Source organism: Coregonus lavaretus, assembly GCF_964263955.1.
Source record: "Coregonus lavaretus genome assembly, chromosome: 19".
In the NCBI taxonomy this organism is placed as follows: Eukaryota; Metazoa; Chordata; class Actinopteri; order Salmoniformes; family Salmonidae; genus Coregonus; species Coregonus lavaretus.
The window spans coordinates 5,702,125-5,774,213 of record NC_140006.1 but is presented as its reverse complement, the minus strand read 5'-3'; the positions used below and the strand labels follow the sequence as shown (position 1 = coordinate 5,774,213).

The following is a 72,089-nucleotide window of genomic DNA, read 5'->3' as shown; positions in this document are numbered from 1 at the left end:
ATCACTGGGGGCACACTGCCTGCCCTCCAGGACATCTACAGCACCCAGTGTCACAGGAAGTCCAAGAAGTACAGGTGCATCTAAGCTGGGATTGAGAGACTGAGGTCATGTCTACACTTGACACTTACATGTGACTTCTGCTATCAGAATACAAAGATCATATTGAAAAGACAGGTCTAGACGCACAAAAGTGACTTTGTGGTCTGATTGTGTTCAGATCTGTCTGACTTCTTCAGGAGGTGGTCAGGGATGCTTTGTGTGCAGATATCTCCTCAGTTTGGATGCAATCAGGCTACCAAAGCGCATACAGTGGGCGCCGTCATTAGCACTCCTCCCACAAGTCTCCAGAAAACTTGTTTTGGGACCGATAGGCACCTTTTCGTTATAACGTTGGAAGAAATATGTTCCTAGAGTGTAAGGCAAGTTTTTGCTGGCCACATAAATGCCATCCAGCTAGCTAATATAAAATAAAATAAAAATTGTGTTTGGCTAGAGTTATGCTAACCCGTTTGCAAACCATTTAGCGTTGCTTGCTAGCTTGCTGGCTAGCTACAGAGGTTAGCTGGCTAGTTAGCCACAGTAGTTAGCTACTGCCATCAGTTGTTGTTGTGTTATCATATTTTGCCTATTCCACCGTTTGTGTAGAATGCATACTGGCATTTGAATATAGCGCGGGAAAAGGGAATCCGGACTAGGGCTGTTACGGTGACCGTATTACCACCCACCGGCAGTCACAAGTCATGACCGCAGTCAAATTCCACATGACCGTTTAGTCACGGTAACTAGGGGTTATGATGTCTTTTCATAGTGTTGTGGGAACAAGGTTAAATCTATTAGATAGGTGACTCTTGGTGCCACAGAGTCTGAATGCCAAGGATTCCACTATGTTGAGGGAGCTTACTGGGGTTTATCTTAGAATAATTGATAGATCGAATATACTGACTTGGGTACAAGCAGGTACCATCAGAGTGGGGGGTGCCCACTGATGGTTACCAGATGTTGTTGAAGAAACGTGTAACATGAAATATATGAACTGAGAGATTTCCTTTGTCCAGAGTTCGGATGACAAGAGGCAAAGCACGTGCCGTTTGTTAAACTAACCCGGTACCGTAATAAAATAAATACTTTGTATCAACTCTCCATCTGTGTCCCATATTCTCTTACATCCTGAAGTACTCGATACCAGAAACTCATCATAACAGATTGCCGTCTAAACGAACAGGATGCAGTTTACAGCCGAACTAACAGGTAAGCAGACTTTCTTTTTTATTATGTCAAAATTCTGCTTCTCTGTGGTAAAACTGAGTTGTAATGAACGTTTAAAATTCAATATTTTAAAAGGGGGACGATGAGGGGTGTTGAGTTGTGTAGAAAGGATGTAAGGAGAATGATCAAATTAGACAATAACATGGTGCTATGATTCTAAGAAGGGTTTGTTCAGAGTAATGACTAAAAACAAAAGAGGAGAAATAGAATGGGTTTAACAAGATTGGGCGTAGGGTCTTTTAATGGGTATGACATTATAAAATAGGTCAGAGGTTCGAGTCCTAAAATATGACGAGATTATAAAATAGGTTTGAGTCCTATTAAGTGAAAAAATAACATAAAATAGATAAAATAGGTTCAAGTCCTATGAAAGAATAAACCTTGTTCATAGGTTCAAGTCCTCAAGGAAACAGAATAAAGAGATAGATGTGAAGAGGTTCAAGGCCTCAACCGTGTTATAAAAGCCCTATGAGAAAATTTGTCCTTTGTGAAGTTACTCAAAACGATCAGGAAAGAAAGAGAGAACAATAACTCATACTGCATAAAAAGAATCAGAGCAACAAGTGAGCCTGTTGAATCATGGCACCAATGACTAAATAGGCTAACAAAATTGTAATAAAGATCAAGGTGGGGATTTGATTCAAGTATTTGATTACTAATATTGCATGAACTAATAGAAGTAATGAAAGGCCAGCTTAGTAGACCGGTATCTGGAAAAACAGTCACCATTAAGAGTAAATCAGAGCTTCATTTACCTCGAAGAGAGAGAAAGGAAATGACGAAATGATTACAGACAAATCCGCTTTTAAAAGTATTGAAAATCAGACAATGCGCGAATGGATGTTAAGTAAATTAGGATTTTTCTATGGGGAACCATTTCTCAGTAATGTATCAGCATGGACAGATAATGAGTATCCTCGAGAAGGTGTTTTTAAAAAGGGATAAGTTACAGATATATATAATATAATATATAATTGACAATATCGTCGTAAGCAACACGAAATGGGATTTAGATTATATGAAAGAGGCGTATAAAGCATGCGATTTAATGAGCGCACGATGGCAAGGAAATATAATTGATAAGGAGAAAAAGTCAGCTAATGAAGCTAAATAATTGAATGGAACAACATGGGCTATCTTATGAACAAAGAGCAGAAAGTAATTTGAATCTGAAGGGTGCATAATAAGTTATAGAAATGGATATGATAATTTGATATAGGTTTGGATAAGAAGTTTCAATATATAACAGAATTAGGTCATAAAATATCAAGGAGTGGTATGGAGATTGTGATGTATGTTTGTAGAAGTTGATTTGTGTCGAGTGAGAATCGTAAAAAAAAAAACACGAAGGGATTGTTTGATGTGAATACCAAGGAGTTCTAACGTTATATATGGATTATGTGAATATATGAAAATATGATGAATTGTATGTGTGTGTAGGCGATTACTAGAGATTTCATAAAGTAATAATTTGAATAATATTTATATATTAACTTGCTCACCCAAACGTAGACGTACGTTGGGTGTGAGAAACAGTAAATAAACATTTCGGAGTTGGTGCCGTTTATGGATCATGTGATGAAGATAAGTTTTAAGGAATAAACTGCCCATAAGGAGTGGAATTTATAGATGGAACTTATAACATAGTACAAAGCCAATTTAATTTAATTAAACTAATTCTGATTGCGGAGGTAAGGTGATGTAGTGCAGGAATTTCATTTTGTATCGGATGGTGAGAAGATAAGCCAGTATAATTGCGCTATTTGTGGGATTTCTGTGTGATTTCAATAGCATTGGGGCAATGGCATAGAGTAAACAAATCTGGGTTTCTGAGTGTCATTCTACTGTTGGTATGTGTTGCTTAGACAGATAATACAAAGTATTTGGTTTGGTGATGTAGAATGGAAGATTTATCAGCGTGCTTGGTTCAAATTGAGTGACCATTATTTAACAAGAATAGCGAGACGATTTCGAGGTAGTTTTTGCACTGCCTAAGGGTTTGCTAGATTAAACAATTATGTGTTTAGATTGGTGACGTAACTTGCTCTGCGACCTGGAAGTAGTTGTTTGCCTTGCTTTGCAAGGGCCGTGGCTTTTGTGGTGAGATGTGTAACGGTGCTTCGAGGGGGACAGTTGTTAATGTGGGCAGAGGGTCCCTGCTTCAAGCCCATGTAGGGAAGGAAGCAAAACTGTTACATTGATGCTGTTGACCTGAATCACTGGTTTAATTGATAAGATTATACGAAAGAGATTGTCTTACTAACCCATGGCGGATAGGATAACATAGTAATTAAAGTTGCATCCCTGTGAATAGATGTTTTGTTTGTTTTGACTATAACTTAAAAAATAATTTGTTATCTGCTAAAGTACCGTTAAATGGAAAGACAGCGGTAGAGGATAAAAGAGATTATAGAGGGTTTTCTGTGTTAAAAAGTAAGTAGGTTAATTGGGAGATGAGAAATGTTGCTTTGGGTTGTTTAAGTAGACTGGTATTAAAATAATTCTTTCTAGTATGGTCAATGAAAATATTATTATTATGCAGTGGTGGTTTGTGGATATAATTTACTAATGCCATGATTTAGTAAACGGGTGAAAGAGAGTCATGCTGGCTGTGCTATATAGGGATGTAAAGGATGCATAGGGTAAGGTGGAGCAGACATCTAGATAGTTGAATAGGGAACGTTCTTTGACAATTTGTAATTATTATTATTAAATTCTATAGTTTGTTTAAACACCAGGGAGTTATACAGACAGTTAATTAATTATAAAAACGATAATCTGTTTCTGGTACATTGAACAATTGTCACGCCCTGGCTCTGGGGACACTGTTATGTTGAGCCAGGGTGTGTAGATCTATGTGTTGTGTTTCTATGTCGGGATTCTATGTATTGTATTTCTGTGTTGGCCAGAGTGGTTCCCAATCAGAGGCAACGAGTGTCAGCTGTTGCTGGTTGTCTCTGATTGGGAGCCATACTTATAGAGGCTGTTTTCCCACATTAGTTGTGGGATCTTGTTCTAGTTGGTTTGTGTTAGAACGTTGACTGTCACGTTATCGGTTTTGTTGTTTTGTTCGTGTAAACATTTAAATACATATAAGTATGTTTGCATTCAACGCTGCGCATTGGTCCTCTGTTCCCGACGATCGTGACAGAAGATCCCACCAAAACTGGACCAAGCAGCGTGTCCAGGAGCCATCGCCAGGGGAATCGCTAGCAGATCTCCGTGGCAACCTCGACTGGGTCAAGCCTAGTGAAGAGCAGAGAGGGTGGACTTGGGAACAGTGGAGGAAGAGTCTCGACTGGGTCAAGCCAAATGAAGAGCAGAATGGCTGGAGTTGGAAGCAGAAGAGCGAGAGTTGGGCGAGAACTATAGAGGCCTGGCCCACGGGGAGGAGAGACCCCCAGAAATTTTTTAGGGGGGGGCTCACGCCGTGGACGACGGGGCAGCAGGAGGCCGCGATGGAGCGGTCCAGCGGGTGTGCAGAGGAGGCCGCCAGGTTAAGGGGGCCACTGGTCACAGAGGAGAGGGAAAGTGTGGAGGCACGGCGAGAGGTACTGGGGTGTGTTACCAGTCCGGTCCGGCCCGTTCCTGATCCCTGCATAGGGCCAGTGGTGTGTGTCCCCAGTACGGTCCGGCCTGTTCCTGTTCCTCGCATCGAGCCTGTGGTGCGTGTCGTCAGCCCGGCCCGGCCTGTTCCTGCTCCCCGCACCGAGCCTATGGTGCGCGTCGCCAGCCCGGCCCGGCCTGTTCCTGCTCCCCGCACCAAGCCTATGGTGCGCGTCGCCAGCCCGGCCCAGCCTGTTCCTGCTCCCCGCACCAGGCCAATGGTGCGCGTCGTCAGCCCGGCCCGTCCTGTTCCTGCTCCCCGCACCAGGCCAATGGTGCGTGTCGCCAGCCCGGCCCGTCCTGTTCCTGCTCCCCGCACCAGGTCAATGGTGCGCGTCGCCAGCCCGGTCCGGCCCTTTCCTGCTCCCCGCACCAAGCCAATGGTGCGCGTCGCCAGCCCGGTCCGGCACTTTCCTGCTCCCCGCACCAAGCCAATGGTGCGCGTCGCCAGCCCGGTCCGGCCCGCTATTGCTCCCCGCACCAAGCCAATGGTGCGCGTCGCCAGCCCGGTCCGGCCCGCTCCTGCTCCCCACACCAAGCCAGTGGTGTGCGTCGTCAGTCCGGCACGGCCCGTGCCTGTTCCCCACACCAAGCCAGTGGTGTGCATCGTCAGTCCGGCACGTCCCGTGCCTGTTCCACCGGTGCCTGGTCCGGCACCGGTCAGATGCTTCACGCCGGAGCTAGAGCAATCCGCTCCACCAGTGTGCAGTCCAGCTCCGGCCAGCGGGGTCAGACTGGACCAGGGGTACTTTGGGGGGTTGGAGAGGGAGCGGGGATCAGGCCCGGAGCCGGATCCGCCGCCTAGGCGGAGTGCCCACCCGGTCCCTCCCCTGGGGTATTTGGTTGACGCGGTCGGAGTCCGCGCCTTTAGGGGGGGGTACTGTCACGCCCTGGCTCTGGGGACACTGTTATGTTGAGCCAGGGTGTGTAGATCTATGTGTTGTGTTTCTATGTCGGGATTCTATGTATTGTATTTCTGTGTTGGCCAGAGTGGTTCCCAATCAGAGGCAACGAGTGTCAGCTGTTGCTGGTTGTCTCTGATTGGGAGCCATACTTATAGAGGCTGTTTTCCCACATTAGTTGTGGGATCTTGTTCTAGTTGGTTTGTGTTAGACCGTTGACTGTCACGTTATCGTTTTTGTTGTTTTGTTCTTGTGAAACATTTAAATAAATATAAGTATGTTTGCATTCAACGCTGCGCATTGGTCCTCTGTTCCCGACGATCGTGACAACAATGGGAGGAAGTTTTTACTATTAGGCTGATGGAGTAGTAAATATTTTTTGTAAGTTCTGAAGTTATTAAACAATAGGTTGTTATTTTAACACATCAATGCCATAAGTGGAGATGATTACATTACCAAAAATGGGTTATAGGTTTAGAGAGAAGGTGTAGTCAACTCAATGAAACGTGGTATGTTAAGGAAGGCGTAGGAGATCACGTCTCAAACAACTGTTTAATAGACGCTTGGAATATCATTGATTCTTTACGCGTAGTAAGTGATTATATTTGTGAATGTCTCAAATAGTACGTTTAGAGGGGTGACAGGAACAATTTAAGGGGGAGGTGACTTGGCCCATAGCTTTGCTGTGTATCAGTTTGACAGTGTCCTGGTGTCTTCTGAGGCTGCTAACTCTCCTCTGATGCATGAAGAAGAGACCTCTGCTCCCAGCTTCCCACTGATTCAATTGCCAGCCTAACACCAACAACCATAATATGTAGGGTAAATACAATGAAGTATTCCTTAAATACAATAGCAATTACAGAGTGCCAACATCAATTGTTCATATTCATGAAAGTTCCCCCACTTTGCCTGCTTAGGTCAAGTGCCACATGTAAAGCAAGGTCTTGCACATTCTCAGATTCCCTCTTTAGGATTTCCCAGGGCTGCTTGACTTCCTTTAGGACAATTAACTCTTCCTCCTTCAGCCGTCTCACGAGCATCACCTGGTCAAATACTATTTTCTTTGTGAGTAGGTCAGCTGTAAATTCATAAGAATGCAATGTGGATTTGTAACTTGAATGGTAGTGCTGTCTGTGTTTGCGCAACTGAACAAACACAGATAGCAAAACAGAAACTTAGTTATTGTGACACACGAACATACTACTTACTTTGTCCATGCAGCTCCCAAGGCCATGCATGAAGGTCTGCGGAAAGGATTTCATCTGCAGATGATATTGCTGAATCTGGTACAAGGGTGTTGTACTCCTCTATGGCAGCTGTCAATTTGGCCTTTTCTTCCAATATCTTTCTGCACAGAGGGTGTCGTCTCTTGCATCCATCTGTCATCAAAACAAAAAAGAGAATGGAACTATTTGTTAAATTGCATGGCTTTGAAATTAAAGAGAAATGAAGTGTGTGCAATTCAATATTCAGGAAATTTAACAAACCTGTCTGACGGTAGAGGTTCTGTTTCCTTTGTTTGATGCTAAGAAACAGGACTTCAATTGTTCTCTGTAGTACCTGGGGACCATCCAGGTTCTCAGCTGTTTCCTCAGAAATACAATAAATCTGTAATTAACAATATATCTCCAACAGTGAGTAGTGGCACTCACTTCCTGGAGGAACATAGGGCCTGTAATGGTTTCTGTAACAAATTATTTGTTATGTGGTGAGTGAGTAAGCCCCACGCATAACCCCCAACCTGGAGGGCCAGGGAATGTTTTGTCTGCCTCCTACCCTTCGACCTGTCCGGCTTGATTGCACCTGCCGGTGGAATACACCCTCTCCAGCTTAGCTCTCAGGGTCATTGGAGTACGCAAGCCTCTCCACTATGTCAAGGTGACAGTCCAGGAGAGTTACATTTAGGATTGTATTTATTTATTTGAAATAATTTACCTGTATTAGCCCATTGCTGAACTTCTGTTGCCCAAAGTCTCATCGCCTACACCCAGATCACTCTTCAACCTTTCGAGAGTCTGGGTCTCCTCCTGGATTTTTGCTGTTGTCTGAGAATTAAATAATTAATTGTTTAAAAATAAAAGAAATGCATAGATATAATACTTCTAAAAAGAAATGTATTGATCCACACAATATACCTTCAAGTATCTTCTGGACAATGCTTTGTCCAGGTTCTTCTTCTTCCTTCTGTTCCACCGCATGGCCTGGATGGTTAGCATGTCTGTTCTTGCTAGAAAAGCCAAATATAACTTATTCCAGATAAGCGCTAACATAGCTGAATAGAACAACCTTAAACAAATTGTTTATCTCCTTTGGATATTTGCCTGGAACAGATTGCAGCCCTCAAAAAGAAGCTGTTCCCTTGTTCCACTTCCTCCCCTAGAGTGCTCCCAGCTCCATCCTGAATCTGTCTTCCCCACTTAATCTTAATTTACATCAAAAATAATATTGACTTAATATTGTAATTATGTGAATAACAAACATCTAAATGCGAAGCCGTGTAAAGGGCTGACGCTGGAAATTCTCTTTCAACAGTTTAATAAAGAAAACAATGTGTCTTTGCATGCATGACGGAAAGAAGTGGCTTCATGTCTAGAAGAGTGGCGAGCTCTGGACAATGAAGGGCAACTTCATAAATTTACAGATCATATCCATACACATGAATTGTATGTTCCTGCTGCCAGACAATTCCTTCTGCAAGAACAGTGGGTACGCAAAGATCTCTCCATGCATCATGTTGAGGCTCCTCAGAAGTGTTCTGTGGCGGCAGACGGCAACTTCAAGTCCCTCTTCATCAAGTTTGTCGTTTGTTTTCCTTGACGACTCTTTAGCTGCTGTCCACTGGGATGCTCCACATACCCCTTTTCCATAACCCTAGACAAGGAAGTAGAAGAGTATAGGTTGAACAAATTCTTTTTTGGGGGGGGACGTTAACGGGACATTGGTAATTTTTTTCAAATGTAGCTGAGGGCGCTGAGCTACCCCCTGTGTTCGCTACAATTGAGATCAGAAGTGGGAGAATGACTGTCAAAAAGAAGCACTTGTAAAGTGTGTTGCATTTGGGACAGTGAAGCGTGGGGATACATTCTGAACGGAGGGAGTGACCCTGGACTTGAGTCAGCTGGCCAGAGGCCAGTCCTATTTAACAGATTAGAAGATACACAGGAAACGTGCATGTTTAGTCTTTGTATGGACATAGTTCACAAAGTCAGACATCCTCATCCTTGCAGATACAGTTCACAAAGTCAGACATCCTCATCCTTGCAGATATAGTTCACAAAGTCAGACATCCTCATCCTTGCAGATAAATATGCCATCAAATAATCCTTTGTCATCTGCCCTTGAAAGGATACATGAAATACATTATATATATATATATATATATATATATATATATATATATATATATATATATATATATATGACAAATCAAATATCAAATCAACCTCAGTAACTGATTGTGGGACACTTGACAATGTTGATCATTCATTTCATTACAAACTCAAAACATTTAAGCTAAAAAAGAGCTCAACTGCATTTGAAGACTTTCACACTGGACAGAGAAAAGGCAAACCTTGTTTGGATTGTTTAAACTATATAGAGTATGGTGTTATTTGATCAATTATGAATAGTTTACATACCCTTTTTTGAATCTATACAGTTTCTTGTTCCCGTCCACTGACACTGCAAGCATGCAGGGGGAACAGGCTGGGCAGTCAAAGTGCTGTATATCGCAGACCTGATCAATTTCAGAGCGGCAGTACATCCACTCAAATAAGCTTTTTTGAAAAGTGTCCCCACAGATCACTCCGTTCTGGTAAGGGAAATATACATATGGGAAAAATATGAAATAGCTTACAACAATACTATAAACAAAACGTACTATAATTCACTATGGCTGACTGGATTTGAGTTAAAGCAAGGCCAGTGCACAGTGTTGCCAGCAAAGCAGGTGAAAGACAACACAAAAGTAGGATGAGTACATATGTTGTAAAGAGCAGGAAATATTGGATGCAAGAGGGGCACAGATAACGGGCATGGCAGGACAGTGGTGCAGGAGGCTAACACATACTGTAGCAAGAGACCAGAAGTTTTAATGTAGTTGTAGAACTGGCAATACATTTTGTTACAACGCTTTGTGTAACATAACTAACATATTGTCAACCTGAAGTAATACATTGGTAAAGATGATTATAATTTATTCTTACCCTGCCAAAGAAGTCAGTTCGCTGCTTCAAAATCTGTATAAACGCCAGATGGGACATTCCTGGGGCTAACACTTTCAGCTCCTCAAAAGAGCTGAACAGATCTGCCTGGTATATGGTGTCACAGTTGACAGTGGCAGGCCAGTATCCCATTCTTTATCAGATGTGCCAAGTTTGCTGTCCAGGTGCTAAGACAGGTTGTGCAGGTCAGTAAAGGCACTGTGACATTGTAGCGACCTTGAGGGAAAAAAATGTACAGTCTGAATTAATGTTGTTTTACATTGCATTACTACATCACTGTTCGGTTCTTGTAGATATTGCACGTACCATTTATTCCTACGAGGACAGTATGTTTCCCAGGGCCAACATAGACGGTGCTTGTCAGGCAACCACATATCACCTCTGCTACGTACAATGGTAAGAAACAATCTAGGGACAATATGTTACACAACAATAAACAAGAATACATTTTAACTTTGATATGATACATTCAGCCGCAAAAAAACATAAAAACACACCATGTTCATGAAGTGCATATTTGCCATCACTGTGGAGAGATATGGCTGTGGTTGGAGGAAGGGGCGTGTAGAATTCCTCGATCGTGGACTCTCTGTTGTGCAAGGGGAACTTCGCATGTGTAGAGACATCGCAGTCTTCGCAGTAAAGCCGTTTCGGCAGATAGTCTCTACATCGCAGAATAGCCGTTTTCACATTGCATGACTGACAGATATTCTGAGAAGCATGCTCTGCAGCCAGCGCAAAGGAACCTGCTCAAATTTCTCTGTTGAGGAAGGGGGGGCTAAAGGGGGGTTTTGCCAAATAAGGAGAAAGTGGGAGGGGGTGACAACGATTAAGAACACACCCATCCAAATGTAAACAATGCATAAAATAGTAGCCATGTGCTATGTTGTCCTTACAGTCCTAGGAACTGTTAATCACAAAATAAATGTAGATTTAAGCTGTAAATCACAAAATGTAAATTAAGCTTGAACCCCGGGCATGGCTGCTTGCAGCTGTTGTTTAAATTTGCATTATGGTGTCCCACAGGTGACTAAATTGGTAAGTTGCCTTGTGATTGAAAACTGGATACAAATATAATTAATACAAAAAAATCATTCGTCTGTATACAGAGCCCTATCTTGAACCCCATCATGGTTGCTAGCAGCTTCATTGTTTAAATGGTTTTTCATGGTGTCCAATAGGTGACTAAACTAGCGACAGGTGCCTTGTGACCGAAAACTGAACACAAATGTAATTAATTAAAAAAACAATTGATTAAAGTCTGCAAAGATAAATCATACTGCACATTTTCACAGTAGGGAACATTGAACATCAGATCACACCAGCCACACCTGTACAAAATGTGGAAAACAACAAGGTGAAAGAAATGACAGGACAACGTGCCCCACAGCACAATTGCTCCACTGTCTATGTCCCCTGTATACCCAATGGGCAAGTTAAGGTGATATAAGGACTAAATTACAAGAGACAAACAAGTTCATGTGAAACTGTCCCTTTGTAGTAGACATATTTAACTGTATTCTACTCAAATCATTACTCCTTTTTATACAGTTCTTATTTCAAATTCATATATTGTCAATATATCCCTTTCAAACTCCCTTCCCACACACAAATTAGATGCATTTACTTTCATTTAGAGGGATCTTTTGTACTTCTATCTTTTGCACTTAACACAGTGAAGTTAATTTTAGTTCACCATTAACATTCAGAAGTTAGAGGGGGCCATGGAAATGATGGGAGTGTCTGTATAACTGTCCCTTTGTAGTAGACAATTGTAAGTATTGCTTATGTTCATGCCACACGAGTGAAATACAGATTAGTTAGAAATGTCAAACGTAACACATTTCAGCATTGTCCAAATATCTGTTCCTTTGGAGTAGACAATTGTTAGCATGGGTTACACAACCACATTGGAGAAAGGACCGACGTCAGTCTGGTGTCTCACCTCAGACCTGTTTGTCATGGGAGTGCCTGCCAGTAGTCATAGGCTACAGACAATATAGCTCTGAGGGTCCTCAACACACACAAGCCTCTACACCGCTTCAAGGTCTCGGTCTTGGGAGATGGGAACAAGGTGAACTATATACAAAAGGAACGTCCACGACCACCAAACGAGTGGCTCAGTTTCCTTCAGCACCTCGCCCCTTAGCGTCTCTCATCTCCGCCAGCCACTGTTCAACAGTCTTCCCCTCAGAAGCTGAGCAGAAAGATACGGACCCGAATTGCCTCTTTCCGCTTCAGCTGTGCGCACTTTCTGCATTTGTATTCCTTCCGCTTTCTCCTCTTAGGAGGGCACCCTTTCCCCTCGGCTGCGGCTTCTGCTTCCTTCCTCCACCGGAAAGCCGTTGACCTGGCCACTGTAAGTGATGGTAGGGGGCCTTGGGAGGGGCCTGGCGTAGTAGGGAGGTGCTGCTGGGGGCCCTGGGAGGAGCCTGAAAGAGAGCAGGGGGGTTGCTGCTGGGGGGCGGGAAGAACGTGGGCTGGCAGAGTGGGCACTGGGGCGGGCCGTCCTCACTGGGTGGCCTAGCGTGAAAGGTCCTTTGGCACTGAGAAGGTGAAGGGCTGCAGGTCTGGGGGTGGCTCGTAGTGGAGCGGCCTGGCAGCAGGGAGAGGCTGGGCGGCAACACTCGGGCACGGGAGAGCACCAAACCCTGTTCCAAGACGGTCCTCTCCCTTTCCTTCTGGCGCCGAGAGTACCTGTCACACGCAGACAAGACATGCAGGAAAAACATTGTCAGTCAAGTATTTTGTCATTATCATCATGGTAATAAATCTCAACACAACTTGGTCAATATTGTTAATGTATTATTATCTTACCATTGCGAGATGGTCCTCTGGTTCAGCTCAAAGAGCTGAATGTTAGTCTGGGCCATCAGCATCGGGCTATCCAGCACTGCCTCTCTGATGGACACGTAGTCCGCCAAGATGAGCGCCCACCTGCTCCTCTTGGTGCCGCCAGACTGCGTGCCACTAGGATGGAGCCGACAGAGCTGGCTGCAAACGGCCTCCACCAGGCGACTGGTGCCTGGCCAAGTTGCAGGGCCCGAGTTCAGTCCGAGGAAACAACTTAAAATACAAAGAATAAACCAAAGAATAAAGGTTGGTATGTGCAGTGGATGACAAAATAAAAATGTAATAATAAAATGAGATACCGTTGGAGACTGTCCTTTCCAGGCATGATGGACATCTTCCCCTTTGTTGCCTTGAACCACCCCCACTCTATTCTGTCCTGGTGACGGGAAGGGTAGACCAGACGTCACTTGTCAGGCTGTGGTAGTGCCTGCCAGAGCACTAACAGCCTGTCTACCCACCGCTCCGACAGTCCCTGAAGACTCCTCACCTCTACCAAGGCATTGGCCAGCCTACGGATGTGCTGGTATCCTGGCTGGCCATACGGGCCTTGGCACTCCCCCTGAGGACACACAGGAAACAGACCACTTAGGAAAAATGTAGTTTTCAATGTTATGAAAATAGTAAACTACGAAGTACGTTTGTAAAATGTTTCCATTAAGTTAAAACTAAGCCTTACCTCAGAGCCTGAGGAGGAGTCAGAGGGAGGAGAATCCTGGTGTTCAGGGGCCTCAGGAGGTTCACGGTCGGTGGCGGCCGGACTGGATGGCCCAGACCTGGGAGCGTCAGCTGGATCACCTGACTGGGCTGCCGCAGAGGTGGAGGATGAGGCGACTGGTGGAGGTGGGTCGGAAACGTGGACAGTGGGGTCCTCATCCTCCGCCTCCTGAAATCCCTCGTCCTCCAAGGGTCCCTAGGTGGCGTCGGCCTCGTCAGGAGTGTCAGAGTCCAAGCTGATGACCTGCAGCACTTTGTTGGTCTGGGCGTACAGGTACTCAACACCAATGAGTTCCCCTGCGATGTAGTGGGAGAGCACACAAAGCTTAATGACATAAAAACGCATCACACGTTTACACAAACCTATGACATGATTAACGTACCTGTGTACACGTCACCCTTTGGCTGAGCTGGTTGAGGGAGTGCTGCAGGTGGCCACTGTAGCAGAGCAGAGGCTGCTTCTGTCCCTCCACTGCCGCTGAGGCGCGGTTCTCGTTCCACATCACCAGTCCATCCAGGAGGAAGGCCTGGAAATGCATTCCTTTGGCACTGATGCCTAAGAGTAGAATAATGGGTGATGAGAAGGTGAACACAACTCACTTTAGTGTCAATGATTTTACTGGTAACATTTCAAAATGATAGTTCTATAGTTGTAATTACCTTGGATGAACCGGTTGAGGTGGAGGTGGTACGACTCCAGAGATCCGTAGCGATACACCGGCAGCTTCACTCCGCCCTTGGTGATTGGCTTGCTGGTGTCTGTGTACAACTGTACACCAGGAGGGTCTTGGATGCAGTGGAGGTGACGCCTCTGCTCTTGCCAGATTGCCTGGATGCGGACGGGGTCCAGCAGCGGGATGCCCAGGGTGTCGTGCCCCTTCTCACTGTTGAAGGTCCCCAGCGTGTCCATGAGGAGGAGCTCCGTCTCTACAGCTCCATGCGTACGGCAGTGAAGAGTCATCTCCCTCCTCCCCAAGTAGCTGTAGACCTCTGCGTCGGTGAGGCTGACCATTCCCTGCTTCCCCAGCTCAGACCGCTTGGCCTCCAGCAGTCTCCTACATGCCATTCAAAAATGCAGGACGACAGCTGCTGCATGAAGGCCCTATAAACATGATGCGAACCGCGGCAGCAGATGCCTGATGTCAAGAGGAACCACCAGCTGGTCCCATTCAGGAAACATGGCAGCTGTCTTAGATCTGTATGGACCGCCGCATCTAGGCTTCGCTGTGGCACTCACACAGCTTGTTGTACAGCTGAGTGGCGCTGTTCCCCAAAGCACGCTCCCTCAGCATTCCGACAACTGCCAGGTCACAGGAACACCTGGAGAGAGGGGCAGTGAGAAAAGGGTGAGGGACATTTAGAGTACTCAACTGTACTACAGCAGTAAAAATAAAAAGATGCATTTCTTCACTTACCTGTAGGTCAGAATCGCTGGAAACTGGCAGCGATGCGCAGGGTCCAGCTGACCCAGGATGTCCTGTGACCAGCCCGCCACCTTCTTCTTACACCGAGGGCACTCCAGGGACTCAGTGGCCATGAGATACCAACCCTTGATGTCCACGACCCTCGGGATAGTCTTGTACAGCCCAGCCTTGGTGAGGGTGGTGTTACACCCAGGCTGGGTGCATGTCAGCTAGAATGCCAGAGGAACAGCGGACATGCGAAGAAGGGGTCGGCTGATGCGGGGGGCTGATTGTAGACCGGCCGGGGTTGGGGAGGGTACCACCACGGACGCAAGTCTGTGATGAATAGGAACCTCCCCGAGCTGCTCCTGGTAAACAGCGTCCGGCCAATCCACCGCTGCTGCTCCTTGTTGAGAGTTTCCCGCCAGCTCTCTGGAAGCAGCAGCTGCATTTAAGAGAGAGGAGTTAGAGAAAGAGAGAGTTAAAACTACAATAAATGGAAGATTCATTTTCCAGCGTGACCCAATACAAATATCCAATTACCTTTGTAAGATTTGCGATGTTATTTATTTTATTCACCTCAGCACTTTCTTGGGCATGCCTTGGGGCAAATCCTCCTCTTATTCTCTTCACCCCACCAGGGCAAGGACAGAAGCCTCGGATGGATTCAGGGGGTCCCGGTCCAGGGAAGCACAGGATGGGTCATCAGCCGGATGGGGGCAGTGGTGGAGGGACCTGTACGTTCAAGGCTTTATACATAAATCAGCAAAAAGTGATGATTGTGCTGCCCAAGGATGTGATCAGGACAACAGAATCAGTTAAAGCAATATATTGATTTAGGGTTAGGGAATTGAAACAAGTTAAGCTCAGGTTGATGTCAGAAAAGCCGGAAAACTCTGGAAAAGAGCTTTGGAGTGGAAACAATGTCACAATGTGTTCGGAATCTAATCTATGTTATAGATTTAAAACAATAACATGCCACATTTTTTCACAATGTGAGAGTAACATTATGAAAATACTAAGTAACAACTACAAATAATATGAGTATCAAAGTTGGAAAAGAATGGAGGGGGATACCAGCACCAGCACCATGACAGGAAATCTATAGCCAAGCGGCAGCCTGAATGGGTTACAGCTACAGTACAAAGCATTAATGCAAATGCATTGATACGATTGTAAAAAAATATTCTTGAAAAATCGAGTTGGAGCCGGGGCTAAAGTCAAAGGGCGAATATGATTGGACCACACGTCAAACGGGCGATGGTGGTTGGATACAGTTAATTGAGACTGTCTCGTATTCCCATTGGTGGCTTTTAGTGACTTTTCGATAATTGAGACTGGCTAGACATCGGATTGGCCGACAATGTTGTCAGTCATTACAGTTAGTTGAGACAATTGAGACAGAGAAGAATGTGCTCCAGAAGGCGAAGAGGAGCAAAGAGGAAGGCGCAAAATCTACAATCTCAGGCCTGGACTCCCTCCAGCTATCCTGTGAGAGTTCCTTCCTCACAACTGTGTGATGCACCAGGCACAGCATGATTTGCACACTCAGGGTCTTCTAAGTCAGCTAGGAGGATGTTAATTTCTCGATGAAGTATTGCTTTTTTGAAAACACAATCAAAACAGGAAAATTATTAAATTAGGAATATTATATAATTAATCTATTAAATCGCACACAGGGCTGTATGTAGGTGACAGCAAATATAGACAAGCCAAAAACCTCAGTTTTGATTCTACAGTAAATTCAATTACATGGCAGACCAAAATATTGAGAATTAAGTCTAAAATGGAATATCACACAATAGAACTTGATCCCATCGTCGAATAGAAATTCGGAATGTTCTTAAAACAGCAAAAACACACTGAGTGTACAAAACATTCTCTTTCCCTGACAGACTGAACAGGTGAAAGCTATGATCCCTTATTGACATCACTTGTTAAATCCACTTCAGTGTAGATTAAGTGGAGGAGACAGGTTAAAGCTGATGTTTAAACCTTGAAATAATTGAGACATGGATTGTGTAAGTGTGCCATTCAGAGGGTGAATGGGCAAGCCAAAAATATTTAAGTGACTTTGAACGGGGTATGGTAGTAGTAGCCAGGTGCAACGGTTTGTGTCAACAACTGCAACGCTCCTGGGTTTTCAGGTTCAACATGATCCACCACCCAAAGGACATCCAGCCAACTTGACACAACTGTGAGAAGCATTTGAGTCAACATGGGCCAGCATCCTTGTCGAACGCTTTCGAACACCTTGTAGAGTCCATGCCCCAACGAATTGAGGCTGTTCTGAGGGCAAAAGGGAGTGCAATTCAATATTAGGAATGTTTCTTCATCAATGCTGAAAACTGGAGTGGATTCCAATCCATTGGTCCTTGTCTCTAAAATATGTTGATAAGGCCATTTTTGGACTTATACTAATGATATGTAGCCATTGATTCTTAAAGATTATAATGTATTAATGCCTCATGAGTTTAGTTCAACTGTTATACTCCATCAGAACCCAAAATATTAGCTTGTTTTACCCAAACTATAAGCTTATTTTAGTAAAATGTTTGTAAACAAAGTAATTGTAAAAAAAAAAAACACTGTACAGCCTTAGAACATGGTTAAAATTATTATTTAAATATAATTGATGGTAAGTTCTTGCATCCATAGCTCTGTCTATAAATTGAAAGTGGTTTCATTTCCCCAACCCCATCACTCAGCCTTTTACCAACACAGGGGAGAGGAGTGTGCTTTGTTATTGTTTCAACTGATTAAGGCTTTAATAAAAAAATTTAAAAAAAAAATTAGTTACAAGGTCACTGAATAACAAGCAATTGTATATATTAATCTATTCAATCGCTCATCAATACCTGATTCTTCCTTCTCAGTGACTGGCCCAAAAGTTTGCACTGGTCTGGCGAAGTGGATGTAGTTGTCTTCCTGGTTTGAGGAACAATCTGTCCTCTCTCATCCATTTGTCTCCATCTGAACCTTGTTTGTCTATTTATTCTTATTTTCCTAAAAAGTGCATTTCAATTATCATTGCTGGTCCACTAATAAAAGTCTCTCACAAGCATGTCTTGCTTGCACACATATGGAGCACAAGCAATCATTTTATTTTCACATAGGCTGAAGGGATTTGTCAGCTGAGGAAAGGCACCTGCAGTAGACCCACGTTCTGGGTCACTCACACAGCTAACATGTGTAGATGTTCACAAGGATGCTAACATGTGCACCCTTGTGCCTCATGCTCAATGTGCAATATCATTGATGCCCGTGATCAGGTCATATCACTAAGTCTCTGTTTAAATTTACATTTGTGCCATGTGGGCTCTACTTTGACAAACAAAATGCAATGATAAATCATAACGCTGTGGTGTTGGGGGTGTGTTGGGAATATTTGTTAATGTATGGGAGTTATAGGGGTTACATTACCAGTAATGTAAGACTTGTTACATTACCGGTTCTGGGTTGAGCTCGGTAATTGCCTCTTCCAGTTGGGCATGTGGGTCCTTCTCTTGGTTGAGCTCCTCAGCAAGCCGTTCTGTCTTTTTAATAGCCTCATCCAGTTGGTCTTGGGGGTCCTCAGAGGCCATACCATCTCAAAAGAAACATAAAGAGACAACTTCCAATCCTAACACATTCCTTCACATAGTAACCTCCCCTGTCTATGAGAGGAAAAGCTGCATATCATTGACAGTGTGTTTGTGTGTGTTTTACTACGTCCTGCATGTAATTAAAGGTCTTCATCCTCCTCCACACGCAGACTGACTGATCTACAAATCACTTTGCATACCAAATACATACTTATTATTACTTGCAGATCAGTCAGTCTTTCACCATTTACCAACAATGCATTATTCATCTTTCACTTTCTTTGTCATGTTGTTCTGTGACGTGTGCAACTCCTTAAAGGCAACAGTGTCTGCAGGTTTCGGCTCCTCCCTTGTACATGATCAATCAATTTAGGTAATTGACTAGTTAGGACCTCCTCTCACCTGATGGTCTATGTCTTAACAGGATTTCATCAACTCCTTTACGTCCCTCCTAGGGTCCCTCTCTCCTTCTTCCAAGGAGAAGTCACAAGATGAATACAGATTGAGTAGCAATGTGTATTTCTTTGAAAATGCAAAGAGAAAAAAGGTGACTATATAGCCTAATGTATAAGTGGCTAAAATAATGTGAGAATGATATTCAAATATATGCAACTAATGTAAAGTAATGCAACTAAACCACACACTTTAACAAACACAAAACAAATGTGTATTATTGCTGTATTTCTTACAACAAGGGACGAACTGGTGACCTACCTGTTATCTGTCCACAGTCCAGACCTCTTGTGTGGTGCGGAAAATATATAAACAATAAATGTCACATGACCGGATGAGTTAACCTTTCTTGTTCTTCTTGTAACTTTCTGGTAGGCTAGAAGCTTTCTGGTGTTTTGCTGCTTTTCTCAGGTCGACGTGGGTATTACACATTATTTATTGCTCTCATAACGGTAAGTGCAGCCCAGTGGAACTCCAAAAGCTTCCTAGCTATTTGGCACTGACTGTAATTTTAACCCAAGATAGTTTCTAGTGAAAAGGTGCTTACACTCTGAACTATGTATATAGACTTAACCAGCTCATAGTACAATTCCACCCTATACTTATAACGGGTTAACATTTTGGTCATTTTACCATATCATTTTTGTATGTGCTCTATAGTTATGTACTTGAAAATGTATCAATTGACCAATTCGGCACATTTGGGCAGACTTGATACAAAATAGTCCAGTATTGCAATGCTTCACTGCACACACACTTCCACACACTTCAAAGTGTTTCCTTTCAAATGGTATCAAGAATATGCATATCCTTGCTTCAGGTCCTGAGCTACAGGCAGTTAGATTTGGGTATGTGATTTTAGGCGAAAATCGGAAAAAAAAAATACATTTAAACTCAGTTTTTCACAATTCCTGACATTTAATCCTAGTAAGATTCCCTGTCTTAGGTCAGTTAGGATCACCACTTTATATTAAGAATGTGAAATGTCAGAATAATAGGAAAGAAAATGATTTATTTCAGCTTCTATTTCTTTCATCACATTTCCAGTGGGTCAGAAGTTGACACACTCAAATAGTATTTGGTAGCATTGCCTTTAAATTGTTTAACTTGGGTCAAACGTTTCGGGTAGCCTTCCACAAGCTTCCCACAATAAGTTAGGTGAATTTTGGCCCATTCCTCCTGACAGAGCTGGTGTAACTGAGTCAGGTATGTAGGCCTCCTTGCTCGCACACACTTTTTCAGTTCTGCCAACAAATTTTCTATAGGATTGAGGTCAGGGCTTTGTGATGGCCACTCCAATACTTTGACTTTGTTGTCCTTAAGCCATTTTGCCACAACTTTGGAGTATGCTTGGGGTCATTGTCCATTTGGAAGACCCATTTGTGACCAAGCTTTAACTTCCTGACTGATGTCTTGAGATGTTGCTTCAATATATCCACATAATTTTCCTTCCTCATGATGCCATCTATTTTGTGAAGTGCACCAGTCCTTCCTGCAGCAAAGCACCCCCACAGCATGATGCTGCCACCCCCGTGCTTCACGGTTGGAAATGTTGTTCTTCGGCTTGCAAGCGGCCCCCTTTTTCCTCCAGAGTACATTTCTCCAAAAAGTACACTCTTTGTCCCCATGTGCAGTTGCAATCCGTAGTTGATGAAGATTTTTTTGTAAACTATTGGATAACCAAAGTTAATTACACACATGATGAACAAGGAGTCATAATTAAACATTGGTACATTGCTGTTGCTAGGCAATAACTTAGTGAATTCCTCTCACTAGGTTTGTGTGTGTGTGTAAAATGGGCATCTGACCTGTCATTGGGTCAAATTCTACAGTTGTTCTATCTTATCAGAGACTGAAACCAGACTGTGGCTCTCCTTAGGCCTATCCCTGGAATGAGCCAGGGTTGAACAGAGTTCAGGCTAAACCCTTTGTCTCTCCCTGGCTATCTTCTTAATTGATTACTCGCTGTTGGCTGGGCTCCCTGCCTGTGCCATTAAACCCCTACAATTTATCCAGAACGCTGCAGCCCGTCTGGTGTTCAACCTTCCCAAGTTCTCTCATGTCACCTCCTCCACACACTCCACTGGCTTCCAGTTGAGGCTTGCATCTACTACAAGACCATGGTGCTTGCCTACGGAGCTGTGAGAGGAACGGCACCTCCTTACCTTCAGGATCTGATCAGACCCTACACCCAAACGAGGGCACTACGTTCATCCACCTCTGGCCTGCTAGCCCCCCTACCTCTACGGAAGCACAGTTCCCGCTCAGCCCAGTCAAAGCTATTCACTGCTCTGGCACCCCAATGGTGGAACAAGCTCCCCCACAACGCCAGGACAGCGGAGTCACTGACCACCTTCCGGAGACACTTGAAACCCTATCTCTTTAAGGAATACCTGGAATAGTATAAAAGTAATCCTTCTACCCCCCCCTCCCCCACCCCCCCATAAAAAAAAGTGGTTGTCCCACTGGCTATCATAAATTTAATGCACCAATTTGTAAGTTGCTCTGCATAAGAGCGTCTGCTAAATGACGTAAATGTAAATGTAAAAATGTACATTTACATTTGTGTATGTTTGAAAGATTAAGTTTGGAACTGTCATGTCCAACAATCAATCTTCAGGTCAACTGAACATGAGTGTTTTTGCATGACAAGGGTGTGATTGATTGTAATAATATTGTTTCTAAACTGAATGACAGTCAAATTTAGCCCTATTATAGACTAAGGAAGTGGGCGGAGCGGTAGAGAGCGGGAAACTGAAGATAGTGGTAGGAGAACCCAAGAGGGAGGGGTTTTGAGCTAGGAGGGATGTGAATGGGACTATATAGACGGGGAGCAGAGAGAGAGAAGGGAGGCTACTCTGCAGACCAGCCCGGCTTTGTTGAATTGTAACAAAGTCAATCTTGATTCTACAAAAACTCTGGAAGAACTTTGATTTTTAATAAAGTATAGTGATTCTTTTCCACATCATAGTCTGGCTTTTTTATGGCAGTTTTGGAGCAGTGGCTTCTTCCTTGCTGAGCGGCCTTTCAGGTTATGTTGATATAGGACTAGTTTTACTGTGGATATAGATACTTTTGCACCTGTTTCCTCCAGCATCTTCACAAGGTCCTCTGCTGTTGTTCTGGGATTGATTTGCACTTTTCGCACAAAAGTACGTTCATCTCTAGGAGACAGAACGCATCTCTTTCCTGAGCAGTATGACAGCTGCGTGGTCCCATGGTGTTTATACTTGCATACTATTGTTTGTACAGATGAACGTGGTACCTTCAGGCGTTTAGATGAACCAGACTTGTGGAAGTCTACAATCTTTATTCTGAGGTCTTGACTGATTTCTTTAGATTTTCCCATGATGTCAAGCAAAGAGGCACTGAGTTTGAAGGTAGGCCTTGAAATACATCCACAGGTACATTTTTTACATTTACATTTTAGTCATTTGGCAGACGCTCTTATCCTGAGCGACTTACAGTTACCCTTGCTTAGTTAGTGAGTGCATACATTATTATTTATTTCATAGCCCCCGTGGGAAGCGAACCCACAACCCTGGCGTTGCAAACGCCATGCTCTACCAACTGAGCTACATCCCTGCCGGCCATTCCCTCCCCTACCCTGGGCCAATTGTGCGCCGCTCCATGGGTCTCCCGGTCGAGGCCGGCTACGACAGAGCCTGGATTCGAACCACTGCGATGCAGTGCCTTAGACCACTGCGCCACTCGGGAGGCACCTCCAATTGACTCAAATGATGTCAATTAGCCTATCAGAAGCTTCTAAAGCCATGACATCATTTTCTGGAATTTTCCAAGCTGTTTAAAGGCACAGTGAACTTCGTGTGTGTAAACTTCTGACCCCCTGGAATTGTGATACAGTGAATTATAAGTGAAATAATCTGTCTGATAACAATTGTTGGAAAAATTACTTGTGTCATGCATGTCATGTTTTGTCTATCAGTTCATAAACCATGTGTCATGGAATCGGTACGTCAAAAATCTCTTCCGAACTATTTTACAATCTATATGGGACAGCTTTAATGCAGTGCCGACAGACAAGTTGCTTACTTTTTCCCCCTTCCACTTTCCTCTTCCATTTTTGCTGTAATGCTGCAATTATTTGGTTGTAATTTTGGGTAGAGCAGACATTTCCATATGTTTTTGTTAGCTGCATGTATGACATAATTCCACCAGTCCTACCTATGATATCACTTAAGAAGATTATACCTTTTTAAACATGTTTTCGGAAAAAGAAAAAGAAAAAAAAAATTACTATATTTGAGTTTGTTCTCTCGTTTCAAGAGGATTCAATTGAAATTGCAACCAACTTTCTATGGCTTGTTTTAGAAATAGTGATATTTGGGAGATGATTTCATTTCAAATAACTGAAAGTGAGAGGTTTGATCTGAATAAAGGGGGAAAATGCCATTATTGAACAAGGGGTGAGATAGTCTTACACATTTCTAGAGAACCAGTTTGGATTTAAGTATAACTTTTGTATGACTGAAGCTTTTAGTGGTAGGTCCAATGCTTAAAATATTTAATAATTTCTGTCCTCCGAATTCATATTCATTATATAAATAGGCCCGCTTAATTTTGTCTGGAATGCCATTCCAAATAAAATTGAATATTTTTTTCTCATATAAATTAAAAAACTGTTCGCTAGGTATAGGCAAGACCATAAGCAAATAGGTAAACTGGGATTATACTAAAGAGTTAATGAGTGTGATTTTTCCACAAATAGACAGGTATTTACCGTTCCATGGTAGCAAGATAACAACCCAATATTTATATCCCAGGACAAATTAGCTAGCAAGAGCATAAATTGCCATGAATGTTTTATGCGTTTCGACCTGTCTCCAAATTAATACAGTTGGTTCAGAGTTCGTTTTGATATTTCAACCTGCGTGTCCTGATCGTGTCTGATGTGGATAGACAAAATCAACATGCTTGCGATGGCGCACGCGGAAGCATGCGCGTGCCCAGTCTAGTCAGCATGTGAGGCCCACATTTAGATCCTTAGACCAATAAAAGAGCCAATTTTCAAGAAATACAAATGTTCAGAATCTGGATCAAGGTTGTATTTAGGATTGCACAATCTTGAGGGAACATACTTGGTGAAAACATACTTGCAAAGCTTTCCTGACACTTTTGCACTTGACCATCTAGCTATGGAACGCCATTTGGGTCTTTGCGTGTCAAAAAAGATACACGTCAAATAACGCTATTGACTGCACATCACTTAATAATTTAACACTTTCATGAACCTTTGACGTAGTTATTACACATTGATTACACTATCACTCGTATTTCATATGTCACAGCGATTCACCGATACGTATGCTATGATGCTGGTAAAGGTTTGTCTCGAGCACCTGCCGCTGCTGCACTTGAACGCAAATACACTTCCCCAAGCTCTAGGACAGTGCTGGTCATAAAGAAAAGCTATCAAGCTGATGCATGCAAACAATGTCCTTCCCCAGAAACATAGCGAAACGACCAAATCTGTTTCAGTAGCTATAGTTAGCTAGCTAACTATCTAGCTAGGTGTCATAATCTAAAATACCACTAATTTATAAAACAGTTATTTGATGAATGATATTTGGACCCACCTATGTGAAGCTAGACACAACAAGGATTAGCCACAATAGTTGAATTTGTGGTTCGCATTCAAAATAAAAGTATTCCATTGAAAGTGATGCAAATGAATTCAAATAGTGCCATAATAGAATAGATCATGCTACACGAGGTTGGAATGTTGTTATATAAATTCAATAAAATACTATTTGTTAATTTGACAAAAATCTGTTGAAATCACACTGTGGATGCATTACACTTTAGAATTGCATTGGGGGCATACTTATTTCACTGTACAGCCTTACCTATGGATTGTGGATCAATGACATGGGGTAATAGTCTACTTAGTGACACCCACAGAACATTAGTGTCGTAGCTCTTATTGCGGGACTCTGAAAGCACTGTGAAATTAGCCATATTTATTGTACCAGTCAACCTACTATGTGTATTGAACACTTCCAGAGGAAAAACAATACAACATGGATATTTTGTAGTCTGATAACTCTGAGGAGGACTTTGGAAAAAAAACACTTGGGTTCTGAGCAGACTGATACCCCATTTCATTGATCCCAAATCCTTAGGTAAGGCTGCACAGTGCAATATGCTAGTAGTTGCGTAAACTCTTCACAGTTGTGTTCTGTCGGTGTAACCGAGTAGACTGATACCCCATTTCATTGCTCCACATTACAACACTCCAACCTTGTTTAAAATTATCTAGTCTAAATAGGGCATGATACCACCAATTGTAACCATTTGCATCACTTTCAAAGAGGAAGTTTTATTTTGAAGGCGAACCGCAAATTCCACTATTGTGGCTAGTCTTTATTATGGCTAGCTTCATAACACATAATCCGGTCCGGTCAAGCCTCACTAGCCAGATGAAGCTAGCTGGCTGCTTATAACGTTAGCTTTGAGCAACAGTGTTAAGTAGCTGGCTAGCTAGTTATTTCCATGAACTGAAGTTCGATTTCTAGCTAATACTTACTTACATGGATTCCTAAATCATTGCTAAGCATATTGAAAATGACTGCAGTTTCTACTGGTCATTGTTTTCAGGCTGGTTGCATTGGTGCTAGCTAGGATGGTACCAAGCTAAAGTTTCTAAGAACAATTGTATGAAAGATATTTGCAAACATTTTTGATACTGCTCTTATTCCAAATGCTCACACTGATGTTTTCCTATTCTGTCGTACAAATAATGCCAACATGGTATTGTAAACACATCGTTTGTGGCCGGTGTGTGCTTGTTTGCAGACTTTTTTGTACAGCTTTGACAGTGCTACTGATCGTGGTAGTGGCGCTTGGCTTACACATGCAAATTCCGCACACACAACAATCTTTAATAGAATCGTATTATTTGATGTGTCAAATTAAAAGCTTATTTGACGCGTCAAATAGTATCTTTTTTGACACACGTATTATACGGCGTTCCATATAATATAATTTTGTTATATGACGTGTCAAATTAAAACCTTATTTGACGTGTATCTTTTTTGACACGCAAAGACCCAAGCGGCATTCCATATATAGCCACCTATAGCCACAACCAAGATGGCGTCTTTTTCATTCCACTTTCGGCTACAAGGTGCCTCGCAAGTGTCAAAGTCGTGTTGACAGTAGCGGCAGCAGTGATGCAAATTTAGCAATTTTGTTGCTAGATTTTGCAACTTTTCAGACTACCCTGGCAACTTTTTTTTCAAACAGCACCTAGCAACAAATTTAGCTACTTTTACATTTTTATTTGAAACTTTTAGCAACTTTTGAAAAGTGACTCAAACGCTAAAATGTACGCATTTTCCCTCTGAATGACACAAAAATGATTTTCTCTGTCACACACTCAGTCACAACACACGTGCCTCGCTGCAAAAGTGCATTGTGAGTGACGTCAGCAGCAGGCGCTCAGCTCGTGCACAGGCAGCAGCAGGCCAGCCAAGCAGCACAACAACCAGGAGAGAGCTGGAGAGAGATGCCTAGCCATCATTATTTGAGTTAAGTTGCTTTTGTTCAATAAGATAGCATATATACCTTGTTATTAGCTTGTACCTATAATTGTTGATCAGTTAGGTAGCATGTTAACTAACTACTAATACACTGCTTAAAACTATAATTGTTCAGAATGTGTAGATTTACTAGTTAATAAGAAAATAAATTAAATGTAATTTTTCAATAATGTGTAATTTGTAATTGTTCAATAATTCAATGTGTTGTGTTTAAAAATAAAAATATCTGATCATATAAAATGTGTTGTGTTTATATTACTTTTACAAATAAAAATATGTGATAATAAACAAACAAATCTAAACTAACAAATGTCAAATCATATTTGTAGCCGAGATGGCCAGTCAATTGTAACGTTATTGTGTATTCTATGTAATGACGCAGTTTTACGTTATTACTTAATGACGTCATCACGCAATGATATCACAACGTCATTTAGCAACTTTTAGCAACAAATCGACCTGCCCCTGGGAAAGATGAGGTGTGCTATGTTATGTTGGCCCATCTTAGTGATGAGGCACTGGATAAGGTATTGGTGTTGTACAACAGAGTGTACAATGGCTACTCCCATCTCCAGTAGTTGATCTAGAAGTGTTGGAGAGACTACAGAAAGATAGGGAGGGTGTTGATCCAGCTGATTTCTTTAAGAGACATCTGGAAACTGTGTATCAGGATTTTGATACACAGTGGCCATTTACACAGATGGTTCAAAAGATCCAAGGACAGGACGTACTGGGTCAGCATTTGTAGTGCAGGAATGTGGGGTGGAAGTCAGGAAACGTATTACAGATCATCTTGGCTGTATATACGGCGGAGCTGATGGCCATACTGTTGGCCTTGCAGTGGGTGGAGGAAGTTAAGCCAGACAGAGTAGTTATTTGCTCTGATTCATGTGCAGTGTTAATGAGTCTCCAGTCCTTTAGCTCACGTAGCAGAAAATACCTGCTTTTTGAGGTGCTACAAACCCATGGCAGGATTAAACAAATGGGTATTCAGATAAGATTTACTTTGGTTCCAGCCCATGTGGGGGTGTAGGGGAACGAGGTGGTAGATGAACAGGCTAAACAAGCACTTAGTAGTGGGGATGTTAATGTTGAAGTGTCAATGAGCAAGGCAGAGGCAAAAAGACTGATATATACAGTGATGGTGAAGAGATGGCAGGAGCAGTGGAATAGAGATAATAAGGGAAGGCATTTATTTCAAGTACAGAGGAAAGTCAGGGAGGGTAGGATGGCAGGAAGGGACAGAAGAGAGGAGGCTATTTTTACAAGATTAAGAGTGGGACACAGCCAGTTGAATAAGACATTAAACGTGATAGGAAAGCATCCATCAGGAAAGTGTGATTATTGTCAGGAAATAGAGACTGTGGAGTATGTAGTGCTACAGTGTGGGCAGTATCAGAGTGAAAGAGAGAGGATGAGATTTAGTATGAGGGAGAAGGGGATACAGGAAATTAGTTTAAAGAGTATATTGAGTAGAGCGTCATTAGATATAGTCTCAAATATTTTGTTATCTTTTTTAAGAGAAACGGGGTTGGCAGGCAGGATTTAGTTTATCCCTGTCTCTGGCCCACACTCCAGTACGGTATGTGGCGGTAATGCACCATAACATTGGATGCCAACCGCCAATAAACCGCACTGAAGAAGAAGAATCGACCTTCCTCTAGCAACTTCCCGTGAAAATGAGTTGGTAACGCTGAGCGGCAGGAACTGTCTGGGCGAGGTAGCTAACATCCCATAACCGAATGGAGTAATAATCTCGTTACATTTCATGAAAACCAGCTCACCACATTCATTATAACACTGTAAACAGTATAAACCTCCAACGAAGCCATGACAGAGGACCTGAGTGCTCAAACTTGGTCCATCAACAAGGACGATTATGTTCTCAACGAGGTGATTGGTGAGTATGGCGCTAGACACCTAGCTAGCATGCTAACCTCCTAGCTAAGCTGACTTTCTTGCAAGACAGCGAGCTAGCTAGCTCGCTAACGTATATCTGGTCAGCTAAACCTACAGCTAACCAACCTTACTTTTGACAGCTAGTAAATATATTGAAGTAACGTAACGTTAAACATGGGCCAAACGTATGTTTCTCAGTTGTGCGGTCCATGGGTTGGTTACTAGCTAGCTAGGTAGCTAACATAGCTAGTTAGCTTCCCAATGCTAACATGAATACCTAGCCTAGCTAACGTTAGCTACAGTAGCTAGCGAAGTAGGTAAACCAAGACAAGTGAATGAGTGAAGTGCTAGCTAGGGGCAGGATGGAGGTGGGTGGTTCCCTTCGCTGAAAGAAGGCGTGATAGGGCTTAGTGAGTCACTCATACCTTGTGTTAGCAAGGAGTTGGTAGCTATTAGTCTTTTCTTTCTGTGAAAATGGACTGGTTTGTGCTTCTGTATAATGCTATATGTATGGTATTGATTGTATTTTAAGTTTGAGTCGTAAAGGAGACCACTAAGTCTTGATACAGATGAAAATTGTCTTAAAGGAGACCTAAATAAGGCCAAACGTATCTCACAAATCACTTGATACAAATGCCAAAGATGTGTCAAAAATCCTTGCAACAAAGGATATTCATTATAATATAATAGCTATATAATTAATATCCTTCCAGCAAAGGATATACACTACCGTTCAAAAGTTTGGGGTCAATTAGACATTTCCTTATTTTCCATGAAAACATACGAGAAGTGAGTTTGAATAGGAAATATAGCAAAATGCATAGGAAATGTAGTCATTGACAAGGTTAGAAATGATTTTTAATAGAAATAATAATTGTGTCCTTCAAACTTTGCTTTTGTCAAATAATCCTCCATTTGCAGCAATTACAGCATTGCAAACCTTTGGCATTCTAGTTGTCAATTTGAGGTAATCTGAAGAGATTTCACCCCATGCTTCCTGAAGCACCTCTCACAAGTTGGATTGGCTTGATGGGCACGTATTACGTACCATACGGTCAAGCTGCCCCCAATAAGGGGATCCGGTGACTGTGCTGGCCACTCCATTATAGACAGAATACCAGCTGACTGCTTCTTCCCTAAATAGTTATTGCATAGTTTGGAGCTGTGCTTTGGGTCATTGTCCTGTTGTAGGAGGAAATTGGCTCCAATCAAGCGCCGTCCACAGGGTATGGCATGGCGTTGCAAAATGGAGTGATAGCCTTCCTTCTTCAAGGTCCCTTTTACCCTGTACAAATCTCCCACTTTACCACCACCAAAGCACCCCCAGACTCACATTGCCTCCACCATGCTTGACAGATGGCATCAAGCACTCCTCTGTGTCTCACAAATGTTCTTCTTTGTGATCCGAACACCTCAAACTTCGATTCGTCTGTCCAGTGTCTGTGTTCTTTTGCCCAGCTTAATCTTTTCTTTTTATTGGCCAGTCTGAGATATGGCTTTTTCTTTGCAACTCTGCCTAGAAGGTCAGCATCCCGGCATCGCCTCTTCACTGTTGACGTTGAGACTGGTGTTTTTTGCGGGTACTATTTAGTGAAGCTGCCAGATGAGGACCTGTGAGGCGTCTGTTTCTCAAACTAGACACTCTAATGTATTTGTCCTCTTGCTCAGTTGTGCACCGGGGCTTCCCACTCCTCTTTCTATTCTGGTTAGAGCCAGTTTGCGCTGTTCTGTGAAGGGAGTAGTACACAGCGTTGTACGAGATCTTCAGTTTCTTGGCATTTTCTCGCATGGAATAGCCTTCATTTCTCAGAACAAGAATAGACTGACAAGTTTCAGAAGAAAGTTATTTGTTTCTGGCCATTTTGAGCCTGTAATCGAATGCACAATTGCTGATGCTCCAGATACTCAACTAGTCTCAATAAGGCCAGTTTTATTGCTTATTTAATCAGCACAACAGTGTTCAGCTGTGCTAACATAATTGCAAAAGGGTTTTCTAATGATCAATTAGCCTTTTTAAAATGATAAACTTGGATTAGCAAACACAACATGTCACTGGAACACAGGACTGATGGTTGCTGGTAATGGGCCTCTGTACGCCTATGTAGATATTCCATAAAAAATCAGCCGTTTCCATCTACAATAGCCATTTACAACATTAACAATGTCTACACTGTATTTCTGATCAATATGATGTTCTTTTAATGGACAAAAAAATTGCTTTTCTTTCGAAAACAAGGAAATGTGTAAGTGACACCAAACTTTTGAACGGAAGTGTATATTATAGGTACTTTGTTTTATTAGTTGTATTAGTAGTTGTAGCCATATTTTTTATTAGTTCTAGGCCTATTAGTAGTTGTACAACGTTTTTATGCTGTTAATATAAATATTTTTTGTTTATTATTTAATTTGTATTATTATTAGACAGTTGACATATTTTTCTTGTTACTAAGTATTGTTTTGATTTTTTCCATTTGGACACCTCAAGAGATTTCATCCTGCTAAATGTAAAATAAATAAATATGCATTTATAGTAAATACAGGGGTATTATAGTGACTTGTTGTTGAGTATTGAAACATTACTGAAGCTAGTTAAAAGCCTGATCGTTTTCCTATAAATTTGTAACTTACATTCTTCCCCCACTGGCTTCCTATTGGTTTTTGTTGTAGTTGTCGGGTCATTACACATTACTGTAATTTGAGCCATATCTAAGACTAAGAGAGAAGACTATTTTACAATTGGAGTTGTTTGTATCTCTTCGTTGTCAAACACTGGAGTTAAATTCTTAGCTACTGTAATTTAAACCCTCATGGTTTACCTACAGTTGAAGTCGGAAGTTTACATACACTTAGGTTGGAGTCATTAAAACAAGTTTTTCAACCACTCCACAAATGTCTTGTTAACAAACTATAGTTTTGGCAAGTCGGTTAGGACATCTACTTTGTGCATGACACAAGTAATTTTTCCAACAATTGTTTACAGACAGATTATTTCACTTATAATTCACTGTATCACAATTCCAGTGGGTCAGAAGTTTACATACACTAAGTTGACTGTGCCTTTAAACAGCTTGGACAATTCCAGAAAATGATGTCATGGCTTTAGAAGCTTCTGATAGGCTAATTGACATCATTTGAGTCAATTGGAGGTGTACCTGTGGATGTATTTCAAGGCCTACCTTCAAACTCGGTGCCTCTTTGCTTGACATCATGGGAAAATCAAAATAAATCAGCCAAGACCTCAGAATAAAAATTGTAGACCTCCACAAGTCTGGTTTGCTTGGGAGCAATTTCCAAACGCCTGAAAGTACCACATTCATCTGTACAAACAATAGTACACAAGTATAAACACCATGGAACCACGCAGCCGTCATACCGCTCAGGAAGGAGACGCGTTCTGTCTCCTAGAGATGAATATACTTTGATGCAAAAAGTGCAAATCAATCCCAGAACAAAAGCAAAGGACCTTGTGAAGATGCTGGAGGAAACAGGTACAAAAGTATCTATATCCACAGTAAAACGAGTCCTATATCGACATAACCTGAAAGGCCGCTCAGCAAGGAAGAAGCCACTGCTCCAAAACCGCCATAAAGAAACCAGACTACGGTTTGCAACTGCACATGGGGACAAAGATCATACTTTTTGGAGAAATGTCCTCTGGTCTGATGAAACAAAAATAGAACTGTTTGGCCATAATGACCATCGTTATGTTTGGAGGATAAAGGGGGCCGAAGAACACCATCCCAACCGTGACGCACGGGGGTGGCAGCATCATGCTGTGGGGGTGCTTTGCTGCAGGAATGACTGGTGCAATTCACAAAATAGATGGCATCATGAGGAAGGAAAATGATGTGGATATATTGAAGCAACATCTCAAGACATCATTCAGGAAGTTAAAGCTTGGTCGCAAATGGGTCTTCCAAATGGACAATGACCCCAAGCAAACTTCCAAAGTTGTGGAAGGTATTGGAGTGGCCATCACAAAGCCCTGACCTCAATCCTATAGAACATTTGTGGGCAGGGCAGAACTGAAAAAGCGTGTGCGAGCAAGGAGGCCTAGAAACCTGACTCAGTTACACCAGCTCTGTCAGGAGGAATGGGCCAAAATTCACCCAACTTATTGTGGGAAGCTTGTGGAAGGCTACCCGACACGTTTGACCCAAGTTAAACAATTTAAAGGCAATGCTACCAAATACTAATTGAGTGTATGTTAACTTCTGACCCACTGGGAATGTGATGAAAGAAATACAAGCTGAAATAAATCATTCTCTCTACTATTATTCTGACATTTCACATTCTTATAATAAAGTGGTGATCCTAACTGACCTAAGACAGGGAATCTTACTAGGATTAAATGTCAGGAATTGTGAAAAACTGAGTTTAAATGTATATGGCTAAGGTGTATGTAAACTTCCAACTTCAACTGTATGTGTGTTACGTTCTTCCCCCTCTGTCTTCCTCTTGGTTTTGATGAAGTTGTCTGGTTATTACACGTTAATTTAAAACCTGATGATTTCCCTATCCAATGAGTGTGTTGCCTTCTAATTCTTCCATCTTGTTCGCTTGGTTTTTGTTCAAGTTGTCTGGTAACAAAACATTACGATTAGTTAAACCCTTATGTGTTCCCAATAGTGCGTGTTATGTTCTGCCCACCTCTTGGTGTGTCCCAGGTAAGAGTGCCACTGGTTCCCTTTGGATGTGTGTTACATTCTAATACTTCCCCCTTCATTTTCTCTTCAGGGAGTGGTGCCACAGCCGTGGTGCAGGCGGCCTACTGTGATCCCAGGAAGGAGAGGGTGGCCATTAAACGCATTAACCTGGAGAAGTGTCAGACCAGTATGGACGAGCTCCTGGTAACACACATATACACACACACTACAGACACGCTCCCACACATGCACGCACGCAAACGCACACACAGACACAGATAGGTATGCACACACTCACATGTTTAGAGCACATTGTCTTTCAGGAGTTGACAGTATAGCAATCAATACTATCTAATCAGTACTAGCTAATAATTTGATAGCAAGCCCTCTTAAAGGGATAGTGTGAGATTTTAGCAATGAAGCCCTTTATCTACTTACTCAGAGTCACATGAATTGTCAAAATCTCACAATATGGCCTCTGATATAGCCTAGCTTTAGAGGAGTTACTGGGGAAGATGAGAGTGTAGCAGCCGATCCACACAGACACACAAATCCACCTAGACGTTATCACTGCATTGCTGAGACCGATACAGTCCTCTCAGATTCTGTCTCTTGCTCTCTTTCTCTTCCTTTTTTTGCAGAAAGAGATCCAGGCCATGTCCCAGTGCCACCACCCCAACATTGTGTCCTACTACACATCCTTTGTAGTGAAGGACGAGCTGTGGCTGGTGATGAGGCTACTCAGTGGCGGTAAGCACTACTGTTAGAGTAAATATACTTATGGCTGCCCCTGCACTGGCCTTTCAAACTGTCTGGGATGGCAGGATTGGGATGACATGTAATTGGGATTGATATCAGGTTGTTGCCAGCTCGACTGGTAATATAGGGTTGATAATAGTAATGAAGTTGCATTTGAAATATACGTTTGTTATTGAACTACCAGACACCATCTCCATCCCAGCTGCCTGCTTACCAGGCTCTATTGGCCACAGAGCAGCAGCTTTTCTCCAGCTGTGGCCTTGGCTCTCAGCCCAGTACTGTCCATCCTCCTGGCATGCAGTAACACTGCCAAGAGATAGAGGAGGGATAGGGCATCTCAGCCCAGACTATCCTTTCTGCCTTAGAGACTGTTATGGACACCTCCTTTGAGCTTTATTTCTTCTGTGGTTTACCTTTGCTTGTAATGAAACGTGCGTGTGTGTGATAGCTATTTCTGTTCACAAAACCTAAATAACAACAGACTTTTGAAGTAAAGTACTATTGACCTAAAAGGACTTGACCAAGCAATTCATGATGTTACCGTTGTTCACTCTCTTCTGACGCATGTTCCATCCTACAGCTAACTAATAGTAACCTGGTCCTGTCATTGCTCCAGTCTTCCGTCTCTCTCTCTTTTCTGTTCTGTCTCTCTCTCAATATCTCTTTCTTTCTCAGGCTCAGTACTGGACATCATTAAACACATCATATCTCGTGGGGAGCATAAGTCTGGGGTGCTGGATGAACCGTCCATAGCCACAATCCTCAAAGAGGTCCTAGAAGGACTGGAGTACCTGCATAAGAATGGGCAGATCCACAGGTGCAGTCACATGTTTTTTATTTTTATTTATTTTTTGAACTTGAAATATTTAGCATGGACTTTACCTGTGTTTTGTTCACTGGCCAACGTCAAATTATAGGAATCTTGTGGAGTTGTGACATTCAAGAGCCAGTCAAAGACATTGGCGCACATCCTATTTCATTCTTAACTTCCTCATTCACTCTTTCATTCATGTAAACTCCCTCCTTCATTCAGTCTTTCATTCTTTAATTCATTTAACAGCTTCACCCCAGGAACACATAGTGATCTGTCATCCAGCTGAAGCACCACAGCGTCATAAAGATGAAACAGGCCACTGAAACAGGCTCTCATCTGTCTTCCAGCTGAAGCACCACAGTGCCATACAGCTGAAACAGGCCCTAGACACACAGGATAATGACTACTTTTTAGTAGTATTCACTGAACAGTATGTTTGGCTCAGATTCATGGAGTGCAGTTATCAGGAGCAAATAAAAATAGTTTACGGTTTACAGCTCAAACAGGCCACAGACACACACGATAATGACTCCTCTTTAATAGTGTGACCATGTTTGTCTAGTAGTAGGCCTCTGCTAGGTTACTACCTACTACTTAGTTTAGTTTCATTACAGGTGACTCCTGATACTGATTCATCTGGTTTGTCTGGTTTCTTCTGTTCACAGGGATCTGAAGGCTGGTAATATTCTTCTCGGGGACGATGGCTCCGTGCAAATCGCAGGTATGGTCACGTGTCCCAAGCCGCCAACTCCCTTATGCATATTTATGCTGTCAAAGTATTAACTGTTTTTTTTATTCTGTTTTTTTTACCAGTAGAAATTCTACAGACTTCCTAGCATTTACTCCTCTGGAACAAATCTATTGGTTGCCTGTCTCGCTGATCTCTCTATCTACCAACTCTCACCTCTCTCCTCCCTTCTGTCTGTCCCAGACTTTGGTGTGAGTGCCTTCTTAGCGGCGGGAGGAGATATGACTAGGACTAAGGTTAGAAAGACGTTTGTTGGAACGCCATGTTGGATGGCCCCAGAGGTCATGGAGCAGGTGGGTGGCAATCCTCTTTCTCTCTCCCGCTTTCTGTTTGTATTTATTTCTCTCTCTGTTGCTCTCTCTCTGTCTCTTGCTCTCTCTCTCTCTCTCTCCTTATCCTCTATTTTTATCTAACTTCTAGATGAAAACTAATACATCTCCAAAGACCTTAGTGGAGACATACACAATTTCCTCTTGCTTCGGATCTTTTGAGAAACTACAAGCACTTTACTGATGTGTATCTGTCGTGATTGTTTGTCAGCAACCATTTTCTCTAACTGTTAGAACAGATGCTCTTAGAAGATATTTGAAAATATATCTTACAATTATTATTCCACTCTCCTCAGGTCAGAGGTTATGACTACAAAGCAGATATCTGGAGTTTCGGGATCACAGCCATCGAGCTGGCTACAGGCGCTGCCCCATATCATAAATATCCACCCATGAAGGTGATTTATACACATTTACTTGGAAAGGTGTGGAAGCAGTGTGATCTTTATCCACCTGAAAATATATTGCTGAGACTATCCTGGCTAAATATATATTTACATTTTTACATTGACATTTTAGTCATTTAGCAGACGCTCTTATCCAGAGCGACTTACAGTTAGAGTGCATACATTTTTCATACGATATATGTGGTCCTCTGTAGCTCAATTGGTAGACCATGGCGCTTGTAACGCCAGGGTAGTGGGTTCGATCCCCGGGACCACCCATACGTAAAAATGTATGCACGCATGACTGTAAGTCTCTTTGGATAAAAGCGTCTGCTAAATGGCATATTATTATTATTATTATGAATTAAATTGCCAGCCGATGTTGTCTTATATGTTGTTTGTGTAATAACCTGGTGTTGTGTGTAATAACCTAGTCATGACCAGGTGTTGTGTTTGTAATAACCTGGTAATGACCTGGTGTGTGTAACAACCTGGTAATGACCTGGTGTTGTGTGGGTAATAACCTGGTGTTGTGTGAGCAATAACCTGGTGTTTGTATGTGTGTAGGTACTGATGTTGACCCTGCAGAATGACCCTCCCTGCTTGGAGACAGGGATCCAGGACAAGGAGATGGTGAAGAAGTATGGCAAGTCCTTCAGGAAGATGATATCTATGTGTCTACAGAAGGAGCCTGAGAAAAGGTGACTATCCCAAACACTCATTTTTTTGTTGTTGTCATTTAGCAGATGCTCTTATCCAGAGCGACTTACAGGAGCAATTAGGGTTAAGTGCCTTGCTTAAGGACACATCAACATATTTTTCACCTAGTCAGCTCGGGGATTAGAACCAGCGACCTTACAGCCACAACGCTCTTAACCACTAAGCTACCTGCCCTCATAATAGAATGTATGCCATTTAACAGATGCTTTTATCCAAAGTGGCTTACAGTACAGTAATTGCATAGATTTTAGGATATGGCCCTAGTGTGAATTGAACCAACTACCATGACGTTGCTGGGGCCACGGTCTAACCAACTGAGCCACACCGGACCACTGACTATGTAACTGACCTGAGATGGGTATAGCACATGGCTATTCCTGGAGAGCTTCCTCCCTTCAGGCTTTTGCTTCAACCCTAATCTAACAAATGTGATTCTAGGAATCAGATGTGTAACAATAAGGTTGGCTACCTAATCCCACTGTGACACAATTTCTCCAAGTTAGCATTGTCCTTTGTGTGGCACACAAAGGCAGCTATTATTATTATTATTCACCTGGGTTTCAACTTTTCTTAATCCAATTTGTTGTTGTTGAGTGGATTCTCTTCCCTCATCTGATTTCCTGCCATGGTGTGTTTAAGGTCCTGCAGGGTAGTAAATCATTGTCTCTCTGTCTTTCAGACCAACTGCTGCTGAGCTGCTAAAGCATAAATTCTTCACTAAAGCAAAGGTAAGACAGAGACTGTATATACACTGAGTGTACAAGACATTAGGAACACCTTCCTAATATTGAGTTGCACCCCTTTTTGCCATCAGAACAGCCTCAATTTGTCGACTACAGGGTGTCAAAAGCGTTCCACAGGGATGCTGGCCCATGTTGACTCCAATGCTTCCCTCAGTTGTGTCAAGTTGGCTGGATGTCCTTTGGGTGGTGGACCATTCTTGATACACATGGGAAACTGTTCAGCGTGAAAAACCCAGCAGCATGGCAGTTCTGGAATCACTCAAATCGGTGCGCTTGGCACCTACTACCATACCCCGTTCAAAGACACTTCAATATTTTGTCTTGCCCATTCACCCTCTGAATGGCATACGTACACAATCCATGTCTAAATTGTCTCAAGGCTTAAAAATCCTTCTTTAACCTGTCTCCTCCCCTCCATCTACACTGATTTTAAGTTGATTTAAAAAAGTGCCGTCAATAGGAATGATAGCTTTCACCTGGATTCACCTGGTCAGTCTATGTCATGGAAAGAGCGGCTGTTCCTAATGTTTTGTACACTGCACGTGCATCCGTAATATGTAGGCCCATTGACAAATATGGCTGCTGTTGCAAAGAAAAAGAACCATGTTGTCATGTGATTTTAATCTTGTTTGTCTGTCTCTGTCATGCAGAATAATGAATACTTGGAAGAGAAGCTCCTTCAGAAGGGTCCATCGATAGTAGACAGATCCAAAAGGGTACGAGACAACAAAATTATAACCCTTGGCATACACACACAGTGGAATTCTACGACACACAGTCGGAGCTGTTCTACACGATACAGTTCTATAATTAAAAAAATCAGCGATACAGCCTACTGAATAGGCCCCAGTGCTTATTCCAGGGTAGTGTATATAGTGACATCAAACACAGGAATCTACATAGACACATCATGCTCTGACATCACATACAGAAACAAACACTACAGGGAAAAAATATAAAATATACTAGTTAAGGTTTACAAGGGATTAGTAGTTCATCAATAATAACTAATTAACTAATTTTGTAAGATACAAGATACATACATACATTTTAGATACACGTATAATCTAAATAGTCTTTGTCTCAGTTTGTTTAATCCTAACCAGACAGCAAGTCTCTGTCCAATCTGCCCTGTACTTGTGTCAGGGAAAGGGTAGTGTAGGCCTACATAGTAGAAGAATAAGGAAGTAATCTATCTGCTGTAGCGTAGAGCACATATTTATTATTTCAGCAGCACTAGCTAACACATAGGGGACCTGAGACATGAGTGGTCATGCAGACACTGAGCATCACATCACAATGACTTCCTTCCTGCTATGTACAGCCGTAGTCTAGGCCTACAGGATGGCAGGGAAATGTTGCATTTTGTGTCTATGGTTTTACGATATTAAAAGTTTGTACATGATTTCAGAGGGACTGGTCCAAGGTGTCTTTTTTACTCAAAACCACTCAATGCCATGCTAAAGATCAAATTGTGGTTTTAGGTGCGCCGTGTGCCTGGCTCCAGTGGTCGTCTTCACAAGACCGAAGACGGGGAGTGGGAGTGGAGTGATGACGAACTGGATATGGAGAGTGAGGAGGGCAAGGCAGCCGTGGCAGCTCTACGGGTGAGACTAACCTAGTTACCCTTACCCTAGCAATCAGGTTGAAAATCTTTCAAATACTTAGCTATAGGGCCAGATTCTCAGACAAAGATTAAGCCTTGTCCTGGACTAAAAAGCATTCCCAATTGAGATTTTCATCGGATGTGCTTTTTAGTCCAGGCCTAGGCTTAATCTGTGTCCAGGAAACCATCCATTATGGTTTTCTCTAGTCTGCCTGGAGTGGTTTATTTTTAAACCATATCTGAACCCAGGTCTGCTAGCTGTAACCTTACTTTAGTCCTGTAGTGATTCAATGCCACCTAGGACTCCTCAATCAAATCAATCAATTAGTTGTTCAATCAAACCTGTTACACTGTGGGGGAGGAAAAACCTTAATTTCGTGTTCTTCTGACGTCTGTTAATCTTTGTGTCATATCCCATTCTAGTCTCCCAGAGTGAAAGATGGATCCATCGAGGTAAGCCCTGGTGTTGATATAAATCAGAATACCTAAAAACCTTTTATCTATTAATTGCAGAAACAATAGGATGCTGGCCAGCTTTAGTTTTGTATGAAATTGTATTAGAAGAATCATTGCCAAATACCTGATCTAACTCTTTAATCTGCTCTCCCCAAAAATAAGTTTATGGACATGCAGATAATGTGGTAACACTTCACTTAAGGCATACAGGAATAATGCATTATGGTGCAGTCATAATGCATTATAAGACTTGGCATAAGTATCTATAGCCACGCTCACACTGCTCTTAGCCCAGGGCTGACAGCCTCCTGACCCCTGGCCTAAGAGAATACAGAGACATTTACATTTTAGTCATTTAGTAGACACTATAGTTAGTGCCTTTATCTTAAAGAGATACTTCTCGATTTCGGCAATAAAGCCCTATACCTAGCGTTAGCGCAATTGCTTACTAGCGTTAGCTCAGTGACTGGAAGTCTATGGGTAACTGCTAGCATGCTAGTAGATACCATATACTTCCAGCCATTGTGCTAAAGCTAGTTAGCATTGGCTCGCAAAACTACCTCTAACTCCCTTCATACTGCATGCAGAGACAAATGGGATCCATGAGTTCATCTGATTCTGAGGAAGTAGATAAAGGGCTTGATTGCCAAAATCTCAAAGTATCCCTTTAAGGTAGCTTGGTAAGATGACCACAGAAGGTTGACAACCACAACCACATTTGCCTTATAAGGTGGATCAATCTCTTTCTGATACAGCATGAGTTTATCTCTGGTCCTCCTCAGATCTTCCCTACAGAGGATGGTTCTCCCAGTCGGCTCCGTCCTGGAGGGGCAGGGCAGGACAAGCCAGGCGAGGCCACCCTTACCCAGGGAGAAGCTGTAGCCCAGGACCCTGCCGTCACCAAAGTCCCCATCAGCCTGGTGTTGAGGTTGAGGTACGCATCTAGTGGGGGGTGACAGTTTTTCCGTTAGGAAAATGTGGTGCCGGACATTTAAGAAATTTACCAGACCCCCATATGCATTGGTTGCATAACCTGATTAGGGCGTCCACTCGCGATTAGGGCGTCCACCCACCCAAAGCTGTGGATTGTTTTAAATCGCATAGCCTACAGTCGGAAGGGCCCTCAATTTGGGCAAATCACGCGGCACATATCACATAGATGATTGTTGAGTTGCGACAGTCAGTGAAAAGCAGAGAGACCCTGCCAAGCATATCGCAATATAAAAACATACACAATCGTGGAAAAACAGTTTGGAAAACAAATGGCTATTGCTGTAAAGAGAAGACAATGAAAAGTCTCCAATCTATCTTTTAGTTATCAAAATTCTCTACTTAATTGACACCAGCGGAGAACATCGGCCATATCCTTGGTGAGTGGGCATATTCACTGTCTTTATCATTTGGTCAGTGCCACTTTTGTTTGTTTTTGGACAATAATTTCCTCCTCCAGGTAGGATGGATGTCATATTGTGTTTGGGTCTCCCCTTTTCGTAGGCCGATTATATGGATCTGACAATGTCGTTTTTATTGATCTGTTTGTCAGTATCAGCAGAGTAGGCCACCCTGTAATTTGTCGTATTAAAAAATATTCTGCTAATGTCTCCAGTCATATAAAGTGTAGTAAAATTGCATGAAATGTGTTTATAAAAGGCCAACATTTTCCTGTGCAAAGAAAGCTTAACATTTCTTCTCCTATCTGATATAGCCTAGGCCTACTCTAAGCCACTACGCACGCTGCATTGAACAGTATTTTTTGCGAACAGTGATTGAGTTATATTATTAGCCTAAATTATGACCATCCAATCTAATCATCACATTAGGAATATTAGGCTATTTTACATAAATCTGCAAATGTGAGGATGCATGGAATGCTTTATTATAAAGGTGAATTTCTATGGTGGAAATTAGCTTCCCCAAATTTGAAACCCACGTGCTGCCTATGTTAGAATAACTGCCCACATTTACTTTTCCTCAGCCAACAAGACGAGGAACGAACCGCAAAATCACTAGCCTATACCAATCTACTATCCCCCATAGTAGAAAACTTTACCTATTCTATTGGACAGCTTGTCGTTCTGTGCGAGAAAGAAGTAGCCTATTCCAAACCGACGATAGATCCCAAATACATATAACCAGTAGGCCTAGGCTACATCCCCAAAACTTAAAAAGGCAATGAGGCTCATGCAACAGATCAGAACGTTAAGCATAAAATGTTGATAAACTATTATTTCTTCACATTATAAGCACAGCAATGTGCACTAATTCCCATAATGCAATTAGTGGGAAAACGCCATTGTGAGCGGTTTCATGTGACGGAGATGGAAATATCCGTTAGAAATGTTGAAAGAGGGGAGATCTAAATATGCAACAACTAGCAGGGGTTGCTAATATGACTAGGATTGTGCCTTTGGCTACTGGACAATGAAAGAAAGTTCATTTGTAAACCAATGGAACATGAGAGAAAAAGGCTACTGGTTTCAATGGCATATGGAAGTCTTTATAAAATAAATGTCTTTATAAAATAATTGGTTGGATTTTGGCTAGGATACTTTGAAGCAAGGTAAGACATGCCTCATAATATTTAGTAAAACGTTCAGGTTTCAAACAATTAAGTATATGTTTTCAAAATGCATACTGCCTCCAGCTCATTGCAAAGTGGTGTGTGATGCGCTGAAGCCTGCCTAATTGCCTATGCACTTGAATGGGAAGTGCGCTTCAATTACCAATTGAGAAGTAAAAATAGTAGCTTTTTTTAATCATGGCCATTGTTGTTTTTTGCACGCGATTGCCTTTAGAATTGTTGCGCAATGATTGGGCTTATTAAAGTATGTTTCACTACAGCAGCAACAAACAGCTGTTTGAGCTGTATCAGCAGCTCTCGCGCTACATCCACAATGAATAGGCTAAAATACATTAGGTTCCCTCCCCAGATGTTTTAGAGGCAATTTTTCTCAACCCCTGGTCTGTTGACCGGTTCTGGTCCCTGGGATGTTACTGACCGGTCCCTCAGATGGTTCGCTGACATTGATTTAGTCCATTCTCCAGTGCTAGTTTTAATCAAAGTGGTCCTCCTAAGAGAAAGGATCATAACTTGATGGCCTATACAAAAAAGATTCAGAAACACTGACCGACTGAAGCGCACCGGCAGCGCACGAGTGACATTCTGAGTAATATTCCTTTTAGTTATAGCTTATTTCAATAAATATGTTGTATACATTTTTTACATTTTTAGTCATTTAGCAGACACTCTTATCCAGAGCGACTTACAGTTAGTGAGTGCATACATTTTTCATACTGGCCCCCCGTGGGAATCGAACCCACATTCCTGGCGTTGCAAGCGCCTTGCTCTACCAACTGAGCTACAGGAGGGCCCTTTATACAGAACGCCAAAGCAACACAATGTCCAGTCAGAAAATATTCTCGCTCTCTCACTCACTCACTAATACAATTGCTCAGAGAATAAAAAAAATGAAAAAAGATAGGGGTCAAAATTGACACCTTTGTTTTCATTACTGTTGCCCCCAGTCCTTGCGAGGATAACGACGCTGAACGACACTGAGCCTTTTTCTAAAATGTCTTATGAGATTGGAGAACACATTGGGAGGGATCAAAGACCTTTCCTCCATACAGAATCTTTCCAGATCATTGATATCCTTTATCTCCCTGCATGAACTGCCCTCTTCAATTAAAACCACAGGTTTTCAATGGGGTTCAAGTCTGGAGACTGAGATGGCCATTGCAAAATGTTGATTCTGTGGTCAATTAATCATTTCTTTGTGGATTTTCATGTGTGCTTGGGGTTATTGTCTTGCTGGAAGATCCACTTGCGGCTAAGTTTCAGCCTCCTGGGAGAGACAACCAGGTTTTTGGCTAAAATGTCCTGGTACTGGGTAAAGTTCATGATGCCGTTGACCTTAACAAGAGCCCCAGGACCAGTGGAAGCCAATTAGCCCCATAACATTCTCCGTCATATTCTCAATCACAGCTTTATGAGAAGTTGAACAAACAATATTAAGAGGACGATGAGGCAAATGAAGCAATTATTATCCAGTTCTGAATACTGCAGACTTTGCTTCTATCCATCCAATGATTTATAACCTAACTCACTACGGCAAGACTGCCCATTCCTCATCAGTTGACTGTCACTTTGCTCCGTCATGTGAAGCCTGTTCCATGCCTGAAGCTCCACCACCAGAAAGGAATATTAGAAAATATTTGCCTGCACTTAGTCTCTGTCCAGGCTTTCAACATTATCTTTTGTCGTGATTTGTCCAGTTGTAACATCCGATTTCGCGCTATAGCCCAACAGTGTTTAAAAAAAAATATATATATATATAACAAAAAAAGTGTTGGCCAATAGGGGCTGATACCTTTGTAAATCACAATGTTTTATCAGTAGATAATCACGATTGGACAATGGTTGACACCGCATAACCCTAATGTCCAGACCTCCTCCTAACCAGTTCTAACTCTCCTCTTCCCAGGAACTTGAAGAAAGAACTGAACGACATCCGGTTTGAGTTCATGCCTGGTAGAGGTAAGTGTCTGTCTGTTTGTGTGTGTGTTAGCTATTTCCTGCTATATCCCTCATCACACTCACCAACACATTGCTGCTCTGTTATGTTAAACTGGAGCCAACAGAGGGAGCTAACTGGCTGACTTTTGGCTGGTCTTGCACGCTTGTTTGCTTGTTAACACATACAGTGCCTTCAGAAAGTATTCACACCCCTTGACTTGGATGCGTCTCAATCTACCGCATCCGCCGATGTCGCACTTCCGCATCTGTGGTGAAAGGTGGCAGAGCTAGAGCGGTGTTTGTCAGACCATGAGACATCCCGATAATCGGTCTTCTCACAAAAAACGTCTGTAGCGTCCGAAAGGTTTCACAATTGGCCTCATGGTGAAATCCCAGAGCGGTTTCCTTCCTCTCTGGCATCAGAGTTAGGAATGGTGCCTGTATCTTTGTAGTGACTGGGTGTATTAATACACCACCCAAAGTGTTATTAATAACTGCACCATGCTCAAAGGGATATTCAATGTCTGCTTATTTTTTTACCCATCTACCAATAGGGTGCCCTTCTTTGCGAGACATTGGAAAACCTCCCTGGTCTTTGTGGTTGAATCTGTGTTTGAAATTCACTGCTCCACTGAGGGACCTTACATATAATTGTACAGTGGGGGAAAATATTATTTAGTCAGCCACCAATTGTGCAAGTTCTCCCACTTAAAAAGATGAGAGAGGCCTGTAATTTTCATCATAGGTACACGTCAACTATGACAGACAAAATGAGAGAAAAAAATCCAGAAAATCACATTGTAGGATTTTTAATGAATTTATTTGCAAATTATGGTGGAAAATAAGTATTTGGTCAATAACAAAAGTTTCTCAATACTTTGTTATATACCCTTTGTTGGCAATGACACAGGTCAAACGTTTTCTGTAAGTCTTCACAAGGTTTTCACACACTGTTGCTGGTATTTTGGCCCTTTCCTCCATGCAGATCTCCTCTAGAGCAGTGATGTTTTGGGGCTGTCGCTGGGCAACACGGACTTTCAACTCCCTCCAAAGATGTTCTTTGGGGTTGAGATCTGGAGACTGGCTAGGCCACTCCAGGACCTTGAAATGCTTCTTACGAAGCCACTCCTTCGTTGCCCGGGCGGTGTGTTTGGGATCATTGTCATGCTGAAAGACCCAGCCACGTTTCATCTTCAATGCCCTTGCTGATGGAAGGAGGTTTTCACTCAAAATCTCACGATACATGGCCCCATTCATTCTTTCCTTTACACGGATCAGTCGTCCTGGTCCCTTTGCAGAAAAACAGCCCCAAAGCATGATGTTTCCACCCCCATGCTTCACAGTAGGTATGGTGTTCTTTGGATGCAACTCAGCATTCTTTGTCCTCCAAACACGACGAGTTGAGTTTTTACCAAAAAGTTATATTTTGGTTTCATCTGACCATATGACATTCTCCCAATCCTCTTCTGGATCATCCAAATGCACTCTAGCAAACTTCAGACGGGCCTGGACATGTACTGGCTTAAGCAGGGGGACACGTCTGGCACTGCAGGATTTGAGTCCCTGGCGGCGTAGTGTGTTACTGATGGTAGGCTTTGTTACTTTGGTCCCAGGTCTCTGCAGGTCATTCACTAGGTCCCCCCGTGTGGTTCTGGGATTTTTGCTCACCGTTCTTGTGATCATTTTGACCCCACGGGGTGAGATCTTGCGTGGAGCCCCAGATCGAGGGAGATTATCAGTGGTTTTGTATGTCTTCCATTTCCTAATAATTGCTCCCACAGTTGATTTCTTCAAACCAAGCTGCTTACCTATTGCAGATTCAGTCTTCCCAGCCTGGTGCAGGTCTACAATTTTGTTTCTGGTGTCCTTTGACAGCTCTTTGGTCTTGGCCATAGTGGAGTTTGGAGTGTGACTGTTTGAGGTTGTGGACAGGTGTCTTTTATACTGATAACAAGTTCAAACAGGTGCCATTAATACAGGTAACGAGTGGAGGACAGAGGAGCCTCTTAAAGAAGAAGTTACAGGTCTGTGAGAGCCAGAAATCTTGCTTGTTTGTAGGTGACCAAATACTTATTTTCCACCATAATTTGCAAATAAATTCATTAAAAATCCTACAATGTGATTTTCTGGATTATTTTTTCTCAATTTGTCTGTCATAGTTGATGTGTACCTATGATGAAAATTACAGGCCTCTCATCTTTTTAAGTGGGAGAACTTGCACAATTGGTGGCTGTATGTGTGGGGGTACAGAGATTATGTAGTCATTTAAAAAATCATGTTAAACACTATTATTGCTACTTATTATGTGACTTGTTAAGCACATTTTTACTCCTGTTCGGGCAAAATGGTTTTGTTACAGTCTAATACTATGTAAAGTACTAAATATACTATATCACTGGTAATTTTCCACAGCTGTCCAGTACCTTCTTCACACACCGCAACAAAGGAGTGATTTGTTACTGGCTCTTTATCTTTAGGGCACCCAATGCCCATCCAGGCTGAATTCTTGTTCTATCTGTTTCGGCTCTAAAGATCTTATCACATGTAAGCTTGCCTCCCTCTTGTAGGGGTAAGCAGTTATTTGTGTAGGTGAAGTATATAAATGACTGTGATTCTGTAGATTTTTTTTGTTTGTCCGCCCCAGTATATCCTGAGTGAACTTCCCTGCAATTGCTTGAATTAACTCTTATTTACTGGATAATGAGCTCTGCCTGATCCTTGGAACGAGTTTTCCTCAACACTCCTGAACTTATTTAGGCTTGCCATAACAAAAGGGTTGACTACTTATTGACTCAAATTATTTCAGCTATAAACATTTTTATAAACATTTATAAAAATTATAATTCCACTTTGACATTATGGCGTATTGTGTGTAGATCAGTGACACAATCTCAATTTAATCAATTTTTTTATTCAGGCTGTAGCACTACAAAATGTGGAAAAAGTCAAGAGGTGTGAATACTTTCTGAAGTCACTGTAACTAACATCTACCGTATTTTCCGCACTATAAGGCGCACCGGATTATAAGGCGCACCTTCAATGAATGGCCTATTTTAGAACTGTTTTCATATATAGGGCGCACCGCATTATAAGGTGCATAGAATAGAAGATACTGTAGTCAAACGGTTGACTGGGGTTGCGTTATGCATCCACTAGATGGAGCTGTGCTAAAGGGAATGTCAACAAAACAGTCAGATAAAGTCAAACTTTATTAAGCGTTCTGACAACTCCGTTCACTCCCATGGTAACGTTGTTCAAACGTTAATGTGCATATTAACAATATCTCCCAGCCTTGCTCACTCTTCTCCCAAACGTGGAGGGGAACTTTTCCCTGATTCAGTAAACACGTAGTAAAAGAAACAGTCTGATACCACTAAATCAAACGTTAGTGCATAACTCAACATTGTTCAGTTACGTATAACACGTAAAGCTCACTTTTTCAGTTCATTCCCCGTCCACGAATCCCTCGAATTCTTCTTCTTCAGTGTCCGACTTGAACGGAAACTCTGTTTAGTCTTCTTTACTTGGCGCAGGTCATCTTCTTGCTTCCTCCACTTCCGTACCATTGATTCATTAATGTTGAATTCTCTCGCTGCTGCTCTATTCCCATATTCTACTGCGTGAACGACAGCCTTGAGCTTGAACTCTGCGTCGTAAGCATGTCTCTTGAAAGGTGCCATTTTGGGGTCTTTATACACACACAAGTGGTGTGGGACTGTGAGTAAGCACAGTACCGGTGTTTACTGACTACGGTAGCCGTAATGCTGCAAGCGGTGCGGCTTTGTAGTTTACCAGTCGTACTGAAACATTTCATTATTATTAAATTGTTTTTATTGGTTTTTCATACTGAAACATTTTGACAGAGCGCCTTGAGCGCCGTGTACAACCAGTATGGATCAAACAATTAACCAATTGATCCATATATAAGGCGCTCCGGATTATAAGGCGTACTGTCGTTTTTTGAGAAAATTAAAGGCTTATAGTGCGGAAAATACGGTAATCAAAAGAGGACCATCGCACTCACCCAAAAGTTTGGTGGTTGTATAAAACCTGTGAATCCAGATGAGCAAAAAAGTGTGATGGGATCCGCACTCAAAAATATGTTGCATAAAGCTTACTTTATATGTAAAAAATATATACCTTTATTTTCACTGCTTCAGAACAGATGTTTCAACTTAACAGCCTTCTTCATGTAGGTTCAAATCTTTTCAGATCAGAAACAGCATTTATAGGGAACAAAAGTGATCAACAGGTGAGAAGCAGGTGTTTCTAATCAGGGTTGCCAGTCATCTGCCAATCAGGGATGTGGCTTTTCTGGTCTACCTGTATACTGGTTACAATCACAAAGAAATACAGAATATGGACCCCATCACACTTTTTTTTTCTTCACATAACTAACCACTCCTGACTCTCTGGATCTCCCCCATCTATCTCTTTCTCTCTCGCTCTCTCTCTCGCTTCCTCTCTCTCTCTCGCTTCCTCTCCCCCCCCCCCCCCCCCCCCCGGCCGTCCTCAGATTCAGCAGATGGAGTGTCTCAGGAGTTGGTATCTGCAGGTCTAGTCGATGGGAAAGACGTAGTGGTTGGTGAGTATGAAACCAAAGCTAAGAGAGATCTAGGATAACATATCCCAGTCCCTGACTGTGATAACTTCACCAAAGCCACTAGAGGTCAGTAAAGTCACAGGTCAGGCTGAAATGAATGATTGCGACAACATTTTGGGTATGTGGAAATATAATAATTAGTAGTATGTGACCATTAGAAAATTTAGTATGCTTTAAATGCCAGGATGTCATACTCATTTTGGCTTTTCATCTAGTCGATTTATCTGCACACTATTAAGGAAGAGAATCATATTTTCAGACCCACGTGTGTTTGACAACAGCTGATAATCAAAGAAGGGGACAGGCTGTAGAAAAATGAACGAATGGCTGGAAACAACGCAATTGCGCATTAGATGACACATTCTCAGTATGGGTGAGCCTAGTATGTTGATATTTGTTGCTTACTGCATACATTTTACTAAACAGTACGTTCTAAATAGTATGTAGAACGATTAGTACACAGTATGTCGTTTTAGTAAGTAGTAGGCAAGACACATTTTAGACACGGTCATTGACTCGAGAGATGGCGAAAGTTATGCTGGTTTTAGAGAGGTTCAGATTCTTGATTCCACCTCTGTATTCTTTCCAGTTGCTGCAAACCTGCAGAAGATTGTTGATGATGCTTTCAACAATAAAAATATCACTTTCAAACTGGTAAGTTCAATATTTTGTTTCAAACAAAAGCTTCCATTTTTGGCCTGTTGAAATAGCCCTGCTCAAAGAGAGATGCACTGAACATTTATTTTTCTATCTTTCTCAGGCATCTGGCATAGACGAGTCGGAGATCCCTGACGATGTCAAACTGATGGGTTTCGCTCAGCTCAGCATCAGTTAACTCAATATTCCGTCAACAAAGGAGAACAAACAGTATTGCACAGCAGCATAGTTCTAAATTCCAAGACACCACTCTTGCCAAAGAAGAGCGCTACAGTGCATTTGTCAACCTGTAGGGTTCTTTTCTTTACTGAAACCTGCAGTGTTAGTTAAAATAGATGGGCTCTGAGAATGGGACCATTGTAACAAAAAGACAACAGTTAGAACAGGAAATCACTTAAAAGAGTTTACAGCAGTGTATCTGGGAGGGAGGACGGCAACGCAATCGACTTAAAAATAAACAACAAATGTTTCTTACTTAGTTTTCTACATTTAGCTCTACAATCCAAAACATATTCTAATATAACTCCTGTCAGTTCTGGAAGTGATAACTTATAGTGCCTTCGGAAAATATTCAGACCCCTTGACTTTTTCCACATTTTGTTACGTTACAGCCTTATTCTAAAATGGATTAAATAAATACAAATCCTCATCAATCTACACACAATACCCCATAATGTCAACGTGAAAACAGGTTTTTAGAAATGTTTGCATATGTATTAAAAATAAAAAAACAGATACCTTATTGACATAAGTATTCAGACCCTTTGCTATGAGACTTGAAATTGAGCTCCGGTCCATCCTGTTTCCATTGATCACCCTTGAGATGTTTCTACAACTTGATTGGAGTCCACCTTTGGTAAATTCAATTGATTCGACATGATTTGGAAAAGCACACACCTGTCTATATAAGGTCCCACAGTTGACAGTGCATGTCAGAGCAAAAACCAAGCCATGGGGTCAAAGGAATTGTCCATAGAGCTCAGAGACAGGATTGTGTCGAGGCACAGATCTGGGGAAGGGTACCAACAAATGTCTGCAGCATTGAAGGTTCCCAAGAACACAGTGGCCTCCATCATAGTTTGGAACCACCAAGACTCTTCCTAGAGCTGGCCGCCCAGCCAAACCTGAGCAATCAGGGGAGAAGGGTATTGGTCAGGGAGGCGACCAACAACCTGCTGGTCACTCTGACAGAGCTCTACAGTTCTTCTGGAGATGGGAGAACCTTCCAAAAGGACAACGAACTCTGCAGCACTCCACCAATCAGGCCTTTATGGTAGAGTGGCCAGACGGAAGCCACTCCTCAATAAAAGGCACATCACAGCCCGCTTGGAGATTGCCAAAAGGCACCTGAAGACTCTCAGACCATGGTCTGATGAAACCAAGATTGAACTCTTTGGCCTGAATGCCAAGTGTCCCTTCTGGAGGAAACCTGTCACCATCCCTACAGTGAAACATGGTGGTGGCAGCATCATGCTGTGGGGATGTTTTTCAGTGGCAGGGACTGGGAGACTAGTCAGGATTGAGGCAAAGATGAATGGAGCAAAGTACAGAGAGATCCTAGATGAAAACCTGCTCAGGACCTCAAGACTGGGGCGAAGGTTCACCTTCCAACAGGACAACGACCCTAAGCACACAGCCAAGACAACGCAGGAGTGGCTTCGGGACATGTCTCGGAATGTCCTTGAGTGGCCCAGCCAGAGCCCGGACTTGAACCCGATCGAACATCTCTGGAGAGACCTGAAAATAGCTGTGCAGCCACGCTCCCCATCCAACCTGACAGAGCTTGAGAGGATCTGCAGAGAAGAATTGGAGAAACCCCAAATACAGGTGTGCCAAGCTGGTAGCGTCATACCCAAGAAGACTCGAGGCTGTGATCGCTGCCAAACGTTTGCCCACTGACAAAGAAATGATCAGTCTATCATTTTTATGATAGGTTTATTTGAACAGTGAGAGACAGAATAACAACAACAAAAAATCCAGGAAAGCGCATGTCAAAAATGTTATAAATTAAGCAATCAATCAATCAGATTCCAAACTCTCCACCATGGCCAAGACCAAAGAGCTCTCCAAGGATGTCAGGGACAAGATTGTAGACCTACACAAGGCTGGAATGGGCTACAAGACCATTGCCAAGCAGCTTGGTGAGAAGGTGACAACAGTTGGTGCGATTATTCGCAAATGTAAGAAAAAATTAATAACTGTCAATCTCCCTCGGCCTGGGGCTCCATGCAAGATCTCACCTCGTGAAGGTGCAACGATCATGAGAACGGTGAGGAATCAGCCCAGAACTACACGGGAGGATCTTGTCAATGATCTCAAGGCAGCTGGGACCATAGTCACCAAGAAAACAATTGGTAACACACTACGCCGTGAAGGACTGAAATCCTGCAGCGCCCGCAAGGTCCCCCTGCTCAAGAAAGCACATATACAGGGCCGTCTGAAGTTTGCCAATGAACATCTGAATGATTCAGAGGAGAACTGGGTGAAAGTGTTGTGGTCAGATGAGACCAAGATCGAGCTCTTCGGCATCAACTCAACTCGCCGTGTTTGGAGGAGGAGGAATGCTGTCTATGGAGGTGGAAACATTATGCTTTGGGGGTGTTTTTCTGCTAAGGGGACAGGACAACTTCACCGCATCAAAGGGATGATGGATGGGGCCATGTACCGTCAAATCTTGGGTGAGAACCTCCTTCCCTCAGCCAGGGCATTGAAAATGGGTCGTGGATGGGTATTCCAACATGACAATGACCCAAAACACACGGCCAAGGCAACAAAGGAGTGGCTCAAGAAGAAGCACATTAAGGTCCTGGAGTGGCCTAGCCAGTCTCCAGACCTTAATCCCATCGAAAATCTGTGGAGGGAGCTGAAGGTTCGAGTTGCCAAACGTCAGCCTCGAAACCTTAATGACTTGGAGAAGATCTGCAAAGAGGAGTGGGACAAAATCCCTCCTGAGATGTGTGCAAACCTGGTGGCCAACTACAAGAAACGTCTGACCTCTGTGATTGCCAACAAGGGTTTTGCCACCAAGTACTAAGTCATGTTTTGCAGAGGGGTCTAATACTTATTTCCCTCATTAAAATGCAAATCAATTTATAACATTTTTGACATGTGTTTTTCTGGATTTTTCTGTTGTTATTCTGTCTCTCACTGTTCAAATAAACCTACCATTAAAATTATAGACTGATCATGTCTTTGTCAGGTGGGCAAACGTACAAAATCAGCAGGGGATCAAATACTTTTTTTCCCTCACTGTAAATGTCATATTTCCTTTTTTTATTTGTAAAATCCTGTTTTTGCTTTGGCATTATGGGGTATTGTGTGCAGATTGATGAGGAAAAAAGCAATTTTAGAATAAGGCTGTAACCTAACAAAATTTGGAAAATGTCAACGGGTCTGAATACTTTCCAAAGGCACTGTAAATGCCTTTTTATAAACAGTGCCACTGAACCAACACACAACTGAGTGTAGTGCGTAATAGCATCCTTATACTGTTATCTGAATTATATAAGCTGCCTCATCAATATCCACCTTATTCCCTACATAGTGCACTACTTTTGAGCGGGGCTGCCATTTCGGATGCAGACATAGTATATTACGAAGTGTAAATTAGTTATTTAGTAAGGATCTATTACAGTATGGATCTGTAGAAGAGTGAGTGAATGGCTGATGAAAAGTGACTTCCCTTGATAACATTGAAATTGAACTATAAGGGTCCCTAGTCATGAATCTGAAATAACTGACATCATATAGTGTATGTCATTACATACGTTGACATAAGGTTTTTTAGGTGTGTCGTACGCTTTCCTAGGTCTTTCATCTGTTGACATAAGCTGTTTATAAGCTCTCATAGGTGTATTAAAAGTTGGCATTAGCTGTCGTAAGTTCTCTTACATTTACATTTTAGTCATTTAGCAGACGCTCTTATCCAGAGCGACTTACAGTTAGTGCATACATTTTCATACTGGCCCCCCGTGGGAATCGAACCCACAACCCTGGCGTTGCAAGGGGCCTGTTATAACCTCTCATTGGTATATCATTATGTTAATATAAGCTGTGGTGTTAGTTGTTCAGGTTACCCCAGACAGACCGGCAGAGACAGACAGAATGACGACATTGCTCTAACAAGGAAGGGGTCTGTTCAGAAAGGAGCAATGTTATAGGGTAGCAATGTATTGTGCAGAACCGATAGGATTGCCTGTCGTATAGATTTCGGAATTGGGTCTGCTCTATTCATACATTTCAATCTGCAAACATTCTGAACGATTATCCAGAGTTAATTCGCAAAGACGGTAAAACAATAACTTACTGAGATCTTGATTATGGTCTTGGGACTATGCAACTTTGTCTCCGTGATGTTCATTACCAGCGGTTCACTAGTCACTGGACCGCTGTACTCCCGCTAGCTAGCTGTCGTCATGATGGCTGTTGTTTCTTCCTAGATGGACAAATTCATTTGTATCATAGCCTTGTTCTCCAATCCATCCACACTCACCTCAAAGTCACCGACTGTTGTCACTCCCACTTTACGTTGTATGTTTGTTTGTTTTGTTAGTTGGTTGGTATGTGTGTTTCTGTACAGTGTTCCAGGGGCTGTGTGTGTGTTCAGGTACTGTTGTAAATTGGTCTATTTAGCAGATATTGTATTTCAAAAAGGTACATTACATTATAATGGCAAGCTGGTGATGCCACAACATGCGCAGTTTTTCACACACCCTCCCAAAGGTCTGTATGTGAGTAGGAAGCAAAGCAAAGTATCGACTGTTTCTGGAGTACATTTCTAATACGGAAAGAAGGCTCTTTAGTTGTACATATGATTGTGGCAGATAAACAACTGGTATACTTTATCAGTAGCTCATCCAGTATCTCTATAGGTTAAAATAATTGGTTGTTTTGTTTTATAGATTTTTCCACTGTTGGCCTTTGTTAGATAATCATCACTAATTCCATGTTTTGTTGCTAATCATGCCACATGTGATTTGCTGAATTGGCACCTTATTATTGATATTAACGTACATATTTGAGTTAGTTCATTAAGGCTTGTCATCTAGCTCACAATTGATGCTTTTGTTGTCATGGAGATAGTAATATGCAATTTGTTTTTTGTTTTGTTTTTCCATTGAGACTTTCTTAATCACTGAAACCTGTACAATTTAGAGTTTCCTGTAGTAATACAAACTGGAATGATGTTCCTCAAGAAATGTAAAAGTAGGCCTAGCTAACTAACAACAAAATGACACAGAACTGACACCATTCCCACTGGTGTGATATGTTGCTTTCAGACTGAGCAATATGTTGAAGAATGTTAGCCTGTATGTCAGTCTGTTTGTGCCAACTCCCTGTCACTCATTGAAGAATGTGTGAGCTGATAGCAAAATGTCCTGGGTTTTAATCTCTTTTTCCCTCTGTATTGTGAATCCAATTGGAAAGCCAATGTTGTCAGGTAGATATCGGTCAGAAGGCGAACTCTTTGAATGATTAGTATTTATTATGACACTTACTTGGATCTGATTGAACTTGTATGATTTTGTTATTTTTTATTAGTTGGAAGTTGGTTTATTTGAAACCAACGCATATATATTTTTGACGTTATTATGTGTATCATCAAAAAATGTGCAAGTGATCAAAATCAATTGTGTTGATTATTTGAAGAATGCTATTTGTGAAATCTTAGCATTAAATTACAACTTGATGTCAGGAATGAAAAGCACTTTGTGGAATCAATGTTGTAAATGTGTGGTAAAATTGCCATCACACAAAAACATAAAAATAAATCATTCTGGTAAACTATTTCTAAAACAGGTGAATAGGTAAATTAAATTCACATGGTTTGAACCAAGTTCCAAGAGTTTGTTTTCTTTATATACAGTTCCTTCAGAAAGTATTCACACCCCTTGACTTTTTATGAAAAATTAAACACTATCTTGATTAGATAAGTATTCAACTGCCTGAGTCAATACATGTTAGAATCACCTTTGGCAGTGATTACAGCTGTGAGTCTTTCTGGGTAAGTCTCTAAGAGCTTCGCACACCTGGCTTATACAATATTTGCCCATTATTCTTTTAAAGTCTTCAAGCTTTGTCAAGTTGTTTCTTGATCATTCCTAGACAGCCATTTTCAAGTATTGCCATAGATTTTCAAGCAGATTTTAAATGAAATCTGTAACTAGGCCACTCAGGAACATTAAATGTCATCATGGTAAGCAACTCCAGGGTATATTTGGCCTTGTTTTACGTAATTGTCCTTCTGCAAAAGATGCAGGTGCTGATGAGAGGGAACGGGCAAGACTATTATAGTCTCTATTATATAGACTTAGCCTAAGTAATTGAGAATAGGCAGTGCTTGCTGCCACTGGGTGTGCTCTTGTTTTGGAGAGCTTGTTCCATCTGCAGGTCTTGACAAGGAAATATTGTCAGCAGACCACTTGGCGTTTCTACATCGGCTGTTTTTTTTGTGGGTATCTGTACTTTACTATTTATATTTGTGTCGACTTTTACTTCACTACATTTTCAAAAGAAAATGTATACTTTTACTCCGATACATTTCCCCTGACACCTTCGTTACTCGCTACAAAATCCAATCAATCTGAAGCTGGAAGAAAGAAAACGGATCATGTTGCAAAAAAGATGCAAGCAACTTTGGCGAGTCGGAGCACTCATGGAGGAACTTGTTTTGCGAGGCAGCAGGCAACGACATGCAAGCAGAGTTGATACAACCCTCATCAGTTTGGGCAAATCCAAGGGTCCTAAAGCGTTAACCCCACCCACCTGGAGCATGTCACTTGCAAAACAGTCATCCACTCAGCAGCACTTTGCCCAATCAAGTCCGAAATCGTACAATCATGTCCGACATCGCTCTACCACCCACCTTATGAGGATGAACATCCTTGGGTTGGCTGAATCGAAAATAAATGTTTTATTTTCTCGGAATGAAGTATTCATCCTACCAGATGAAATGGCTTAGCTAGTTAGCTTGCCATTTTATTCCTTGTGTTAGTTGATAAAGTTGTTCTTCTTACCTAGCTAATTACTGTAGACTTAAGGTATTATTGATGTAACCTACTATCTAGATCAATCAACATCGTTTTTTTCTCATTGTAATATTAAATGGTGGTCACAAACTCTCACTTAACTAATGTTGTTTATAGCTTTAACATTAGGATCCTATACCTTAAGTGTTTGTTGATGGTAGTTATCAAGCTAAGTAACATGTCTTTCTCTTTTCCTTTTCTTCTTATTTCAGAGAAAGCATGTACACCATCTTAAGAAGTATGGAGAACTGACAGCAAACACACTGAAGAGAAAACATGTCCCTGACACTCCCTCCACTATCAGGCAGAGCACATTACTGAAGATAGTGTCTCAAAAATCCATCGACAAAGCTGTGGTGAAGTATGTGGTCTAAGGGCTCCAAACATTCGCTGTTGTAGAACAAGAACCGTTTAGAGAGTTTGTCCAGGATCTGCAGCTTAACTCAAATATCATATCAAGGCCCACACTGTGCTCCAGGATTGATGAAGCGTCCAAAGAAATTAAGAAGGTGGTGACAGGCCATGAGAGGAGTTGACAACATCGGTACCACCACCGACTGCTGGTCTGCAAGAAGACAGAGCTTTGTTGATGTTACAGCCCATTGGATAGACCCTGACAGTCTCAACAGATGCTCTTCAGCCCTGGCCTGTAAACGGTTGAGGCTCGCACACCTTTGATTTGTTGGCAGGAACCCTAAATGACATCCATTCTGAGTTCGAAATCCGGGGTAAGATTGTGAGAACAACAACAGACAATGGCTCTAACTTCTTGAAAGCTTTCCATCTGGAGAAGATGAAAACAATGAGGCAGTCGAAGCAATGGGTGGTGAAGCAGCTTAGCCAGGACAGGAAGATGGTGAAGAGGATCAAGAGGAGAGTGAAGAAGTGGAGTTTGTTGATGTGGCAACGATCCTGAATGAAGATGATGGTTTCGAGAACCAACATCCAGTGAGGCTTACAAAAAAGTGGCCTGTTCAACATTTGGCAAGTGCCTAGCACTTTGGAACAAATGCAGAAGATCCACACTTGCAGCCGAAACGGTTGAAAATGCTTGCGAACTCCAGCTGCTGCGCCCGAATGCTACAAGGTGGAACTCCTGGTTCATGGCTGTAGAAAGACTCCTGAGGATCATCAAAGACAAAGGAGAGGCAGCCGTCAGAGTTCTCTGCACAGACTTCGAGGTTCCAATGTAAGTAAGGATTATGTATTATTTTGTCATAATTTAAGGTCTTGAATATTGTCTAAATCTGTTGCAGTGTTTCCTGACCCTTTGCTTGGGGACTATTAACTGTTTCACATATTGTAGCCATACACTATCATTGATCAACTACTTTTTTTTTTTTTTCTCAGGTTCAATCCATCTGAACTCACCTTCCTCACAGAGTATGCTGCCACCATGAGCCCAGTCACAAAGGCCATGAACATCCTGCAGGCTGAAACCAATGTCCAGATTGGGTGGCTACTTCCAACTATCTACTGATCACAAAACTTGACCGAATCAAGTTGTCCCTGAAGTACTGTAAGCCTCTTGTAGATGTGCTACAACTGGGACTGAAGAAGAGCTTCAGCCACATGTTTCAACACCCTGAGCACAACAACGTGGACAAAGGATGACGCCACCATCAGAATGGGTAAGACAACGTGGTTAATTAACAATATTTTATTATTCATTAACAACTGTGTATAGTGTACATTTTGACACCTCATAGATTTGAGAACCACCCATTCAAACTACAACCCTGACTTTGTGGTTCAGTCCAATGGGTAGCCTACTTAGCGCTGTTGCTTGGTTTATATAGATTGGGGATGGATTAATGTAGGCTCACATGATTTCTATTGTCATCTCCCTTGTATTTCAGAAATGGACTACATCAAGGACCACCTGGAAGAACCCTTGCTGCAGCTAGGTGATGGTACCAGTTCATCAGATGAGGAGGACTTCTTCTCTGCCATGAAGACGTCTTAAGCACAAGAAAGCTCCAAACAGCTGGACGGATACCTGGCCTGTTCAGCAGATCATATGGAGTCCTTCCCGGCAGTCTGTAAGCTGTCTCTGAGGCTAAACACACCCTTACCTGCCTCAGCTGCCTGTGAAAGGCTGTTCAGCATTGCAAGACTTGTTTTCAGCCCCAGGAGAGCAAGGCTGGATTCCAGAAACGTTGAAAACCAGCTTTGATTGAAGATGTACTGCAAAAGTAATGACAGCTTAATGCTAGCAAGCCCAAAGATAGGGATGCCTAATGTGTTTTGTTAATTTATGTGTAAAATTCACAAGTTATAGGTGTCCTTGAACAAAGGCATGACCTAAGACACTGATTTATAATACAGTTCCATCAGTGGCGATGGCCTCATATTCCTACAGTGAGGTTGTTTGCAGTTCATGTATGTACTTTTGATGAGCTCATCAAATACATTTTTAAAAAATGTATAGGGTTATATTATAGGATGTTTTTTCTAAAGCAAAGTGACTGTGATTGTAAGTGCTTATATTTCCAGGCTATATTCCTTCATTAAGGCATAATTCTATTTTGTCTGTAAGAGATGTATTTTGAAGTGTTGCCTATTTGAGAATCCACCTTTTTGTTTTATCTGAGCATTATTGCATCCATAAGACTGTTACCTTTCAGGAAAAACTCAAGCTCAAACCAAATAAAAGGTCTGGCTGTTTTGCTTTTTGGATTTACTGCTCTTCCATTTCATACTTTTATTTTTGATACTTAAGTACATTTACCTTATGGCTATTACTTTTGATACTTAGGTACATTTAATATCAGGTACTTTAAGAATTTTACTGAAGTCGTATTCTAATGGGGGACTTGCACTTTTACTTGAGTCATTTTCCAGTAAGGTATCTTTACTTTTACTCAAGTATGGCTTTTGGGTACGTTTTTTCCACTACTAAAATTAGGCCTACCTCAAACTTTGGCGTGAGTGAGCTTAAGTAGCCTTTAAATCAAGCGGGACAGATGCACAATGTCAATAGATGGTAGATGGGGCGCAACTTTCACTGGGGATAAGGCACAGCTTCTAGAAGGCTGGTTGGACCAACACTGGAGAGTTGAGCATAGTTCAGTGTGTATGTGTTGCGCTCTTTCACTGAGTTGTGCAAGCAGAGCAGAAACTGGCTACTCTTTAGTTGACTGATGTAGCTGGCAAGGTAATTGCTGTTTAATTTAACAGAAAGAAACTAAACTAGTGTTTATTCGCAGTGCTGAGCTAGTGTTGTAACTGACATGTAACGTTAGCTAATGTTTCATTTCCTCTCGACTGAGATTAATGAATTAGCTACGCTAGCTAGTAGCTACCACAGCCAGGTCAGCTCTAGCTATCTGTCAGATAGTAATAATAGCCACCTCATCGCTATCTAATAGCAGTTGTTTGTATGGAATGTTTTGTAGTCTGTTTTGTCCCGTTTCAACAGAAGTACATGATCTTGGCTAGCTTTCGACAGTTTATGTACCGTTAGATAGAGAAAGCTTTTCAGTGCAATGTGAGTTTTTATTAGTCAATATGGCAATGTAACGTTATTGATCTGTCAGTTTCCCTAGCTAATTCCCTAATTTTCACACTGACACAGTAATCAACTGTTATGTTACAGGCTTCACTGTCATGGTGTACTGTAGAGCCCTTACGAAAAAAATATTGCCGTTTTGAAACTGCAATAAAAGTGCAGTAACTGCAGTCGACTGTGATATTTTTGACACAGTAATTGCAGAATAACTGCAGTTATACTGCACTCTGACTGCAATATTTTTTCGTAAGGGAGGTATGCGCAGGACCGATTTCTTCATCCCCCTTCCGCTCACATCTGCAGCTTTTCATACCTCACTCAACCAGCACTTCTGGCTGACTCCCACCCGATGTCCCGAAATGTTATTTTAGGCGTATGTGACGCAGCTCACTTGCCAGCCATGGTCCCAGCAACTTTGCGCCCTATAGGCAATATCAAATGCATAAAAAGAAGGTAAGAAATAGTTTAAATTACCAGAGATTCTCACGTGGCCCTTATATTAGGCTATCTGTATAACTGGGCTATATCAGCCAATATGCTAGCTGTAGTTTGAAGAGAGCAGAGTTGGAGAGACTTGCACTTCCTCTTGAGCTATTTTTATAGCCTACCGTTTGGGAGTGGGAAGATTTTCAGACGGAGAAATGTGGGTGATCAACATGTAGGCATATTTCTAGGCAATGTAGTAAACTATAGCCTAATCATAGGCCTATTTAGGAAGTACATTTCCTTGGAAAGATTACTGCCCCGTGCTTCTCAGTCCATGAATAGGCTATAGCCTACTCTATTTAATTGAGACCACACACGCACCTGATCTCGCAGGTATGACTACTGAACTTGAAGCAGCAAGAATGATGACAGCGACACTTGCTACGTTTTACATAGGCCTATAGGATATAGCCTACCTTTTAGGAGGACGATTTGCAGGCAGAGTCAAATTAATGGGTAATCAATACGTATTGAAAATGAGAAGGCGCAACGCTCGCTCACCATAGTAGCTTAACCTATTTGCGCGTTGTGCCTTTTCCTTTTCAATCATGATTCCATTTTTTGATTGCACTTCGACTCACGTTGGTTGAGCGCCCTCCACATCTTTCCATTATAAATAGCCAATTTAATTAGACACTACTAAACTAGAGTCTATTCATATTTAAGTTAATTTCATATTTCAATTAACTGCCACGTGATTCTCAGCCCCTACTCTATTTCAATGAGACCACACATACTAGGTGTCTTGTTTTGTACGCTTTGTACAAAATTATAAAATGCAGGACGACAGGATATTTATAAACGTAGCTCTTTATTAACTAGCTATAACTTGCATGTCCATGTGTCTCTGGCCATGATCATCTTTTGAATGACCTCACCACCTGGGTGGTCTTAACCAATCATTGCACAGTATGATGCATCCAATTACAATTCAGTATGGTGACACATATGAATATTACATCCCCCTTCTTTTAAAAAAAAGAAAAAATATGTGGAACAATAAAGCGTTTCTTTTGAATATATGCTCTGTAGTTTGAACTCGAGGTAAGTAACCATTTAAACTGCACCAACTGCATCAACATAACAGACAAACAATGATTCAGCATATTGTTATTTTTAGAACAAATATTTCTCAGCAACTCAGCTTTTCACTGTAGCAATGACATCTCAACATATCAAACAAATACAATACCAAAGCATTTCAAGTTAACTTTCAATAACAAGTTTACAGTCTGGAAACTCTTTTAGGGCAGCGATCCGCCTACACCCTTTGACATTTCACAGGTCTAGGACAGCTCTAGGCTTGACCTCTCTTCCTGACCTTGTGTGATATGAAGCTGAGCATGCTTCTGTGTCAGTCAACAGTTCTTGTGGTGTTGCAGGTAAGTATGGTGTATGTTGTGTTGTGTCTGTGTTTAGTCCATCCCGTTCTCTTTCAGGGGAACAGTTCATCTCGTCAGTGTGTTGTTCTTTTGTGTTCAGTAGGTGACGACGATTGCGGCGGTACACCGCTCCTTCTGCGGTGCGAACGTGATATGAACGTTCAGTGTCAGCTGGTTGGATGACGACTGCTGGCTTCCAGTAGCCATGCTCCTGGATTCTAACTGACTCTCCGTCGTTCAGTGGTGGCAGTGGTCTGGCTGACCTGTCGTAGTATCGCTTTTGCTGTTGCTGTCTCTGTGCACGTTTTGCATGCACTTCCTTGTAGCTGACGACCTCAGGTTGCAGCTGCTGGTTGGTGCTGGGGAGGATTGAGCGAAGTCTGCGGCTCATCAACAGCTGGGCTGGTGATTTGAAGTTGTCAACTGGAGTGTTGCGGTATTCAAGGAGACTGAGGTAGGGGTCTCTCTTGTCTGCTTTTGCTTTGTCCATGAGTGATTTAGCGATCTGCACAGATTTTTCAGCAAGGCCATTACTTTGAGGGTAATGTGGGCTTGTGGTGACGTGTGTGAACTCCCATGCTTTTGTGAAGGATTCAAACTCATTTGATTTGTAACAGGGCCCATTGTCAGATATTAAAGTCTCTACAATGCCATGCCTGGCAAAGGCTGCTTTCAGCTTGTGTATCACAGCTGCAGATGTGGTGCTGTGAAGCTTGTCGAGTTCGAAGTATCTGCTGTAGTAGTCCACTGTTATAATGTAGTCCTCGTTGTTCCACGTGAACAGATCGGTTGCCACGACCTGCCAGGGTCGGTCTGGGATACGGTGAGGTAACATTGGCTCTTTGGTGTTCGAGGGGCGTCGTTCAAGACAGGTGGGGCATTTACCAACCATGTCCTCTATTTGTTTGCACATTCCGGGCCAAAACAAAATGTCCCGTGCTCTCTGTTTGCACTTTTCCATGCCCATGTGTCCAGCATGGATCTTTGTCAAAATCTCTTCTCTGAGACTGGTAGGAATGATGATTTTCTCTCCTTTGAAAATGATTCCGTTGATCTGTGATAGTTCGTCACGATGGTTCCAGAACTCTGAGACGCTCTGAGGGCATTTTCTCCTCTCCTCAGGCCATCCTGACTGTATGACTTTCCTCAGCTGTGTGAGTTGTGTGTCTTTTTCTGTTTCTGCTCGGATCTCCTTCAGTTTTGTGTCACTAACTGGTAAGTTGCTGTACACAGTGTGCACCTGCATGTCCATGCCTTCACTGAGGCTGCTGTCCTTGTAGGTAAGAAACTTCCTGGAGAGTGTGTCTGCGACAGGGATGTCTTTGCCTGGACGGTGAGTGATTGTGAAGTCGTATTTTTGTAGTTGAAGGATCATTCTCTGTAGCCTTGGCGGGGCTGCGGCTAACGGTTTCCTCATGATTGACTCGAGGGGCTTGTGGTCTGATTCCACAATGACTTGTCGTCCATAGACATACTGATGGAAACGCTTACATCCGAACAGAATGGCGTACAGCTCCTTTTCGATTTGAGCGTAGTTGATTTCACAGTCTGTGAGAGATTTGGAAGCGTAGCCGATGGGTTTTCCTTCTTGCAGTAGCACTGCCCCTAGTCCATACTTTGACGCGTCCACCTGGAGTCTGAGCTCTTTGTTGGGGTCGTAGTAGGCAAGGATTGGTCCTGGTTCTCTCGTGATCAAGTCTTTCACTTTCTGGAAAGCGATGTCGTGTTGGTTGTCCCAGAGGAACTCACTGGACTGCTTTAGCAGCTGACGCAGGGGTGCATTAGCATTGGAGAGGCTGGGTGCGAACTTGGCTAAGTAGTTGACCATGCCAAGCACTGTTTCCAGCTCTGCGCGGTTCTTTGGTGGCTCCATTTCCTTTATGGCTGAGATCTTCTGCGGATCTGGCTTGATTCCATTCGCTGTGAGAAGATGCCCGAAGTAGCTGACCTCTGTAGCGCCGACTGTGCTCTTCTCGGGGTTGAGCCGGACTCCTCTCTCGCGGGACCTTTGCAGCATCGCGTTGAGGTTTCTGTCGTGTTCCTCTTTGGTTCGACCATAGACAAGGATGTCGTCAACAATTGCCACGACTCCGTCGAGGCCTTCGTACACCTCGTCGATCTTTCGCTGAAACTCGTCTTGGGCTGAGATGATCCCAAAAGGCAGGCGACGGAACCTGTAGCGTCCAAACGGTGTGTTGAACGTTGTGAGCTTAGATGACTCTTCTGTGAGCTTGATAGCCCAGTAGCCTGATCTGGCGTCCATGACACTGAAGTAGCGTGCGCCCGCTAGCTTGTGTGTGATGCCATCTAGCGTCGGTAAGGGGTAATGGGGGCGTTTGATAGCCTTGTTCAAGTCTCTTGGGTCGAGACATACTCTGAGCTTGCCTGTGCGTGGTTTCTCCACCACCACTAACGCGTTGACCCAATCCGTCGGTTCTGTAACCTTGGTGACGATGTCAGATTGCTCCATGCTCTCCAACTCTTTCTTCAGACGGGCGCGGAGAGCAAGTGGAATCTTTCTCGGTGGGTAGACCACAGGGGTTGCGTCTGGGTCAAGGTGAATGGTACATTCTCCTGGGAATAGTCCTATTCCTGTAAAAACATCAGCAAACTCCTCCATGACATTCTCTATCTCTACTGGTGCTGTCACTGATAAAACTAGCTTGATAAGGTCCATGTCTAAACATGCTTTAAGACCTAGCACTGCAGGTGCTCGAGTGTCAACAACGTAAAAGTCCAACATCATGTCCCTTTCCTTGTATTTGCATTTGAGAGTGCATGTGCCTTTTACTGGGAGCTGTTCACCACCATAACCAGTCAGTCTGCGCGTGGTGGGCTGTAGCTCACACTCAGATGTCAAGCTTCTGTACTTACTCAGAGGAATAATGTTTACTTGTGCACCAGTGTCTAGTTTGAATTTTAGCTCTGTGCCTTGTCTTCCTATCTCAATGTCAGCAAAGGCTTGCTCTGTCTCTGATATCTGACTTTTCTGTGTCACTGAATCAATAAACAGTTCATCAGCATTTGACTCTTTGATTGACATTTCATCTTCACTCACTGTATGTACTGTTTTTCCACAGTAAACTCTGCACACTTTTGCAAAGTGATTCCATTTTCCACATTTAGTACACTGTTTGCCTTTAGCTGGGCAATTCCCCTGTTCGCCATGCACTTTGTATCCACAATATCCACATGTTTTGGGGCGTTTGGAGTCTGTGTCGCTCTGTTTTGGAGTTCTGTCTGTCTCCGTTCTGAAACATGCTCTCTGGGCACTGGAGGTGTGCTTTGATGTCTGCCTGACTGCGTGCACTGCTTGTTCACGTGATGCGCTCGTGCTGCCGCCTGAAATGGTTTTCATCTGAACCTGTGCTAGCTCGTGAGATCTGGCTATGTCGATAGCTTTGTCCAGCGTTAACTCTGATCCAACATTCAAAAGTTTCTCTCTCACTCGCGGTGATTGTATTCCAAATACAATACGGTCCCTGACCATCTCATCCTTGTTTGCATAATCACAGTCTTTCACAAGCAGACGCAGCTCAGTGACAAACTGTTCAAACGATTCACTAGCGCCTTGTACTTTCTCATGGAATTTGTACCTAGCGAAAATTGTATTGGTCTTTGGCAAAACATATGCTTCAAAACGATCGTAGTATGTTTTCAGTACCTTTGATTCAGCCTCGGTAAGTGTCCATGTGTTGTAAATGTCTCTCCCTTTTTCACCGATCCAGAGGAGCAGGTAGCTGCACTTTCCCTCTTCTCCTCTTTCCTTCAGAGGACCCGTGAACATCAGCTCCACATGCTGTTTGAACTTACGCCATGCATCGGGTAGATTTGTAGACCCCCAATCCATTCGAGGTGAAGGAACTCCAGCAAAATCCATCTTTTAGTCCTTTTACTCTGACACCATGTCTTGTTTTGTACGCTTTGTACAAAATTATAAAATGCAGGACGACAGGATATTTATAAACGTAGCTCTTTATTAACTAGCTATAACTTGCATGTCCATGTGTCTCTGGCCATGATCATCTTTTGAATGACCTCACCACCTGGGTGGTCTTAACCAATCATTGCACAGTATGATGCATCCAATTACAATTCAGTATGGTGACACATATGAATATTACACTAGGCACACTTGAACTTGTGTGAATAATGCGAAAAATATGTGATTACTACAATAGTTAGGCTAACGCATACAAAGCAGAAAGAGGACCTTTCTAAATAATCTGTGGGACAACACAAATATTTTCATCCAGTCCAATGCAGAGCACGCGCAATGATCTGTCGGGTCATGCGGAAATGCAGCCCTCTACTCAGTACACAACACTATGCTCATCATGTCTTAGCAGGATCAGATGGGGACAGGGGTCCCAGCAGAGTCAGACAGTCAGGGAAGACCAGTCTACGGAACTCAGGTGAATTTTGCAGTATATTACCAATATCAACTATCTTGAATTGATGGGTAGACCTACAGTAGCTACAAGACATCAGTTTAAGCTTAAATCTACATTTTGGGATCTGGGAATAATGGTCAGTTTAATTATTGAACGGTTGATTCTATTATTGGATAATATAATGTATAAATGTACGCCAAGGTAATTCTTTGTCATCTTAGGAGGATCAGATGATGACAGCGGTCTCAGCACTGTCAGGCAGCCAGGGAAGACCTGTGAAGGAGCTGAGGTGAATTTTTACATATATAACCCTTTATTCTGTCTGTGCCGCAAACACTGGACAAGCCAGATGCTATTTTAAGGCAGTCTGACAAACCTCCAAAGTTGATTTCCAAACTGTATTAAGGGTTGACAGAGGCTTTTCCCGATGACACAAAACATGTAAAACAAAAATGTGAGGAAGACCTGGTAGAAGCTATTGATGATGATGATGATGATGATGATGATGATGATGATGAATGGAAAGAGATACACTACATGACCGAAAGTATGTGGACAACTGCTCATCGAGCATCTCATTCCAAAATCATGGGCATTAATATTGAATTGGTCCCCCATTTGCTGCTATAACAGCCTCCACTCTTCTGGGACGCCTTTCCACTAGATGTTGGAACATTGCTGCAGGGACTTGCTTCCATTCAACCACAGTATTGGTGAGGTCGGGCACTGATGTTGGGAGATTAGGCCTGGCTTGCAGTCGGCGTTCCAATTCATCCCAAAGGTGTTCGATGGGGTTGACGTCAGGGCTCTGTGCAGACCAGTCAAGTTCTTCCACACCGATCTCGACAAACCATTTCTGTATGGAGCTCGCTTTTGCACGGGGGCATTGTCATGCTGAAACAGGAAAGGGCCTTCCCCAAACTGTTGCGACAAAGTTGGAAGCACAGAATCGTCTAGAATGTAATTGTATGCTCTAACGTTAAGATTTCCCTTCACTGGAACTAAGGGGCCTAGCCCGAACCATTATTCCTCCTCCACCAAACTTTACAGTTGGCATTATCCATTAGAGCAGCTAGTGTTTTCCTGGCATCCACCAAACCCAGATTCGTCCGTCGGACTGCCAGATGGTGAAGCGTGATTCATCACTCCACAGAACGCGTTTCCACTGCTCCAGAGTCCAATGGCGGCGAGCTTTACAGTACTCCAGCTGACGCTTGGCATTGCGCATGGTGATCTTAGGCTTGTGTGGGCTGCTCGGCCATGGAAACCCATTTAATGAAGCTCCCGACGAACAGTTATTGTGCTGACATTGCTTCCAGAGGCAGTTTGGAACTCGGTAGTGAGTGTTGCAACCGAGGACAGACAATTTGTACACGCTACATCACTCGACGGTCCCGTTCTGTGAGCTTGTGTGGTAAAAGCACCATGGATAGGTTGTTTAAAGTTGCCATTACGCACAGATTTTTGTTCCCCCTTATTCTGAACTTCCCTTTCATCATATAGGCCTAGCTGCTAGACACTCTAAGCTACTGTAGTAGGCTATGCAGCAGAACGTTGTAGCGAATTCATTGTAGCGAATTTAGAGGACTGACTCTTCGCAGTCAGTGACAGTGTAGTGCCAAGAGTTTTTTGGTAGCGCTTATAATGCACCATGCTGTTAGAAGAGTGTATGCCTATAGTCTGAAGTTGCAGGGAGAAGCTTGGTGTGTGTGTGTGTGTGTGTGTGTGTGTGTGTGTGTGTTTGTGGTTACGCATGTTAGGCTATACGTGCTGTGTGGACTAATGGAAATACATTTTAGAATGTTATATTACTAAACAGGCTCAAAAGTACATCTAGTACTTCGAAGTACATCGAAGCAAATCTATCACAAACTGTAAGCACTTCAATCAAAGATGTCTTGAGCACTGCAATTTGGTGAGGTACAGTACCTTTTCTGAGAATGTTACATGAAGTTGTTCACAACAGCCATCAGAGGACAATGAAGAAGGCATGTGCCCATAGCAGCTGGCACCTTTACTCCCTCTAATTTTTTGCCTCCAAGTGTCCATTTTAGTATCACCTGATTCTTGGATGTGAAAATGGCAAAACATAAGATTCTGGTGTATTAATTGAACTATTGAAATACTGTTTTTCGAAGATTAAATAAACCCATACAGTGGGGAAAAAAAGTATTTAGTCAGCCACCAATTGTGCAAGTTCTCCCACTTAAAAAGATGAGAGAGGCCTGTAATTGTCATCATAGGTACACGTCAACTATGACAGACAAATTGCGAAAAAAATATCCAGAAAATCACATTGTAGGATTTTTAATGAATTTATTTGCAAATTATGGTGGAAAATAAGTATTTGGTCACCTACAAAAAAGCAAGATTTCTGGCTCTCACAGACCTGTAACTTCTTCTTTAAGAGGCTCCTCTGTCCTCCACTCGTTACCTAACGATTAATGGCACCTGTTTGAACTTGTTATCAGTATAAAAGACACCTGTCCACAACCTCAAACAGTCACACTCCAAACTCAACTATGGCCAAGACCAAAGAGCTGTCAAAGGACACCAGAAACAAAATTGTAGACCTGCACCAGGCTGGGAAGACTGAATCTGCAATAGGTAAGCAGCTTGGTTTGAAGAAATCAACTGTGGGAGCAATTATTAGGAAATGGAAGACATACAAGACCACTGATAATCTCCCTCGATCTGGGGCTCCACGCAAGATCTCACCCCGTGGGGTCAAAATGATCACAAGAACGGTGAGCAAAAATCCCAGAACCACACAGGGGGACCTAGTGAATGACCAGCAGAGAGCTGGGACCAAAGTAACAAAGCCTACCATCATTAACACACTACGCCGCCAGGGACTCAAATCCTGCAGTGCCAGACGTGTCCCCCTGCTTAAGCCAGTACATGTCCAGGCCCGTCTGAAGTTTGCTAGAGTGCATTTGGATGATCCAGAAGAGGATTGGGAGAATGTCATATGGTCAGATGAAACCAAAATATAACTTTTTGGTAAAAACTCTACTCGTCGTGTTTGGAGGAGAAAGAATGCTGAGTTGCATCCAAAGAACACCATACCTACTGTGAAGTGATATCGTGGAGACTGCGAGGCAAGAAGAAGAGGAGGATAACTTTTTAGATACTTTTGCAGAGGAAGAGGAGGAAGAGGGTTGCACTAATGATTATTGCCACTGCCAAGCACCACTTTTGAGGCTGCAGAAAGCTTTGAAAGAGAGGGATGAGGCCCTGACCAAGAAAAGTGAGACCATCCAATCCATTAGAGAGGACAACCTGAAGCTGATCTCTGAGCTGCATAGAGTGAGGAAGAGGTACCAGCTACTGAAAAGGCAGATGGGGATTCTCAGGGTGAGTCCGGCAAAGGAGAGGTCGGCAAAGAGGTCCCTCAGCTTTCAGGCCGAGGCAGACACAGCCCAAGAGGAGCTGCAGCTGGACCAAGTGACAGGTTCAGGGGACCAGACAGAGGAGGCTACAGCGTCCGGATCTGGCAGCAAACTTATCTTCCCGGGCTCTGCCATCAGTAAGTACTGTTTCTTTAAATAGTGGAAAGTATTTGAAACATTTTTTTTTTTTTTAAACAGCCTGACTGATTCATGTTGCCTCATGAGATTGTAATTCTTGTCTAAAATGTTATGTTTCTTTGACAGGTGTGTTTCTTGAGGGATTCAGGAAGACCTGTGAGGGCCCCAATCCAAATTATAAGCTAAGGGAAAATTGTGCCGGAAAGATCAAAAGGGTGACGCAATTTTTGAACTACATGGCGAAGGATGAGACCTGCCCATCCAATCTCATTTTCCTGATTAACCATGACAAAATAAGGGGGTAAGCAGAGTTCTTTCTTTTTAGTCTCATCAGCGTTCATTAACAATGCAGTAATTGATTGTATGATTTGTGTGTGTGTGTGTGTGTGTGTGTGTGTGTGTGTGTGTGTGTGTGTGTGTGTGTGTGTGTGTGTGTGTGTGTGTGTGTGTGTGTGTGTGTGTGTGTGTGTGTGTGTGTGTGTGTGTGTGTGTGTGTGTGTGTGTGTGTGTGTGTGTAAAGGTGAAAGACAGCAAGGAAGCCAAGGTGGTTTCCAGAAAGACCCTGCTGGAGTGCCAGTCTCTTGCCAAGGCCAAGATCCCAGAAGTGCTGAGTACGTCTTTCTAAATCTGTGATGACACTGTTATTACACACTTATAAACGTCAGACATGTATAGAGTGCAGTGTAAAGATGCCTGTTATTATTTTCATGTCCCCACAGAAACCTTGGAAGAAACAAGGACACAGAAAAATCAGTACCAGTTTTATGGAGACCTGTGGGCCTACTTTACCTCCATAGACGGCCATAGACCGGGCCTGGATAAGAACATGTTGGTGGAGGAGGTGGAGGAGGCTAAATGTGACCAGTCTGGGATGTATCTGATCAGTGTAAGTCTATAAACGTACACCTGAATGTGTTTATTTGTTTGTTTGGTTGGTTGGTTGTTTTTGGAAACAATTGCAGTCGCCTTTGCTTCATTTGTGTGTTTTTTCTGTTCAATTTCTAATAGGTAGAGGAACACAAAACGAATAGAGACCATGGCATGGTCCAGATGTCGCTGACAAAGGATGAGTACACTTGGTTTTCAGACTTCCTCAAATTCAAGCACTGCCTCCCAGGGGGAAAGAAGTCCCAGCACTTTTTTTTCAATTCTACAAGCTCTCAGCTCAAGAACCTGCCTGCCTACCTGAGGGAGGTGTGGAAGGAGATGGGTCTGCCTGAAACTCCTACCTTCACTGACCTGCGGACCTCCATTGTCACTCATGTAAGTCAGATTAGATATGAATAGAAGTATTGTAAGATCCTATTCCACTGTTGTCTGAAATAATATCAAATATTTTTATTTATTTGTGTCTGTGTGTGTGTGTGTGTGTGTGTGTGTGTGTGTGTCTTTTTTGCTTGTGTCTTACAGGTCAAAAACATGCTCCCGAAGGCTGACAGGGAAAGGGTGGCCAACTTCATGTGCCACGACATCCAGACCGCAGATACATTTTATGCCATCAATTTAAATCCGTCCCAAGCCAGTGAAACCAGGGCACTCTTCGAGGCAGCATTAAAGGGAGAAGATACCTCTGTCACCACCGAGAACCAGGCCTCCACCTCTTCAAAAAGAAAGCGGAAGGCAAGAGAGGAGGACTCCCTCTCCGAGGGGAGCACCACCCCCGAAGAGACCAAGGTGATGTACCAGGAGTCTGGCCCGTCCTCCAGGGACTCGGAGGAGGAAGAGGTCGAGGATGAGGAACGGACGGCCAGACAACCTGTGGTAAGATCAGCTATTCCGACACCACACATTAGATTACCAAATGTGCTTGTACACCATGTAACAGTCAAACGTGCATTTTTTAATATATATATGTTCTCTTTTGTGTTTGCTGTGCCTGAAGACACCCTCCAAGTTGACCATGCCTGAGCTGGAGCAGTACCATACCCCGAGCAAGAAGCAGCTCATCCTCAGGCGCCGCATGGTGGTCGCCGTCAGCCCCCTGCTAGTCTCACCCATCAAATTGAAGAGCAAGTCGCCCCTCACCTCCCCCATTGTCACGATGCAAGGTATGCAGCAGCTGAATTCAAATGAAGACCGACTCAAAAAAGCCATTGCCTCAAGGAGGAGGAAGCTGGATGAGAAGGTGCACAAGGAAAGAGGGGAGACCTCTGTCAGCCAGAAGGAAGGGGAGCCGACCCACTTCAAGACTCAACAAGGGGAGGAAGGAAACAGCAGCACCTCTTACCAAGACTCTTAAAGACTCACTCACATTTACACTGTTCTGATTTTGTGTTGTGTGGTTTTCTATTTTAGTGTGCTTGTTCAGAT

General features: G+C 42.6%; 2 protein-coding genes and 1 long non-coding RNA gene across 5 annotated transcripts in view; 2 read left to right on the top strand and 1 right to left on the bottom strand.

The window, feature by feature from the left end:
• Positions 1 to 6,442: 6,442 nt before the first annotated feature.
• LOC311146887 lies at positions 6,443 to 7,986 on the bottom strand. Its single transcript, XR_014614724.1, has 5 exons — positions 7,910 to 7,986; positions 7,710 to 7,819; positions 7,262 to 7,357; positions 6,983 to 7,153; positions 6,443 to 6,852 (listed from the first exon to the last, which is right to left on the bottom strand). It is a non-coding gene; the product is annotated as an uncharacterized lncRNA (long non-coding RNA).
• Positions 7,987 to 28,252: 20,266 nt separating this feature from the next.
• On the top strand, positions 28,253 to 51,797 carry LOC311146885 (serine/threonine-protein kinase OSR1-like). Of its 3 annotated transcripts, XM_084183501.1 has the most exons (17): positions 28,253 to 28,466; positions 33,203 to 33,315; positions 33,753 to 33,861; positions 34,546 to 34,687; positions 35,350 to 35,405; positions 35,616 to 35,725; positions 36,058 to 36,159; positions 36,715 to 36,848; positions 37,547 to 37,595; positions 38,261 to 38,326; positions 39,095 to 39,217; positions 39,640 to 39,669; positions 40,455 to 40,606; positions 44,157 to 44,209; positions 48,705 to 48,773; positions 49,381 to 49,445; positions 49,552 to 51,797. In XM_084183501.1, the coding sequence occupies exons 1-17, from the start codon at positions 28,397 to 28,399 to the stop codon at positions 49,624 to 49,626; spliced, it is 1,518 nt and encodes a 505-aa protein (XP_084039627.1). In that variant the 5' UTR covers positions 28,253 to 28,396; the 3' UTR covers positions 49,627 to 51,797. The 3 variants fall into 3 exon arrangements, with proteins under 3 accessions (XP_084039627.1, XP_084039628.1, XP_084039629.1); XM_084183502.1 differs by lacking the exons at positions 49,381 to 49,445; positions 49,552 to 51,797 and adding an exon at positions 49,073 to 49,340; XM_084183503.1 differs by lacking the exons at positions 49,381 to 49,445; positions 49,552 to 51,797 and adding an exon at positions 49,051 to 49,340.
• Positions 51,798 to 70,558: 18,761 nt separating this feature from the next.
• The window catches only part of LOC311146564 (uncharacterized protein), a 1,639-nt gene continuing 108 nt past the window's right edge, over positions 70,559 to 72,089 (top strand). Inside the window, exons 1-4 of the mRNA XM_084183083.1 lie at positions 70,559 to 70,665; positions 70,788 to 71,042; positions 71,190 to 71,540; positions 71,662 to 72,089. The exon at positions 71,662 to 72,089 is cut by the window's right edge and continues 108 nt beyond it. Of these exons, the coding sequence (XP_084039209.1) occupies positions 70,606 to 70,665; positions 70,788 to 71,042; positions 71,190 to 71,540; positions 71,662 to 72,018 (1,023 nt within the window). The 5' untranslated portion in view covers positions 70,559 to 70,605 and the 3' untranslated portion in view covers positions 72,019 to 72,089. The remainder of the gene's footprint in view (positions 70,666 to 70,787; positions 71,043 to 71,189; positions 71,541 to 71,661) is intronic.

Bases quoted from the DNA above. Each gene is read 5' to 3' on its own strand.
- LOC311146885 (XM_084183501.1), top strand. From the start codon at position 28,397: ATGACAGAGGACCTGAGTGCTCAAACTTGGTCCATCAACAAGGACGAT. The intron at 44,210-48,704 runs GTAAGTGTCTGT...GGCCGTCCTCAG, and splicing joins TGAGTTCATGCCTGGTAGAG to ATTCAGCAGATGGAGTGTCT. The intron at 49,446-49,551 runs GTAAGTTCAATA...TATCTTTCTCAG, and splicing joins AAAATATCACTTTCAAACTG to GCATCTGGCATAGACGAGTC.